This window comes from Jaculus jaculus, chromosome 1, assembly GCF_020740685.1.
Source record: "Jaculus jaculus isolate mJacJac1 chromosome 1, mJacJac1.mat.Y.cur, whole genome shotgun sequence".
Lineage (NCBI taxonomy): Eukaryota > Metazoa > Chordata > Mammalia > Rodentia > Dipodidae > Jaculus > Jaculus jaculus.
Genome location: NC_059102.1, coordinates 171,661,901 through 171,715,177, shown reverse-complemented (window position 1 = coordinate 171,715,177; position 53,277 = coordinate 171,661,901). Strand labels below are relative to the sequence as shown.

The following is a 53,277-nucleotide window of genomic DNA, read 5'->3' as shown; positions in this document are numbered from 1 at the left end:
TTCCTCGTTCCTCATCCTCCGGCCCCCGCACCCTCCTCCCCGCCACGCACCCTCTCCCCTCCCCAGCCATCTGTTCCTCTCGGCAGCGCCGCGACAAACACGGCTCTAACTCGCTTCCGCCCCTGCCCAGCCCCCTCCTCAAACTCTCCCATCCTGGGAGTGGGAGAGGGATGGCCAGCCTCCCGGAGGAGGCCCGCAAGGCGGCGTCCATCTCGCCCAGGCCCCTAGCCTCAGTTGCACAAGGTTGGGTGTCCAGACCCCCTTCCTCCCCGGGCAGGGTCGGTAGAGCTGACGGGGGCGCGGGGGAAGGCTTGAAAGCTGGGGATCCCAGAAGGCGTGGGAAGACTCCCGAGCAGGGGCAGAGCAAGCCCAGACGAGGGAATCGCCGGCCGCGGGCCGGGATGGGTGGACCGGAGCGCAGAGGCGAGGGGTTCCCCGCCCGGGCTCGCCAACTCGGGCGCGCCACCCGCAGACCCGCAGCGCCGCCTGCTGGGCGCGCCGAGTACCGCGCCCGCACGCCGGCTCCACGCTACCAACCAAGCCGGGCCTGGCGCGGTGCCAGGTCCTTTGAAGCCTGGCGGTCAGCCTCCTCCAGACGGTCCGTAAAGTAAGGGGCTGGTACCAAGAGCTCAAGGAGAACCTGGCAGAGCCTCTGGGATTTGGCCAACCCCGCTTACAACGGCCATCTGCTGTGTGACTTTCCCAAGTCTCCAGACCTCTCTGCAGTTCTCTCATTTAAAAATGGGCTGGTGGGGAAAGGAAGATGGCAGTTAAAGACGCTTGCTTGCAGAGAGCGTGACTGCCTGGGTTCAATTCCCGAGCCAGACACAAAAAGTGGTGCAAATATCTGGTGTTCGTTTGCAATGGCTGGAGGCTCTGGGCATACATACACAGAGAGAAGAGAAGAGAGAAAGAGGAGGGAGGGAAGGAAGAGAGGGAGGGAAGGGAGGGAGGGAGGGAGGGAGGGAGGGAGGAAGGAAGGAAGGAAGGAAGGAAGGAAGGAAGGAAGGAAGGAAGGAAGGAAGGAAGGAAGGAAGGAAGGAAGGAACGGACGGACGGACGAACGAACGAACCTGGGGAGATGGCTCAGAGGTTAATGGCGTTTGCATGTAAAGCCTGATAGCCACATTCAGTCCCCAGTACCTACGTAAAGCCGGATGCACAAAGTGGTGCATGCATCCCTGAAGATCTACTGCAGTTGCTAGAGATCCTGGCTCACCCCTTACACTCTACCTCTCAAACAAGTAAAAATAGTTAAAAATAATAATGTGGCAGCGCATGCCTTTAAGCCCATCACTTGGGAGGCAGAGGTAGGGGAATTACTGTGAGTTCAAGGCCACCCTAGGACTACAAAGTGAGTTCCAAGTCAGCCTGGCCTAGAGTGAGACACTGCCTCAAAAAAAAAAAAAAAAAAAAAAAAGGAGAGGAAAGAGTGAAGGAAGAAGAAAAATAAGAAAAAGAAAAGAAAATGGGCAAGTCAGTCTGCTCATGACCTCCTGAAAAGAATTCAAGACAAAGAGAAGCAGCATGGCTTATCTGGAATGCTGCCTGCCTGCCTGTCTTCCTCTCTCCCCTCCCTTCCTCCCTTGCAAGCATTCAGCAGCAGTCCTCTGCTGAGTAGGGAGCAGGAAAGAGGACAGAGAAGGCCAAGGTCACTCCAAAGACAGGGGTGTCACGGTACATTCCTGTAATCCCAGCGCTCAGAGTCTGAGGCAGAAGGACTGCATATATAATGAGTACCGGCTACTGTGAAATCTTGTCTCAAAAGGAGCTAGGCTGTCTACAGGTAGCCAACTGTTCTGTGATTGGACCTGAGGCCTGCTCAGTAACAAAGAACTGTCTGGTATTGGAAATAAAGTCAGAATCCTTTGGTCAGGAAACTCACAGACTTCAGAGAGAAGCCTCCACTGCTATCTAGAGAAGAACTGGCTTGCACAGCAAAAAAATCTCGCAAATAACTTTGCATACCCTCTTTAACCCAAACTGCTCTCACTCTTAGAGAATCTGATTTATTTTACAGATGGCAGAGAAAACGAAGGAGACCTAAGATCCACTGATGATACAAAAAGTCAGCCACCAACTGCCCACCATGAGACAAGCCACTTCAACCATGTCTTCCAGTGACCAGGGGAACTTGCAGAGGAAGCAGTGGCATGGATACTGCTCTTACAGCTAACCTGACAACCAACTCCAAGGCAATGATGACAGAAACAGTGACCAATCAAAACCCATCCAAGCTGAAATCCAGAGGCTACAGAGAACTCAACACTAAATCAGCCTGCCAACAGGTCTGCCATGGCTCAGGGTACATGCTGAAGAGAAAACGAAGACTGTAAGAGCCAGAGTGGGTGGGAATACTCTGAGGCACAGACCCCCTGCTACTCTACAGAGACTGAGGCCTTCATGACCCCATGACGAATGCCATAGCCCTACTAAGGAAGGTCCCCAGGGTAACAGAAGCCAGGGCAAGGGGATAAAAGGATATAACCTGTTATGTATAATAAAAAATGAAGACAAAAACTAAAGGATAAAGAGTATATAACTTCTAGTTTAACAGAGCCACTAAGCTAGCGCACAAGTAACATTCTTAAAGTTTTATTCCTGTACCTTCAGTAATATATGAATTGTAGTTCACATTAGGTTTATGAACTAGAATGGATGTAGGCAGTTTAGAAAGAAAACCTTTATGTGTGTAGATCTTTCAACTAGTTACAAAAAAGGGGGGGCTGGAATGATGGCTTAGCTCTTAAGGTGCTTGCCTACAAAACCTAAGAATGTATATTTGAATGTCCAGGTCCCAGTAGCCAGATGCATACTGATGCAAGCATGCATTAGTTTGACACCACCCTGAGACTACATAGTAAATACCAGGTCAGCCTGAGCTAGAGTGAGACCCTACCTCAAAAAACAATAAATAAATAAAATTTTTAAAAATTAAAAATCTGCCAGGCATGGTGGTGCACGCCTTTAATCTCAGCACTCAGGAGGAAGTGGTAGGAGGATCACCATGAGTTCGAGGCCACCCTGAATACCAGTGAATACCACATCAGCCTGGGCCAAAGTGAGACCCTACCTTGAAAAATGAAAATAAAATAAAATAAAATAAAATAAAATTCTGGGGCTGGACATTCAGCCAGCCGTTCATGATAACAGACCTTCCAGCCTAGAGCCATGGCTCAGTTCGTCTGTAACCTTGTGCAGAGGGCCCCAGAGCTGGTGAACACTGCTGTGACTTCCTTGAAGCCTCAATTCATTTTGGCACTATGTCAATGTTGAACTGGTTCCTCTAAGCCCTGCTGAAATCCCTGCAGCTATTCAGAGCTTGAAAAACATGATCCAGACTGCTAAAACTGGTGCCTTCAAACATCTTACGGTTAAAGAAGCAATGCTGAATGGTTCGGTGGCCACTGAACTGTGAGGTGGTTTTATATTGACGAGATCATAGGCAAGCATGGCATCATCGGCTATAATGTTTGAAGACCAATGTTTAACATCTGATTATATTTGATTTGTTATTTGAACGTTCTTGGTCCATGTGTGACCAGACTATCTGAATAAAATGCTGGTGAGATGGTTTAGCAGTTAAGGCACTTGCCTGCAGAGCCTAAGGACCTGTGTTCGACTCTTTAAGTAAGCCGATGGACAAGGTGATGCAAGCATGCAAGGTCACACAAGCACACAAGGCGGCACATGCGTCTGGCGTTTGATTACAGTGGTTGGAGGCCCTAATTCGCCAATTCTGTCTCTCTCTCCCCCTCTCTCTGTCTTTCACTCTTGCTGTCTCATCAAAAAAAAAAATTTAAAAATTAAAATTCTGGGCCTAGAGAGATGGTTCAAAGGTTAAGGTGCTTGCCTGCAGAGCCTAACAACATGAGTTTGATTCCCCAGTACCCACATGGAGCCAGAAGCACAAAGTGGCACATGTGTCTGGAGTCCATTTGAAATGGCTAGAGGGCCTGGTGTGCCCATTCTCTCTGTCTCTTTTCTATCTCTCCCTGCTTGCAAACAAATAAATTTAATTTGAAAATAAAAAAGAATCTGGGCTGGAGAGACTGCTGAGCAGTTAAGTGCACTTCCTACGCAAGCACAAGGGCCTGAGGCGCCCAAAACCACTAGAGCCCATCCCGGGACCCACAAGCCCGGGACCAATAGGAGACTCCAGCTAAGTGATGGGGTGGGGCAACGAGGAGCAGCTCCCCAGCCACCACAGGCGAGCGCACAGGGCGCCACACAGACACGCACTCACCAGCCTGGGAGTGGTATGTATTTATAGCCCAAGCACTGTGGCGGCAGAGGCAAATCCCTGGGGCTTACTGGCCTAAGTCTAGCTTAATTATGTGAGTTCTAGGCCAGTGGGAAACCTTGTCTCAAAAAAGGAGAGAAAAGCCACTGAGGAATAATACTCAAGCTTGCCCTCTGAACTCCACATAAACGTACTTACACGTGCACGTGCACCCCATAGGTCAACCTGGGCTAGACCCTGACTCAAAAAACTTTTGAGAAACAGGAAAAAATATAAATATATTAATATAAAACTAAAAGTTTGCATAAAGTTATAAGATAAAACAGGAGACTACAACTAGGTGTTATTTCAACAGGTCCAAGACATGGTTTGGTGGGCTCAGCATTCTATTTTTTGAGGGGGGAGGTTTCGAGGTAGGGTCTCACTCTGGTCCAGGCTGACCTGGAAAATTAACTATGTAGTCTCAGGGTGACCTCGAACTTTCAGCGATCCTCCTACCTCTGCCTCCCAAGTGCTGGGATTAAAGGCGTGCACCACCATGCCCGGCTGGGCTCAGCATTCTTAATTAGTTTATATATATTAAATATTTATTTATTTAATGATGCATCATTTTTTAAATTTTTTTGGTTCATTTTTTATTTATTTATTTGAGAGCAACAGACATAGAGAGAAAGACAGATACAGAGAAAGAGAGAGAGAGAATGGGCGCGCCAGGGCTTCCAGCCACTGCAAACGAACTCCAGACGTGTGTGCCCCCTTGTGCATCTGGCTAACGTGGGACCTGGGGAATCGAGCCTCCAACCAGGATCCTTAGGCTTCACAGGTAAACGCTTAACCGCTAAGCCATCTCTCCAGCCCTGATGCATCATTTAAGAGAGAAAGAGCACATCAGGGCTTCCTACAACTAACAAACTCCAGATGCATGTGGCATTTTGTGCATCTGGCATTATGTGTGGGTACTGGGGCATCGAACATGGGCTGAGAGGCATTGCAAGCAAGCACCTTAATTGCTGACCTATCTTTCCAGCTCCCCCCACACACCACCTTTTTGTTTGTTTGTTTGTGTGTTTAGAGATACGGTTTCACTCTATGGACCAGGCTAGTCTGAAACTTGCTGTGTAGCATGGGTTGTGGTAAAACTCACACAGGTGTAAACAATCTGCCTGGTTTTTAGCGTTCTTTCTTACCAATTCTGCCCCCATCACTTGTGGGGAGAACGGGCAGCTTCCTGATGTACCCACCCCTGGAACGCTGAGGGCAGGGTCGGTACTCCCTGATGGCGCCCAGGGCAAGACAGGACAGTTGAGAGGAGGGAGGGGCTCAGCCAGAAGAAACTGGGACTCCAAGTAGACTACTTAATGCCCAGCTGAGTCTAGGTGAGGAAGGGGGACAGGAGAGGGTGACAAGACTCTCCCCACTCCCCCCAGACACAGATACACACCAGCCAGACTTACTTCCCTTTTTATTTCTCTAACACCTGCAAGAAGCACCACCATGGAGGGAACCTGCCCTCCAGGCCCCCAAGTCCCTTCTAGATCGCAGCCACCTCCTCAGTGCCCCTCCGCGAGTGGAGGAATCCCCCCCCTCCATGTACACACACACACACACACACACACACACACACTCATGTGCATTTAGCAGCTAGAACCACCCGACGGTCTGTTCTTTGATCCCATAAGCCCTCGGAAGGCAGCTCCACAGAGGAAGGAAGGGCAGTCCCACAGGCTGGTCCTCCAGTGCAGGAAGAAGGCCCAATGTTTCCAGACTAAATGTTGCCTGCAGTCAGTGAAAAGGTTGCTCAGGGGGATATATTTAAGGGAATTTTCCCCCTTAAGTCCCTACAAAACTGGAACTTCTCTTGGTATTTATAAATCCACAGCCCCGGCTCTGTGCATGGTTGCAGGTAAGACCCAGCCAGGGCAGTCCCTGTGCTTATTCGGGCCTTGGTTGCCTGTCCTCCAGCTCCTTTGGCCTGGGGAGTCTATGCAGCCACCTTGGAGTCATTGAGCGCCTTCTGTGAGACTGGAAAGTGGGTGGCGTACTCTCTCTGAAGATGGGTTCGGTAGTAGAAGAGGTAGGCAGGCAGCAGGAATCCCAGAAATGAAAGAACCAGGAGGCCCAGATTTGGCTTCAGGACAAGGAAAAAGAAACAAAGTCAAATTGGTATTGTCTGGCCCACCTCCTCCTGAGGGACCTACCTGAGACCCCACTCAGAGATGAAGGCAGCCATTTGTGCTCTGGGTCCTTGGCCAGAATGGGAAATACAGTTAGCCCCTGGTGGGTGAAATCACTACTCCCCCTGCATCTTCCTGAGGTTCAGGCCGCTGGCAAAGGGGCTGAGATGACAGCGCTGGGTTCTAGGAAGTGCTGTGCGCACCTCTGTGGATCAGCTGCCTGTGGGATAGGGCCTGAAGGGATGCCACGCACTGACTAGTGGGAGCCAATCCAGGGTGGTGAGAAGAAGCACATGACCAAAAGAGTTGGAACAGACCTATGGCCTGGATGACAGGTGGCTGGCAAGGTCAAGCACAGCAGCACTGATGGGGCCCCTCAGGTCTCAGCCACTCCTTGACTGCCATGTGATGCTAGACAGAATATCAACTCTATGTACCTCCCTCTCAAGTCTGCTGTGGCAAAGACTAAGTGAAAAAAAGATCCACAGCATTCCCGGAGTGAATGCTCAGGAAGTGGAAGAGATGAATCCATCATATTCTTATGGGAGGTGGGTCCATGGTGTGGGCACCAAGTTCGGTGTCAGGAAGGTGGGGAGGAGGTGCCTTGTTAACAGCAGAGCTACCTCATGCAGGACTGGGCACCCTGCTACTGAATGCCCCAAGCTAGAAGCAGAGGAAGCCCCTTTCTGGAGTTCCAGAGAGAGGGTACCTGCATATGGCAATGTGAATGAGACCAGGGGTCTGCGAACACAATCCCAGGGTCCAGACCACTGCAGGACTCACCTGGGAGCTTATTAAAAGCAGACCCCTCGGGGGGCTAGGGACAAGGCACAATTAAGTGCTTGCTTCGCAAACATGGGACCTCAGTTCAATCTCCAGAACCCACCTTTTTAAAATGCTGAGTGTGGTTGGTACATGCCTGTAATCCCAAACCTGGGGAGGCACAGAGGAGTGCTAGGGCTGAGTGGCCAGCCAGTCTAGCCCAGGGCAGAGAGAAACCCTGTCCCAGGGAGGAACACAAAAGTTGCACAGTGCCTGAAGAATGACATCAAGGTTATTCTGCTCACCACATGCACACACGTGCATGTATACCTGCACACACACACACACACACACACACACACACACACACACACACACACACCTCTAGTGCTGGGGTATGTGAGGCTGATTCAAGACAGGGAGCCTTGTGTTAAGATTCTCTAAAAGGTCTAATAGGCAGCCAGTTTGGTGAACCCGAGTTAGGACCACGAGGCACCTTCTGGCTGAGAGGCAATAACTGAGGGATTCCAGCACATACCAATCCCCATCTCCGCCTCTTCCCAGTACCCCACCCATGAAAGCAGCTCTCACCCAGAAGGGATCTCCTTGCAGGGGGCCCACCATGATCATGAAAAGCAGTTGCTGGAGCAGAGCAAACACAGCACTGATGAGAGACTGCAGACCTGTCAGTGTCCCAAAGTGGTTGGATGGGAACCTGTGCAGAGGGGCAGCCAAGAATCAGAGGGAGAGCTGCTCGGGCCCAGCACCTGCCCACTCCCTCCCCAGACATCACTGTGTCAGCCAGACAGAGCCGCACTCAGAATCCAACCTCTGCATCTACTCTGGTCCCTATCCTTCAGGGCGTATGCCACTAGGGAGCCAATGAGCTGGGTTCTGACATCGACTGTGAGATAACAGCAAGTCGTTCAACTTCTTTTGAGCCCCACTTCCTCTGCCAATAACAGGGATAGCATAATCCCCATGGAGTTAAGTATTTTGGTTAATTATTTTTTTCATAAACGTTTACTGAAATTACTACCTGCTAGGCACTGTTCTAGGTTCTGGAAGTAAAGCAATGAACCAAACTGATACCCTGCAGAGGTGGCATAAGCAAGACAAATGCATAGTGTGTTAGACTGTGTTAAGACAGCAAAGGAGAAATGTTAAGCAGAGAAGGGGTAGCCAGGGGGATGTAAGAGTAGATGAGTTAGCCAGAGGGAACATCACCAAGAGGACAGCTTAGAAAAGGGCCTGGAGAAGGTGACATGTTGAACTGTGAGATATCTGGAGGAAGAACGTTCTAGAAATACTCATATGCACAAGGGCCTTGATTAGGCACCATGTTTTGGGTTTCTTTTTGGGGTGTGTGTGTGTGTAGATGTGCACACATTGTGTGCACTCATGCAGAAGCCAAAGGAAGTCATCAGGTATCCACTATCATTCTCCCACCTTATTTCACTGAGACAGTCTCTCACTGAACCTGGAGCTCCCCACTGTTCGGTTAGACTGCTGAGCAGGACGCCACAGAGATCCTCCTGTCTCCACCACTCTCAGCACGGAGGGTACAGCTCTGCCCTGCCATGCTCAGTCAAGCCCAGCTTTTTCTGTGGGTGCTGGGGATTGAACTAATTCGTGCTTACATAGCTGAGCCATCTTCCCAGCTCTGCTGCTTAGGCTTTCTGGGGCACAAGGTGGCACTGTGGCTGAAACAGAGTGAGGGAGGAGGGGAGGAAAAGGAAGAGTGCAGTAAAGCACCTAGGTCCATACCAAGATGGCCTTTGTCTTTTGAGTGACACTGAGCCAGCCAGGTAAAAGTAAGCTGAGTGGGAAGGAGCAGACTTGCCATGATCCAAGCTAGAGGTGGTGACAGCTAAGAGCAGGAATAGGCAGTGGAGGCGGGGAAGTTGGGTGCAGGGTACGTGGAAGGTGGAGCCAGCAATGCTCTGAGCTCTGAGTGTCAGAGTGAGAAGAGAATTAAGGATGACCATGGTCTTGGATAGGACAATGACAGAAGCAGAGAAGCCCCTGTGCAGGAAGGGGTGGCCAGTCCTCAAAGGGAAGGAGTGTGGAACAGTTTCACCCACTACAAGGAGTCCTTCCACAGGACTTCAGAGTAGAAACAAGGGAAGGCGGGGGGCGGGTGTTCATCAGGAAGGAAGGAATTAAAATCATAATCATAAGGGAGACTGTAGCTAGTAAATCCCTACAGGGGAGATGTGGGACGGGAGATCCCAACAAAGTCCTTCTGCCAAAGGTCATCAAACCAGACTGCTTCACTTCCCCCAGAGGAGACATGCTGACTTTGAGGTATCCTATAAGCAACAAGTTCCTGGTCACAAGAGGGACTCTGAGGGGAGAGGAGACATCTGGCTTCTGAGATCTCACCACCTCTGATAAGTCAGCATGAAGGGAGATGGAGTGGAGAAAGTCTGGGTCCTTTCAGCCCTGGCTGGGAGTCCCTGGTTCTAGGGGCAAAGCTCCAGAGGTAGCTGAGCCTGCGTGACTCACACTGCAGCATAGAGGCCTCCACAGGCGGAGTGGAAGAAGCCACGCACCATGGTATGCAGCACAAAGGTCACCAACTGAAACCCAAGAGAGAGGAGGGTCAGAGAAGGTGGTGAGGCAAGGACAAAAGGAATTTGGGCCTTGCTGAGGCATCTACTCAGTCCCACCCCCACCTGACCCCTGTGAAACCCAAACAACTGGGCAGGACTCCTAGAGAACCCAGGAAATAGCCCTTGAGCAGTGAATAAGAGCCAAGCTTCCCAAAGGTGAAAGCTGGTGACAGGTCCTGGAGTTGGGGGCCGGGGGTGGATACCTGGACGTGTAAGTTGCTGATAAGGCAGGTGATGCCAAAACCTACGAGCAGAATATTGGTCAAGGTGAAGGCATTGATGGCATTGGTGAGCTTTTGGATTTTGCGGTAACGTGGTCTGGTGGACTTGGTAGAAGCCCCATCCCTAAGAAAAAGAGGCAGTCATTAGCCACAGCCTCCTCCTTCCTGGCATCTTCCCAGTTCCAAGCCTGGCCCCAACCCCTGCAGAAGCACCTTCACAGTTGAGCAAACAAACAATGGCCAAAACAATCTCTCCAAGTGTTTCTCAAAATATAGCTCCCCCAAACTGGAGAGATGGCTTAGTGGTTAAGGCACTTACCTGCAAAACCTAATGACACAGGTTCAATTCCCTAGTACCCAGGTTATCCAGATGCACAAAGTGGCACATGCATCTGGACTTTGTAGGGGCTAGAGCCCTGGTGTGCCCATTATCTCAAATAAATAAATATACATATACACACACACACATGTACACACACACACATGTATACACACACACATAATATGGCTCCCCCAACCAACCATGGTGGGTGGCTCCTTAAAATGTAGACCTGCAGACCCATCCCCAGACTTCAGAATCTCTAGGATGGCCCAGGAATTGGCAACACAAATGTTCCAAGCATATCTCATATATACTGAAGTTGGAGGATGGATGATAAGGATGAGAATGAAGGTGAGGAAGGGAAGCCCCACACCAACACTCCCACCAGCTTGGACAGGGCAAAAGCCAGGCTGGAGAGATGGCTTAATGGTTACAGAGGCTTGCAATGCCTGCTGGCTGCGGTTAAATTCCCAAGTACCCACGTGTGGCACATACATCTGGACTTCATTTGCAGTGGCAAGAGGCCCTGGTGCACCCATACACTCTCTCTCTCTCTAATAAATAAATACAACGTTTTTTAAAAAAGCAGATGCCACCCTGGGCACAGTTTGGCATAAATGCCCAACAAGTTTCTCTTTCTGACACAATCAAGAACTCTGAGTCCAGCCCAGGAGAGAGGTCAGTAGGATAGGGTGAGGGCAGGATGCCCACTTGGTCTGGACAGATGAGTTTTTCTAATAGACCTTGGCCACCAAGAGCAAAGGGGAAAGGGGGAAGGCTGGGGCACCATGAGCAGCAGGAAGCCAATGGACTGATCCTTCAGCCCTTTTCTTCTGCTCCTTCTCTCTCATCCTATGAGGACAAATTAGGAGTATTTGGATTCACAGAAGAGCAAAAGAAGTCATAAGACCTAGGTTAAAGATCCAACAGTGGAGGCCAAGCATGGTGGCGCATGCCTTTAATCCCAGCACTCAGGAGGCAGAGGTAGGAGGATTGCTGAGAGTTCTAGGATACCCTGAAACGACATAATAAATTCCAGGTCAGCCTGGGCTACAGTGAAACCCTACCTAAGAAAACCAAAAAAAGAAATAGATCCAACAGTGGCCACCAGCCAGCAAGATGCCTGCAAAGATTCCTAACCCCTGGTGGTCATTACCGGTCACTTCTCTCCCACTGTACCAGACCTACTCTGTGTGATCATCAGACTATGACAGAAGCAATGGCATGTTGCTCCTAAGATTATCTTCTAAAAGACACCACAGCTTAGGCCTTGACCTCACTCCTTGGTGAGAACTCTTGAGAGACCCTAGCTAATGAAGTCCTTCATTCCCAGCTTTCCGCAGCTGTATGGGATAGTCAGGGTTTGGTGTTTGGAGATAGAGGGCTGCATCACAGTAACAGATACCTGACATACCAATCCTCCCCTTTCCTCAGCCTTAAAGGTATTTTTTTTAATTTTTTTTAATTTTAGTACATTTTGAGTTTCTTTTCTTGAAACAGGGTCTCACTTGGCAGCCCAAGTTGACCTAGTACTTATATGTAGCCCAGGCTGGCCTCAAACTCATGGTAATCTGCCTCAGCCTTTCAAGTGCTGGGATTACAGAGACAAGCAAGAGTACCTGACCAAGGGGGCTTTGGAGTGCACCGGCTACGACACAGGTTCTGAGCCTGCGGTGTGATCTCGGTCAAGTTAGTTGATGGTGCAACCAGGTCTCAGCTTCTTCATGTGCCTTTGCAGACAATCATGAACCCACCTCAGAGAACAGTTGTGGAACTCAACTAGACAATTCAAGGTGCCTGGTGCACAGCCAGCCCTCAATGCTAGCAAAACTTAGTCAGCAAGCCGTGCCTCGTCCAGCCTCAATGTCCTCATGTGTAGAATGCAGAGGTGCCCTCGCTCTCCCAGAGCTCTGAGGAGAACGAAATGAGATGCAGTGTGCACGGGGAAGGAAAGCACTAGCAGTCCGGTCATGTGCTGGCACCATCCCTTTGCAGGTCACCTGGCATCTCCAGGGGCAGTGCCCTCATCCAGAGCACCCTCAGTGGGGACATCCACGCAGTCCTTGATCCGCCAGTCCATGATGTAGCCGATGAGGGGACACGTGAGAAGACACAGCAGCTGCATAGCCCCAAAGATGGAGGTGTAGAACCCAACTGGGCAAGAAGGGAAGTGGGGTCAGGATGCCAACAGCTCAGTGGGAACTGACACCCACTGCCAGCAGAGCACACAGGGACAACGAGATAACCCCTCCCTCAGAATCCCCAGCTGTGACAGTGACACCAGCCCAAGGAAGGGCCCTTGGCAGGGCGGCTACAGGCCAGGGCCCACACTTCATCTCCCTACCTGTCTCTGTCACCTTTTGTTTCTGTTCACTCGTCTCTGCGGGGGGAGGACAGACACAGTGAGGGGAGCCCGGCCAGGGGACAACCAGGCACACCTCCACCCAGCTCTCGGCAGGGTCTCACCGTGTTTCTGGCCACCCGTCACGAGGAACTCCAGCATCTTGTTCATGATGGCCATGTAGAAGATGACCCGCAGTTGTGTCATGCCCATGGTGACGAGGCTCCACAGGAAAATGGGGGAGCAGAGGCTCTTGCGGAAGGGGACAGACTCTGGGGAGACAGCAGGGGTGCCCAAGCCCCACTTTCCACTTCCCTGATGATCACAGCTCATGAGGAGCAGGCGGGGACTCTAATGCCAACTATGTGACTTTGGAGAGGAACTGTTTTTGCAGAGACAACACAACTCTTGTGCAGCTCCGGAACTGGCTTTCTAAAGCATGTCCAGGTGGCCTCCAGATGTGATGCTGTGTCCTTTCTGCGTGTGGGGCTGGTAATAGCTCTGAAGCAGATGCTATGAGCTACACACTTGACGTGAATTACCTCATTGGACGACATTTTACATCAGCCTTTCCTAAACTGGCTGGCCAGTGAGCTCCAGGGATCCCCGTCTCCACCTCCCCCGTGGTCAGATTGCAGGCGCACACCACCACGCCTGGTATTTACGTGGATACTGGGGATCAAACTCAGGTCCTCAGGACTGCAAGGCAAACACTCTGCCAGCCGAGCTATGTCCCCCGCTCTACAACACCCCCCCCTTTTTTCTTTTATGAGGCAGGGTCTAGTTGTGTCATCCCAGGATTGTTCTGGACTCAAGGCAAAAGCTATCCCCCTGCTCAGGCTCTCAATCAGCCAAGACTACGCGTGTGCATCACTGCTCCCAGCTTCTTAACCACATTTTACAGGTGAGGGAATAGCAACTCAGACAAATAAATGACTTGCCTGACCTCACAGGGCTGGAAGCAGCAAGTAGGCCTGGCTCAGGCTCTTGCCCTTAACCACCCTCCTGGAGGCATGCTTTGACACCGGGCCCACTTGCACTGGCTAAGAGCTTCCCTGTCATAGAGCATCCTGTCCGCACAATAAACCTCTCTGTTGGGTGGGTCATTTAAGAGATGAGAAAAGCAAGAGCGAGGACAAATGATTTACCCAAGTCATGCAGTGTGGAGCAGGATTCAATCCCTCATGGCATTACTCAAAAAACAAAAAAAAAAAAAAAAAAAAAACACCCCTATCCGCCATCCCCTCACCCTGAAGCTGGCAGTCCAGAAACCTGAGGCACCTGGGTTAGTTCACCAACAGGTAGGTGCAGCTCCTCCTATGGCCAGCAGGGGGCACAAGCCAGCCAGGCATTGGAGGGACCCAGCTGCAGGCTGGCCCCCTTGGCTTTGGTTGCCAGATTGCAGGGAGCCCAAGGAAACCAGCATCTTCACAGGCCAAGGGATCCTGTCTCATGCTGGAAGCTCCTCTCACCTCATCCCGAGTTCAGCAAGCTACTCATAAATCTAAAGGTACCCTCTGAGCTGGGTGTAGTGGCACATGCCTTTAATCCCAGCACTTGGGAGGCAGAGGTAGGAGGATCACCATGATTTTGAGACCACCCTGAGACTAACATACTGAATTCCAGGCCAGTGTGGGCTAGAGTGTGACCCTATCTTGAAAAACCAAAAGTAAATAAATAATTAAAATAAAGGTGAGCCTGGCGTGGTGGCACATGCCTTTAATCCCAGCACTCAGGAGGCAGAGGTAGGAGGATCACCGTGAGTTCTAGGCCACCCTGAGACTACAGAGTTAATTCCAGATCAGCCTGGACCAGAGTGAGACCCTACCTCGAAAAACCAAAAAATAAAATAAAATAAATAAAGGTACTCTGAGCTTTGACTTCCCTGCCCATAAATAGGGAGTGTGCCTTATCTGCACATGGGGTGTTTTGAGGACCAAGAATATACCTTCCCTGTCCTACAAAGCTAGAAACCTAGCCAGACACTCACTCTCAGGAAGCTTTTCTGAGCTGCCACAAATATCCTGGGATGAGATGAAGGTGTCAGCCCCCTCCTCCAGGCTGGGAGCCTTCTGGCTCAGCCGCTGGCCCACGATGGTCACATGGGTAAAGAAGCGGTCTCCCGTGACCTTGTGGTCCAAGGCTAGCCCAATGAGCTTGATCTTCTTCCTGCCAAGAGCCAAAGAAGAGCATGTGGAAACCAGCCCTGCAATGCCTGCCCTCAACCTGTAAGCAGCTATGCCAGCCTGTGTGGGGGTGCCAAGCACCCCTTTACCCAGCACTGACCTAATGTTGACATGCCACACTTATGTCTGTTGCTCAGAGTCTGGTCTAGGGACCAGATGACACCAGTGTTCTGTAAACAAAGGGAAGATGAGTCCTTTTTGGATGGACTGTTCCCATGGAAGCGGTGGCATCAAGACTCTGGACTCCAGACCTTAAATTAGCTTCATTTCAATACTATGATATTAGAAATGCACTCTATTCTATGCTCCTTTTCTATTAATGGGGGTGCTAACAGCATCTACATCATTTCATGATTTAAAGACATTAAGGAGAGTAAGTACTATACCTAGCACAGAGTAGGCACTCAACAAATGTCAGTGGTGACTATCACCCTACGTGCTTGGTGGCACCATATCACCCCTGCTGCTGTTGAACTGAAATGAGGGAAAGTTGGCATTTGGGTTGCCCCCACCCACAAAAGCAGTATGCTTAACTTCATGGATACCTCCCCTTTGGGTCTACATGGCATGTAATACTATTTCTGGGGGTCCTCTTACTCTGACCTCCTCCTCCAATACCAGAAAGGATATTGACAGTAATAGCCAAGCACATTCCAACCTCCTGTTTGTACCAACTTCGCTATTCTTAGAAACACCTGCAAGCAAATGGATCGGGTCTATGGTATAGGTGGGAAAGCAGAGCTGAGAGAGTGGAGGCCATGTGTGAAACTGACCCCAAACCCAGGTCTTACTCCAAAGAGGATTCTGTCCCTATCACATCACCATAGCCCTGGCATCTCCCCACTGCAGTAGGAGGGAAGTTCACTTCCCATCTCAGTCTTTCCCCTTCCCCAGTCTCTCACGTGTAATCAACTTCCTCTGGGGCTGGAAAGGCTTCTGCAGGCCAGTTGAGGGCACAGTTTAGAAAAATAAGGCAGGCCAGGCCAGACCAGGTGAACATGATGACCACGAAGGACACTCCAGCATCATAGATTAGCTGTGGAGGGAGGGCAAGCATGGAGGACGCCTTGTCCAGTCCCCACAGAAGTAGCACGCAGGCCCAGGAGGCCTTCAAGATGGCTTATGCCCAAAGCCATAAATTCAGGCAGACCCAGAAAGCCTGCCAGTGCTCTCCCTCCTTCAGTCAAACCCCATTAAAGACTTGTGGAGCCCTTCTACAGTGCTGACGGTGCCAGCTACTCACTCAACATGTCAAGGAACTCTCAACTATTATTGTTAGAAGAAGGCATGTCCATTTTTGTCTATGAGTCAAAAACACGTTTATTTTCACATGAAAATGTCATCTCATATTATGTCCAAAGGGACAATAATGCTCTGGGCTTCACAGGCCCATCTGTGTTTAGCCTGCTCCCTGCTGGCATGTTCCCTAAAGGAGAGGCAAATCCAACCTGAGAAGCCTTATCTCACCTTTCCCAGATACACTCACATGCAGTGGAGGTCCCAACCCCAGGACAAATAGACTCCAAACTGACTTGACAGCCTTGCAAACAATGTCAACTCCTCTGGCAAGAGAAGCCCTATGTGGAGGTCATGGGTCTCTGGGAGGCAGACACCCTCCTACATAGAGCTCTTGCCAGTGCCTAGGGGAAACCTGTGCTCCCCCTGAGTCTTGTGGCTTGTTCCTGCCTGCAAAGGATGACACACCCTTTAAATATGTGCGAGTATCTGCTCCTCAAGCTGACCCACACCCACTCCACCTTTGGGGAAGATGGGCAAACGAAGCTATGAAACTGACAAAGTAACTGTTCGAGGACAAAAGCTGGGTGCAGCCACAAGTGCTCTGACATCAAGAAGAAGCAGAGGCCTCCAGCTTGCCCCAAACTAACACTTGGGCCTCTGCGTTCAGGTCCACCCTCCTGGTTGAGCCAGAATTCATTCTTACTTTGTGAAGTGGTCCAAGTCATCCTGCCTCTCTAACAGGGAGATAGGCTCCAAAAGGTTGTGTGAAGCCACAGCAAAGGACCTTGGGTGCATGTAAAAAGGATTCTGTATGTAAAGCAAAACCACTAAAGGTTTTTCCATGAGCCTGTGAACAGCGCTCTATGATAATTCCAGAAGTCACATGAGGGTAGATTAGAGAGAGAGGAAAGACCAGAGAAAGATCAACTGAGAAAGCTAGATTTGGCCCCAGAGACAGGAAGAAGGCCCTTTGGGGGACGTTGGTGAAGGAAGAAAATGAAGTCAGACCTATGGGTGAGCAGTAGGGGTCAGGGCTCTTCCCATGATGCTTTAGTGCTTTCTCCCTCAAGAATGGGGACTGGCCAGGCGTGGTGGCACACGCCTTTAATCCCAGCACTTGGGAGGTAGAGGTAGGAGGATCACCTTGAGTTTGAGGCCACCCTGAGACTACATAGTGAATTCCAGGTAGGCCTGGGCTGTAGTGAAAAACCAAAAAATAAAAATAAAAAAGAATGGGGACTGACCTCTGATAGACAGGAACTAAATCACTAGACATTAGACATAAGGCCATTGCTCACCCCATCCCACCCAGTTCTTGTGCCAAAGCAAAAAGAAAGCCCAGGAAACCTCCCTAGACCCTCTAGAAGCCCGGTACCTTGATTCCTGGGAAAGTGATGGCAGAAGAGGCGTAGGAGCCGATCATGAGGGCCATGAAAGTGGAGCGCAAGTTCCCAAACATGTTGGGCAGCTAAGGGAGGAGAGGAGCACACGTGAGCAGCTGCTCTTCTAAGACTGCCTAGGGCTCCCTTTTCCCAGCACCCCTGAAAATGCTTGGAGGCTCCAGCCAGGCATGTCTCCAAAGGAAGCTCTAGGAACACTGACTCCAGGAAACCAACAGAAAAGGTCCAAAGTAAAACCAAAACCGACAACTATATATTGACCCCCAACCTCCCTGCCCCCCCACAACAAACACAATGCACTAGAACACATTAAACTTTTTTGTGTCTTTTTGTTTTCGTTTTTGGTTTGTTGTTGTTGTTGTTTTTCAAGTTAGGGTCTCACTCTAGCCCAGGCTGATCTGGAATTCATTATGCAGTCTCAGAGTAGACTTGAACTCATGGTGATCCTCCTAGTCTATCTCCAGAAGTGCTGGGATTAAAAGCGTGAGCCTCCATGCCCAGCTACATTGTTTTTAAAACAGGAATTCTGGGGCAGAAGAGATGTCTGATCAGCTAAGGTGCTTACATGCAATACCTAACAACCCAGGGTTCAGTTCCCCAGTACCCACTAAAGCCAGATGCAAAAAGTGGCACATGTATCTGGAGTTCATTGGCAGCAGCTGGAGGCCCTGGTGCACCCATTCTCTCTTCCTCTCCTCGCCCTCAACTTGCAAATAAATGAATAATTAAACAGGAATTCCAACTTTGTTGCATCCTACAGTTGAAAAATTTGTTATTTGGAGCTCCTTTCTCCCGTGACATCTCTAGGGAATAGGAACATGGTTCAGCAGTAAAAGCCACTTGCTTGTGAAGCCTACCAGTCTGCATTCAATCCTCCAGTACCCATGTGAAGCCAGATGCACAAAGTGGCACATGCATCTGAAGTTCATTTGCAGCAGTAAAAGGCCCTCTTTCTCCCTCCCTCTTCTCCCCTCCCCCCAATTGCAGACCAATAAAATTTTTTTTAAAAAAAATTGGCAATCTGGGCGTGGTGGCGCACACCTTTAATACCAGCACTCAGGAGGCAGAGATAGGACTCGGGAGGCAGAGGTAGGAGGATCACCATGAGTTCAAGGCCACCCTGAGACTCCATAGTGAATTCCAGGTCAGCCTGGGCTAGAGTGAGTGAGACCCTACCTCGAAAAACAAAACAAAAAAAAAAAGCACAAATTGGGCTAGACAGGTTGCTTAGCAGTTAAGGCGCTTGCCTGCAAAGCCTAGGGACTCATGTTTGACTCTCTAGGTCCCAAGTAAGCCAGACTCACAAAGGTGAGGCAAGCACAAGGTCACACATGCTCACTAGGTGGTACACACATCTGGAGTTCTATTGCGATGGCTGGAGACCCTGACATGCCAATTCATTTTCTTTCTCTCTCTCTCACATGTGCATAAATATAAAGGCCAGTCTGTTGGGCTTGTCTCAAAAAAAAAAAAAAAATTGGCATAAGCATCTGCTGTTCATTTGCACTGGAAAGAGACCTTGGCACCCCCAGACATACACATTTAAATAAATAAATAAATAATATGAAAATCAATTTTGAGAGAAAAAAAGAAGAAACCCTGGTATAATCCAACTTGTTTACAAAAGGAGAAAACTGAAGCTGAGAAAGCTGAAAAAGTACTCAAGTTCAGTGTAGTAAAGAAGTCCTCTTCACACAGTTCAAGCCCTGTGCCCACAGATGACCCTGGGACAAAAAGATGGCCCTCAGCCCTCTCAGTGACCCCAAACACTGCAGTTCACACTTTCTTCTGGGCCAGGGTAAATCACAGGACGGACCAGGGAGGCAAGGAAGGAAAGGAGAGGATCAGAGTAGGCCAGGTCACTAGGAAGGTGTTCATGCAAAGCAGGCCCAGAACGCCAATGCCAATCCCTGACGAATTAACTGTGCAGCCTACTCACTGGCCCTCGGGAGAAGGGAAAGTAAAGTCCTTGGCACTCTTTGCCTACATCCCCCCTAAGGCCACACAATCCTCCTGGGTCAGCAGATGCGGCTGGATAGGACCTCAGATGCCATACAGCCTAAACACTAAACCACAGAGGGAGAAACTGAGGCTCAAATAAAGAACCTCCGATAGCTCGCATAAAGAAAAATGTTTAAACAGAGAAGAGAACGGGGCCTCTTGCCCTCCGCCCTCCCCCCTCCCCCACCCAGTGGACCCATAACGGGAAGCCAAGTTGGCACCCATGATGACAGAAACTTCATGGCATCCTCTCTCTGCCAGACACATTGCCAAGAACACCAGGGAAGGGTGTCGGGGCTAAGATCCCTGACTCTGAAGGATCCTAGGGTGCTGTCTCTGCCCGGCACTGTGCTAATGTAGGGCTGACCCGGGCAGGCCTGGCTAGCAGGCGACCTCACCAGCGGCCCGGGCCAGGGGGCGGAGCCAGCAAGCGGCGGGGCGGGGCAGGCGCCAGGCTCTACCACTGGCTGGAGATTAAAGGGATAACGATGCAGAGGAACCGCCCACGGACTGCTGGCCCCATCCCCTCTAGGCTGGCCAGGGCAGGGTCCAGGTCAAGCCTACAGCTCCCCTCTCCCTTCCCTGCCCCAGGAGAGAAGAGATTTAGGGACCTGAGCCAATTTGCACAACAGGAAGGAGCTGTGGAGAGGGGTGGATAGTAAGGGATCAGCTTCCTTTTAAGAGTTGTGAAATGTCCCCAGCTGGAGTTAAAGGCGGCTGCTGGGGTGAAGAGAAATTCAGCCAAAACCACCCAGTTTGACCGCATCAGAGATAAACAAACAACCCGAAATGGCCCAGATAGGAACCTTTCCTCCCCTCCCCCACCCTGCTAAGATTTTTTTTTTTAATCCCTTATAGTCACATACGTAAAAAATATACAGATTAAACACAGATTCACACACATACATGGAATAAGATGAGCCAAGTGAAAAAAAAATCTTGAAAATGCAACATGGCAAATGTTGGCAGTTTCACATGGTTCAGTTTCACAAATACATTTACCAACTTCGGTCCTTTCACACACACTGTCCTACAACAGTGCGGCAGAAGTCCCGCACCTGCCCCTCACTATCACATTACCCAGTGAAATTTTTTTCCCAGCGCTTATGACTGACGACATGATTTATTAGTTTACTTGCTTATTGGGTTCTCTGTCCGCCCCTCCAATCCCCAAATGGAAGCTTCTGGAAAGTGAGAACACTGCCCTGTTTATGCTGTAACGTTAAGAGCAGAACACTGCTCACCACTCAACACAAGCACGCACGCACGCATGCACACGCGCGCACACACACAGACCTGGTCTCAACCCTGAGCACTTCCATCTGGGTCCTCAGCGCCCACCTGCAGTCTCTCAAACGCGCTTGATCTGCACCCACGGACCCCTCCCAGCACCCTCACTCACTTCTAACCCCACCCCTCCCCCAGGTGCCACGCTGCAGGGCCAGGCCTGCCATACTCACAGTGAGAGAGGTAAACGTTAGGCAGATGCCAGCAAACCCATTCAGGGACAGCGCCAGAAATATCAGTGGAGACAGGACTGGGAAGGGAAAGGGGCAGATGAGGACATTTGTAGCACTCTGGAAAGCCATGGGCAAGAGCTGGGGTAAAGACCACCTTCACCCCATCCAGTCCCAGGAAGACACAGAGAGCAAAAAGCTCACCTTCAGTATTCCGAGAAGACAAGGCCATGAGGGTGCAGGAGGCAGCGAAGCAGGCGCTGTGGGGACAGGGCGAACAGGGAAGGGCTGACTTGTGAGTCTCCTCTCCCTCCTTCCCCTTCCATATCCCACAGCCCAGCCACCTCACCTGCCCACCAGCCTCAGGGGCCGGGGGCCAAAGCGGTCCATGAGGATCCCGAGGGGCAGGGTGGTGGCGCTCAGCAGGAAGGAGCCAATGGTGAAGCCCAGGTTGAGCATCTCATCCTGCTGGGCGCAGCTGGGCCACTGGTGGGGCTTATCCCCGGTGGTGTTAGTTGTGTTCTCAGCTGAGGAGGAGAAGCGAAGGCTCAGCGCGTGGCAGCAGAAACTCGGGGGAAGCCCAGGAGTCCCGCCTTCCCATGCCAGGCTTCTGACTTGAACCAGCTATGTACCTCTGGACATAGCATGGAATCCTGTTTGCTAAATCTAAGGTAGAGAGGAGGTTCATAAATGGCAACAGTTAGCATCTGATTTGAGAGCATCACATACGCACTCACCCAAGACTTCTGCTAGTTCAAATGAGATATTAATGGCATCAGAGTATTTGTCAAGTTGTGGGAGTCGCTGGGGAGCACCCCCACCACCAATCAAGACACAAAGTCAGCAAGGAGTTCTGAAGTGCGTGGAGCAAACTGCATGTGATAAACTCACTGTGACAGCACACGCCTTTAATCCCAGTGCTCAGGAGGCAGAGATAGGAGGATTGCTGTGAGTTCAAGTCCAGCCAGAGACTACAGAATGAGTTCCAAGTCAATCTGGGCTACAGTGAGACCCTACCTCGGGGGGGGGGGGGACATGTGATAGCCGGAGTAAGTGGTTCAATGTCTGTAATCCCCAACACTGGAGAGGCAGGGACACGAGGATCTCTGGGTATCACTGACTAGTCCAGCCTAACTGATGAGTTCTAGGCCAACGAGAGGCTCTGTATCAAAAAGGGCAATGCAATTTCTGAAGGAGGACACTGCAAATACACACACATACATACACATTTTTAAAATGATAAAATAAGTGATGATAATAATACAGTGACAGTGAGTGTAAAGAGAACAGGGATGAGATAGTGTCTGAATGCTGGGGAGGAGGGTGGTAGTGACCCTGACTTCACCTCTGGTAGCCAAAGGGCAGAAAAACTGGATCTGTGTGTTAACATAAAGAAGGACAAATGGGGCTGGAGAAATGGCTCAGCGGTTAAGCGCTTGCCTGTGAAGCCTAAAGACCCTAGTTCAAGGCTCAATTCCCCAGGACCCACGTTAGCCAGATGCACAAGGGGGCGCACACGTCTGGAGTTCGTTCACAGTGGCTGGAGGCCCTGGCATGCCCATTTTCTCCCTCTCTATCTATCTGCCTCTTTCTCTCTCTGTCGCTCTCAAGTAAAAAAATTTTTAAAGAGACGGACAAACGGACATTAGGTCAAGAGAGCTGGTCACCCAGGAAAGGAACCGCCGTGGGCAAAGAGGAGTTCCCCACTGGAACCAGCTGCCAGGAAAGGTAAGGAAATGGCTGAGAGGTGCCTGGAGGAAGCAGTGAGGGATTATACCATACAGCTTTAAGGGTTCATACTAATCCTCTAATTCAGCCATCTTTATGATGACCATTTGTTTCCCCACCAGGTTTGTCTGCCCAGGTTTATTCATTCTGTGCCCACTTACTGGACACTTAAGGCTAACATTGTGTGGACAGTGAGTAAAGCAGGAGAAATGGCAAGACAGGCTGGGGTACAGCTCACTTGGTAAAGTCCTTGCCTAGTATTCACAAAGTGCTGGCTTTGATCCCCACTGCCACATAACCCCGACACTGTGGTGCATACCCATAATCTCAGCATTCAGAAGGGGAGGGCAGAAGGATCAGGAGTTCAAGGTCATCCTCAAACACATAGGGAGTTCAAGGCCAATTCAGGCTACATGAGACCCTGTCTAAAAGCAACAAGAAAAATGGGCAGATAAGCCAGTCAAGAGACTGCCGACAGGTGGCCACCACTGCCCCTGCCAGCCACGTTCCGTCGGGTGCGCCGTAGTGGCCGCACAATGCTGTAACTGTACTGAGTGCCACGTTCAATGATCCAGATCTTTATTTTATTGCAGCTTTGGAAACTCAGCTCAGCATAGTGCTCTGTGCCTGTAGTCCCAGCTACTTGGGAGGCAACACAGCACGAGTTGAAAGAAGGGAGGAAGGGAAGAAGAAAAGAGAAAGGGAGAAGAGAGAAGCAGGAGAAGGGAGAAGGAGGAAGGAGAGGGCAAAGAGGAAGGAGAGGGAAAAGAAGGAGAAGGAAAGGTCAAAAGATCTGGCCATACTGCCACTGAGTGGAAGTTTCCTCTTTCCCCTGGGCTGGCCTTCTCAACGTTGCACACTTCTCCCTCCCTGTTAGCTCCCATACCTCTGCTGTCTGTGCCCTGTTTGACCCAATTCTTACTGTCTGCTTGCTCTTAACTGGCATCGGAATGTGTAGCCCTTGAATTAGACACTGTCTGTGTCCCTAAGTCTTTCACAACGAATTGACAATTTCCTTCCCAAACAATACCATTAGCTTGCAGTTAACATGCAACTTCTGTCATTTTTTGAATGACAGGGCTTCCTATCACTGCAAATGAACTCCTGCCACTATAAACAAACTTTAGACACATGGGCCACTTTGTGCATCTGACTTTACATGGGTACTGAGGAACTGAACCTAGGCAGTTAGGCTTTGCAAGCAAGAGCTTTAACCACTGAGCAATCTCTCCAGCCCTTGTGCCAGGTTTCCCCAAACAATCTCACTTAATCCTTACAACCCATAGAGTTAACAGAATGGTCCCCATTACAGATGAGGCTCCCAGAGATGAAGGTACTGAGCCACCAAGCATCTTCCAAGTGTGCTCAAATTCAAACACAAGAGAATCTCTAAAGCCAGCATTTCCCACCACCACAAGACCATGCCATCCCACATGGGCCAGCTTGGAAAGTTTACCAGGTGCTTGCTAGTGCTGGAGAGTACATGTGCCCTTCTGCTGGTGCAGGCAGCCCCAGGACGGTAATGACTCAAGGTCAACTAGGGCATCAGTTCCTCGGCTTTATCAATCAACTGCTTGTGAGTTCAGTATTACTGAATGGTTGGTCAGAGGGCTTGTATCCATGGTAATTCCAGAAGCACGAGTCTGTGCCACCCACCCTCCTTAATCTAATAGAAAAGCAAGGCATGGGAACTGGGAGAATGTGAGAGATGGAGCTGCACTGAAAAATTAGGGAAAATAGGGTTTCCCAATCTGTGGTATGCACTATATAGGAACTCAAAGAGGGTTTTGGTTTTTGTTTTTGTTTTTGTTTTTCAAGGTAGGGTCTTGCTGTAGTCCAGGCTGACCTGGAATTTACTATGTAGTCTCAGAGTGACCTCAAACTCACAGCAATCCTCCTACCTCTGCCTCCATAGTGCTGGGATTAATGGCATGCACCACCATACTGGGCTTCAAAGAGGATTTTATTTTACTTTATTTTTTCGGTTTTCCTAGGTAGGGTCTCACTCTAGCTCAAGTTGACCTGGAATTCACTATGTAGTCTCAGGATGGCCTCGAACTCTCAGCGATCCTCCTACCTCTGCCTCCCGAGTGCTGGGATTAAAGGTGTGTGTCACCATGCCTGGCTTCAAAGAGGGTTTTAAGTGCTCGGAATGGGTTTTTTTCTTTCTTTTTGCATGTGTGTGCACACACACATATGTGTGATGTATGTATGAGTATGTGCCCATGTGCACTTCCCTGTTGTAGCCAGAGTGGAACTTGGAGTGTCTCGCTCCATTGCTCGTCTGACTATTTTCCTTTGTTTGATTTGTCAAAGTAGGGTCTCACTGTAGTTCAGGCAAACCTGGAGTTCACTCTGTACTTCCAGGCTAGCCTCAAATTTACAGTGATCCTCCTACCTCTGCCTCCCAAGTGATAGAACTAAAGGTGTGTGCCACTATGCCTGGCTTTCTGCCTATTCTTATTTGACCCCATGTCTCTTACTGATCCCAGAGCTTGCTGTTTTTTCTTCACAATCTCCAGTGATTCCTGGGTCTCGGTTCCTCTATGGGCCTGGAGTTACAGGTGTGCATGACAGTGCCAAGCTGTTTAACATGGATCCAGAGATTCCAACTTGGGTAGTCTCACATCACATCCCCTCAGGCACTCATGTCTGAGCAGAAAGCACACTTAACACTGAACCATCTCTCCAGCACAGAGAATGACTTCATGGTCATTAGTTATTGTATGTTAGAAACATACATAAATATATATATATCTACTAGGAACATATATGAACACGTATGTGTGTAACATCAAATCCAAGACTGCATTACAGTTTAAATAATAGTACCTGGGGGGATAGAGAGATGACTTAGTGGTTAAGGTACTTGCCTGCAAAGCCCAAGGACCCAAGTTTGATTCCCTAGTACCCATATAAAGCCAGCTGCACAAGGTGGCACATGTGTCTGGAGTTTGTTTGCAGTGGCTAGAGGCCCTGGCATACCATTCTATCTGACCCCCATCTCTCTCTCAAATAAATAAATAAACATAAAATATTTTTTGAACATAAAAATAGCACCGAGGATACACAGAAATGGTCAGGTCACAAAGGTGGCCTGCAGGTGACTGCATCTGAGGAATGTTGGGAAATGTGATGATGGCTAAGCATGTGCTCCTGCTCACATCCTGGCTCCTATTCTCTGAGGTACTTTATCCCACCTAAGAAACAGAGTCCCAACCACCTGAGAGACTGTCTCTGAGAAGCAGCCAAGTGCCATGCACACAGGCAAACACAAAATTATTCTATTTCCTCCATCTCCCTTGTCAGTGTTTGCTTCTGGACCCTAGGATGCTTCACGTTCCTGAAGGTGACATGATCATACCCACTAAAACATATTAGGACTAAACTCTAGCAGGAAGTCTTGTCAGCTAGACGCCCCAGGGCAGCCCTGAGCCACTGGGACATGGAAACATCCACACCCCCATGAGGCTCATCAGGAAAGTTCTGAGTTAAAACTGAAGTCCAATTTCTCTCTGCTTCTCTCCACACACCTATAGGCGTTGGGGATGGAACTCAGCCTCACACACGCTAGGAAAATGCTCTACCACTGAGTTACATCCCTAGCCCAGCCCTCACGCTGCACCTTATTGGCTGGCCGTCCTTGGGCACGCTACTTTGCATCTCTGAACCACAAGCTTCTTCCATATAAAATACAATTATAATAATCTTATCACAGATTTGCAGTAAGAACTAAAGATCTCGCTACTAAATGTTCAATGAATATTAGCAATTGTTTTATCTTAACATTTATATTGCCTATATATAGAAGTGGGTAATGAACGGAGCCACTTCTGCCCAAATTCTGAGTACCCCCATTAGCTGTGATGTGCTATAGGTGGTGGCACATGCCTTTAATCCCAGCACTCGGGAGGCACAGGTAGGAGGATCACCAAGAGTTCAAGGCCACCCTGAGACTACATAGCGAATTCCAGGTTAGCCTGGGCTAGAGTGAGACCCTACCTCGAAAAACAAAAAACAAAAAAGAAAGCTTTTACTAATGATAACCTATTCAATAACCACTTTATTGAACTCTTTAAATATTTGTTAAATTACATCACTTGATTCTCATATCATGGCTCTGTAACAGAATAGTAACAACTGTCCACTCTTTTTTACAGACTTGGAAAGAAATGGAGATCCAGAGAGGGTAACTAACTTGCTAAAGCCACCCAGCAAAGAGCCCAACCCCTTATCTGTAGTCTACAGTTTGGTGTGTTTGCTTTCACTTTCACAAAAGCCCCATGAGGTAGAGATTATGGGTCCCATGTTACATGTGGAGTTACTGGCTCTAATCAGACAGCCAGCACACAGCAGAGCTGGGAGGCAAGCTAGCTACCTCGTTCCACACACTGCAGGGGCAGATTCCTGATTATGGCTGGATTCTTGGGATACTGGAGAACCAAATCAGGAGACCCACAATGAGGGAGGCAACAAGAAGCAAAATAGCCCGAGTGAGGCAGAACACGGAATTGCATCGCCTAACAGCCTGCCGAGTTCCTTGAACAGGAGCTGGGGGAGAGGCACGTTGTACCCTGCTCTCTCAAAATATACAAACACCTTCTGGGGAAAAGGACAACCATGTGCTTAGTCACCCCTGGTGATCCCCACCAGCCAGACTCACACCCACATCCACTTTTAGACAACTCAAAATATTGGACAGATACCTCATGCCATATACAAATATTAACTGAAAATGGATCACAGATCTAAATATAAGAGCTAAAATCATAAAACTAAGAAAACTATGACAGAGTAGCAGAAAAAACTAGTAAATGAGGCCGGGCGTGGTGGCGCACGCCTTTAATCCCAGCACTCGGGAGGCAGAGGTAGGAGCATTGCCCTGAGTTTGAGGCCACCCTGAGACTCCAGAGTGAATTCCAGGTCAGCCTGGGCTAGAGTGAGACCCTACCTTGAAACCCCCACCCCCAAAAAAGAAAAAAAAATAGTGAATGAAGTTCATTAACATTCAAAACATTACACACCAAAAGATACCATAAAGATAATGAAGAGAAAACTCATGGTGGAAAATAACATTTTTTTTTATTTTTTGGAAATCATGCTTGATAAAGGATTTGTATCTAGAATATAAAGAACTCTTACAATTCAATAATAAAAAGACAGAGCTGGGGTATAGCTCAGTGACAAAAAGGATGCATGCTTAGCATGAACTTAATCTCTAAATACATAACTGAGTAGATACTGCTCCACAGGCTGTGCCAGTGGCCAATATGTATGTAAAAATTCATTCAAGCCGCTAGACATTAAAGAGATGCAAGTTAAAAACAAAAGAGATACTGCTCTATGGCCACTGAATGGAATAACCAAAAAGACAAGCAGTAACAGATGCTGAGGATGTGGAGAAACTGGAACCTCATCACTGCTAGTGGAAATGTAAAATGGGGGAGCCATGTTGAACAACTGTATGGCAGCACCTTAAAATACTACCATCATGATCCAGCAATTCTTCTCCCATATAACTAAAAAAGAAAAAAGAAAAAGAGAAAACACATGTCCACTCAAAAAACTCGTGGTTGTTCACAGGAGCATCATGTATAATATCCCCTAAAGTGGAAATAACTCAGATGTTCATCAGCTAATGAATGAAAAAAAATGTAGTTTCTCGGAACAATGCAGAGATATTCTGCTGTAAAAAGAACTCCCATAAATGCTGCTACAAGGATGGACCTTGAAATCATTCCATTTATAGGAAATGTTCTAAACAGGGTGGGCTAAATTTGGTCATAAGCAAACCTATGACAGAAAGCAGGTAAGTGACATATGCATCTTGAGTTCGTTCTTAATGACAAGAGGCCCTGGGGTACCCATACGTTCTCTTCCTCTTTCTCTCTTCATCACTCTCTCTCTCCCCCTCTTCCTCTCCCCCCCACCTCTCTTAAATAAAAATAAATAAATGAAAGAAAGTAGACAGGCTGGAGAGATGGCTTGGCACGTAAGGCACTTGCCTACAAAGCCTAAGGACCCAGGTTTGACCCCCCAGAACCCATGTAAGTCAGATGCACATGGTGGTGCATGAGTTTGTTTGCAGTGGCTGGAGGCCCTGGCACACCCATTCTCTCCCCACCCTTCTGTCTGTCATAAATAAATAAATAAATAAATAAATAAATAAATAAATAAATAAATAAATTTTTTTAAAAAGAAAGTAAACAAGTTGCTTAGTAACCTAGTTCATGGGTGTGGAGGAAGAATAATGGGGATAGAGGTGCTCTGGGGAGAGGGGTTATGTTGCAAGGAGGTTTGTATAACCTGAATATACTGAAACATTAAATTATACGCTTTAAATGTGTGTGAATTACACATTAAGGTTGCTTAATACATATGCGTATATAACTTAAATATAATTTAAAAGCACAAGGAGGACTGGGAAGATGGCTTAGTGGTTAAAAGCAATTGCTCAGGGCTGGAAGGATGGCTTAGCAGCTAAGGTGTTTGCCTACAAAGCCAAAGGACCCTGGTTCAATTCCCCAGGACCCATGTAAGCCAGGTGCACAAGGGGGCGCATGCATCTGTAGTTTGTTTGCAGTGGCTGGAGGCCCTGGCACACCCATTCTCTCTTTCTCTCTCTCTCAAATAAACAAACTTGCAAAGCCTGCCAGTCTGGGTTAGATTTCCCAGTACCCACATAAAGCCAAATGTACATATGATGCATGTGTCTAGACCTCATTTGCAGCAGTAAAAGGCCCTGATGAACCTATTCTTATTCTCTCTCTGTTCACAAATAACTTAAATTTTTTTGTTGTTTTTGTTTTTGTTTTTCAAGGTAGGGTTTCACTCTAGCTCAGACTGATCTGGAATTTATTCTGTAGTCTCAGGGTGGTCTCGAACTCATGGCAATCCTCCTACCTCTGCCTCCCAAGTGCTGGGATTAAAGGCGTGCACCACCATGCCCGGCTTAAAAATTTTTTTTCCCTTTGGTTTTTCAAGGTAGAGTCTGGCTCTAGCTCATGCTGACCTGGAATTCACTATGTAGTCTCAAGATGGCCTCAAACTTACAAGTGATCCTCCTACCTCTCTCTGCCTCTTGAGCACTGGGATCAAAGACGTACACCACCATGCTGACCTTAAATTTAAAAAAATTAAAAAAAACAAACAAACATAGGGCTTGAGAGATGGCTTAGCGGCTAAGCGCTTGCCTGTGAAGCCTAAGGATCCCGGTTCGAGGATCTATTCCCCAGGACCCACGTTAGCCAGATGCACAAGTGGGTGCATGCATCTGGAGTTCATTTGCAGTGGCTGGAGGCCCTGACATGCCCATTTTCTCTCTCTGTCATTCTCTATGTCTCTTTCTCTCTCTGCCTGTTGCTCTCAAATAAATAAAAATAAACTAAAAAAAATTTAAAAAACATAAATAGGGGCTGGAGAGATTGTTTAGTGGTTAAGGTGCTTGCTGCAAAGCTTAAGGGCCTAGATTCAATTCCCCAGTACTCATGTAAGCCAGATGCAAATGAAATTTGTTTGCAGTGGCTGGAGGCCCTGGCATGCACCCATTCTCTCTATCTGCCTCTTCATCTCTCTTTCTCCCTCTCTCTCAAATAAATAAATTAAATAAAACATACATCATTTTAAAAATCAGCAGTAGAGTGATAGGACCTTAAAAAGAAAGTAGTTTTAGGTGTAATAAATAGAAATGTAAATATTGACTGGTTTGACAGTTACTGTTGTGTAGAAATTTGTCAAACTCATGAAAATGTATGTTGAAAAATAGTCTTTGGTGAAGATAATTTAGTAAAATTCCACACCTCTAGGTATACAGGACAGGAAGTAGTCACTGGATAGACCATGACAGGCATCAGTGCAAACAGATAACAATGGGCAGGTCTTCTCCAGTCCATAGGAGAACTTGGGTGTCGATATGAGCTCCCCCCTACCCCCTTGCTTGGTCCTCTCAGCCACCCTGGGATGCCTATTATTTCATCTCAGTCCTCATCCCCAATGGATCCACCCTGTGTTCCTAGATCTGCCACTAATCTCATCTCATCCAGCCCCAGCCCTCTGTAACTGGGGCCAGACACATGGGCAAGGTGCCATCTTTGGGTGCAACCTATTGCTTCATCAGAGATAACCCTGGTAAGGGTGAGGCAGCCCCAAGGTGAACCTACTGCTGCTCAGATAATAGATCAAGGCTTCCTGCTGTCGCCCCACAGCTACAGTGCATGCCCTGAAGCAAGGGGTTGAGTTGAGGATCCAGGAGAAGCCAGAAAGATGCTCACATTTATCATCAAATGTGCCTGAGTCTCCTAACACTCCCATGGGACAAATATTACTATTGTTCTCATTCTGCAAACCAGATGTAAGGAACTCACCCCAGCTGGGATTCAAATCCAAGCCAGCCTTCTTCTCATGCCACAACATGCTCCATAACACGGAGGTGGGCGGGGGCAGGAGGGAGAAGAAACACGCCGCACATCCATTAGCACAGCCCTCTCCTTCCCAGAAATGAAAGATACCTACGAAGTCCCAGCCACCACAGGAAACTCGCTTCCCCTGGACAGCAGCAGACAACCTGTGGCTGCAGTGGGCGTTCAGATGTCCCACTCCTGGTATCGGGCCATTCATACAAGACTGAAGTGATTAAAGAGAAGAAGACCTCCACCACGCAAGAGGAAATGGGCTGTTAGCGGTATGCAAATGAGTGGTTTGAAAACCTGTGGGGACTCCAAGGCAAAAGCACAGGCCCTTCAAATTCATTCTCCCATGTGTGGAGCAATGTAATCTTATTTAGCCTTACAATAGTCCTTTTAATAACTCCCCTGGGGAAGGGTGATATAGCCAGTTTGCTTGCCAACTGTGCAGAAAGAGCCTCTGGTTCTTTTCTATGGGAGAGCGCGGGGAGATCCCCAATCCAGCTAGGTGCAGTACCTCTGCTAGGACTCTGCTATCCTTCTCTGAGCAGGAAGCTATCAGAGCCTTAAGACTCTGGCTATCAGCCGCAGGATCCAGATGCCCGGCAGAAAACCTGGCATTCGGTGACCACTAAATTAGACACTCTTCATGGAGTGGGCCCATGAAGTTTGACAGGGCCAAGAAGTGAGGCCGTCCAACATCCTGCCAGCAACTGCTCCCTCCTTGAGTAGCCTTGCTTTCTCTCCACCTGACTACCTATGCTTCCAGCCCCTCCTGCTGCTACCTCCTTCCCAAACCCCCGCCCCCACCTGCACCCCTCCAGTATACCTGGGCACAAGCTGGAATAGAAGCCTTCCTTCTTGAGCATGATCAGCAGGGAGCCCCAGCCCAGGAGGACGGCGGAGAAGAACAGGTTCTCCAGCACAGCAGTGCAGGCCATCCACCAGCGCCTGCGGTACGCCTGCTTTAGCGAGGGGGCCATGCTGGCCGAAACCCTGCAGAGAAACAGAGCGCTGAGCGAAGGAGCCCCTACCGGCCCCTGGGAAGGGCACTCCATCAGTGTTTCCTGAGACACCCCCGCCCCCGGGCCAAACAGAGCTGGAGCCTTCCAGGAGCTCCCCAAGAGGCCTGGATTTCCCAGCCGGTGTGGACAAGCTGGCTGTGGTACAGCCAAGGAGCGCATACGGCGCCCTCCCGCCAGGTTGCTATCAAAAACAAGAAAGGTCCTGTGGGCGCGCAGAAGCGTCCTGGCGCGCTGCCGGGCTTTCCTGCCCAAGCCAGGGCGCACGGTACCGGCTCCTGGGGTCCAAATCCCAAGTTCCCCTAAAAGTCCCCAAGGGGCAGCCGGTTCTCTGAGGCCATCGTTGGACCATGGCCAGCCTTGAGCCAGATGACACCCTCAGAAACGAGCAAAAGAAGTCAAGAGCAGTCTCGGGCTAGCCTAAGACCACCGTCCCTTTCTCATTGCCCTCTGTAGTCTCCTCCTTTCCGGGCCCGCCGGTGACCCGTGTCCCCTACAGTCTCGGGAGCCAATCCAACAGCTGCCACGTGGAGGGAGACCCTGGGCCAGCCCCGTGGCGTCCCCGCGCGCCCCTCGCTCCCTCCGCAGGCGCTGGGCACGACGCCGCGCGCCTGGGATGCGGCCAGCCGCTCGGTCCCGGGGAGGGGGCTCGGCCCGGGCAGGAAGTCCGGCGGTTGCTGACTTTATAAGGACAGCGGCGGCGGGTTGGGTTGGCTGGAGGGCGGGCGGGTGTGTGTTTACCAGAGGGAGCCGGAGCTCGGATCCTGGTGGCGCAAGGACCCGGAGGAGCTCGGGGGGAGTGAGAGGACAGAGGCGGGAAGAGCAAATGGAGGGAGGCACGAGCCACTTATGGGGGGGGGAGGGGTTGTCGCGGCCCCTTTATCCCTGATGTGGGGCTTTCGATGCCGGGCCTCCCCGGGGTCCCTTCCAACCCCGGATAAGTGTGGCTCTAGCCGAGAGGAAGGGAAGCGTCACCCGAGGGGCTGGAGCACAGGGTAGGGAAGGGCGCGCTAGGAGAGAGGGGGCGCTGTGCCTGCCGCGTGCGACCCACGGGCGACACGGAGCCCGCGAGGGTGGCTTTCCGCCGAGGACCCCCCAACCCCGCCCGCGGCTCACCTCGGGTCGGTCCGGGGCGCAAACGTGCTGCCTACAAGCGCGGATGCCCGGGGGAGCGCCGAGCCGGCGCCGCGCGTCCTCACTGCGGGCGTCCGGGCTCCGGGGCTCCCGGCTCCGAGCCGCACCCACGCGGGGTCTGGTCTGCGCGCGGGGGCCGACGAGCCTCGGACCTTCAGCTCGACGGGCCCCGTGGACTCGCCTCCTCTACACTCCTCGGAAGAAGTGGTGGAGATGGGAACCGGCCCGGCGCCCCAGATCGGTGAAGCGGGGCAAGGACGAAGCGATCTGGCGAGTTGATAGTTGTATTTACCGACGTCCGGAGCAGCGCCCCAAGGTGGGGGCGGGGGTTCCCTTCCCTTCCCCTCCCCCTAGGTCGAGTTTCACGCGCACGTGACTCGCCCGCTGGTCCCCAGATACTCTTACCCAGCACACGCCCCAAGCGAGAATATCCACTCGACCCTCATCTCCGTTGACACCACCCTCCCACCCCACGCCCCAGACTAACGTCAGGCTGCGCCCTCTGAATCCTTGGTCAAAACAACCTAGGACTGGGCCAGAGCCCACTTACTGCGATGCTGGCTAGGCTTGGGTGGAGTTTTGAACTGCTCTGTTGAAAAGAAGTGTTTTCTGAGACAGATCTTTGGGGTGCATTCGAATCTGGATGTTAAAACTGAATAGCTCGGGCTACCTTAAGCAACTTACTTAAACTTTCCATATTTCAGTTTCCTTTTCCGTAAGTTTGGGTAGCAAAAGATTTTACCTATCTACCAAGAAAGAATTAGAGGTTATGGTGCAGTTATAGTGGTGGGTACAGCACTTGGCATGATAAGCACAGTAAGTGTTGATTGTGGAGCTGGGAAGATGGCTCAGTGGTTAAAGATTCTTGATTTCAGTGTTTGTGGCCTCTGGTCCAATTCCCCAGCCACCTACATAAAGCTAATGGGCATTCGTTTGCAGCACAAATGACCCTGGTATGCCTAGACACACACACTCTCTCTCTCTATCTCGTGCAAATAAAATAAATACAAACAAAAACAAATGTCAATTGTAGCTACTGTCATTACTATTGCTATTTCACATGATGTGATAATTGAATGGGCCTGCGTGGTAAATAGTTGATCTCTGGTAAATCCCTCAGCCTCTCTGATTCTCAGTTTCCTTATGTGGAATGAGGCGGAGGCAGGAGGATTAGAAGTTCAAGATTATCCTCAACTACGTAGGCTGGAGGCCAGCCCGTCAGAGAGAGAGACAGAGACAGAGACAGAAAGGTGGTACCCACAACCCTCTTAGCTTAAACAGCTGCAAAAGTTCCAAGGTCTTGGTATCTTCCAGTTCCAGGAGAGAATCTGAGTGGTTGAGCCACCACACCAAAAAGGGAACTAACATAGCCAAGTGACTTCAATGTGCTGGGCACTTAAACAAACAAACCCTAAATTCTCAGAACAGCGCTGTATCCTTCAAACCTCACAAGTTTTCCCACAGGGAGTAAACAAGAGTTTGCTACTAGACCACAATGGTTGGAGGCAGGACACAAAGTCAAGTCTGGCTTGTAAGTACTGCTGTTTTCATTCCTCCAGGCTAAGAAAGAACCATGAAGCAAAAGCTAGCAGTAGAAAAGGCACAGGAAGTTCTTTGGCAAAACCATGTGCCGGGCTTTGATGATTTCACTTCTTAAATGCAAAAGTGGCTGGCTGAGTATAGAACCCCATTATGCATGAGACCTTGGCTTCCAACACAGGAACACACACACACAACTAATACAGGTTTCTGTAAGCCCTTTCACTTCGAGATCGAACTCCTTAGTTCAGTATAAGACGTCCTTCAGTAAACATTCTGACCCAAGAGCCCTGGGTCCTCTTATGAATACAGTAAAATATTGTTAACCCACTGTCTGAAAATGCCACATGTTTGAATGTAAGCGTACACATCCACACTGAAATTGTGGTGGGTTTGTCAGTTCCCTCCATGACAGACCTTAGTGGTCCATAAATCCCCATGACTGGAAGGTTTGCCCTTCCTCATCCTAACTCTTGTTCCCATCTTTCTTTTGTGAACTCAGCTCCATGAGGCCTATGTTGTGTTCACTGCTTGCATATCTCCCATTCTGAAGGGCACTCAGTGAGCAGATGTGTGAAGAACCCAGCCAGCTGGTTCCACACCTTCCTGCCTTTGCACCTGCTGCTTCTCCTTGTGGGAGTGACAGATTCCCTTCTTCATGTCTACTGCACTCCTTCACAACACACCTCGGGTTCCACCTCTGTCTGAAAGCTGGCCTCTCACACTGTGTTAAGGACCTTGTCCTCACACTTGCCCAAACACTGTGCTGACCTCCAGTGAAGGCCTCATGCTGGTCTAGAGTGACCAGTTTACGGCCTCTCCTTCCTCAAGCCATGAGATATAGTCTGCTGGGCCCAAGAGCAACTGTGTTGTAGGTCATTGGCATTCCTGCTGTCTATCACAGGCCTGGCATGTAACAAGCTGGAGCCAAACACTTGTTGAATAAATGAAAAGAGAGCTGCAGGAAATGACATTGCAGAGGTAGACTACGATCACCTTAAAGTGACCTCTATCAGGCCAAGGACTTCCAGTGGTGTGAGGTAAGCTATAAGGAACTCTTGGAGGCTGGAAGGACAGCACAGTGTAAAGGAACTCAGATCTTATGCTTTATTGTTTTCCTTTGGTTTTGTTGTTTATTAATGAAGGGAGTAGACATGACCATATGATTAACGCATATATCGGAAAGAAGAATTTAAAGTGATTAGGAGGCCATTATAATAGTTTAGATTCTTAAAAGGGGGAGGGGCTGGAGAGATGGCTTAGCGATTAAGGCATTTGCCTGCAAAGCTAAAGGACCCAGGTTCAATTTCCTAGGACCCATGTAAGCCAGATGCACAAGGTGGCACATGCATCTGGAATTTGTTTTCAGCAGCTAGAGGCGCTGGTGGGTCCATTCTCTCTCTCTCCATATATATATGCATATACATATATACATATACATACATATATATATACATATATACACATACATACATATATATATCTGCATCTTTCTATCTCTCAAGTAAATAAAAAAGAAAATATTAAAAACAGGGAGGAGTAGGCATGTCATGCCAGCACTCAGGAGGTGGAGACAGGAGGATCACCATAAGTTCAAAGACAACATGACCTAAGTGTGAGCTCCAGACCAACCAGGGTTACATAGCAAGGCCCTGTGGCAAAGAGGAGGAGGAGAGGGAGAATAAAGAAGGAAGAAGATGAAGGAGATGATAACAAGAAAGATAAAGTGGGTGCTGGGCGTGGTGGCACATGCCTTTGATCCCAGCACTCAGGAAGCAGATGTAGAATGATCACTGTGAGTTGGAGGCCACCCTGAGATTACATAGTAAATTCCAGGTCATTCTGAGCTAGAATGAGACCCTACCTTGGGAAAAAAAGATAAAGGAAGAGAGCTATGATACACTGTTGTATCTGAATCAGGATATATCAACCTCTTTTTTCTTCTCCTGTCTCCAAAAGTAAGTTTCCTTTCTGTATTTTGTTACCTTGAAAGTGCCCAAAATGTAAGTACAACAGTTATCACATTGGCTGTCATGTGTGCTCCTGGATAGAGAGTCTATCCCACAGCTCTGTCTCAGGAGCCAGTTCCTGGCTAGAGAGTCTATCCCACAGCTCTGTCTCAGGAGCCAGGCTGGGTCCAAATCCTGCCTCTGCAGCTGATGAGCTATGCAATTTTGCCCAAGTTATTGAATCTCCTGAGTCTCACTTGTCTTGACTGAGTACCTAATAGTACCTGATTCAATTTATTATGCAAGAAATTATTCATCCTAACAAATATGTATTTTGAACTTTGCATGAAGAATGTAAATAAAATGGTACAGCCAGTCTGGAAAACCACTTGGCAGTTTTTCAACTACTAAAACACAGACTTACCATTATGATCCAGCAGTTGTGTGCCTAGATCCTTTCCCAAGAGAATTGAGAACATATGTCAACACAAAAGCTTGTAGACAAGGGTTAGAGCCATATTATCCATGAAAAGTGCAAATAATCCAATTATCTATCAGCTGATGATGGAAAAACAAAATGTGGGGTACTCATACAAAGTAATGTTACTTGGCTAGAAGAAGGAACAAAGTACTGACATGTGCTTGAAAATATTATGTTAAGTGAATGAAGCCAGACACCAAAGGCCACATATGATTCCATTTATACAAAATGCCCCAAATAGGCAAATCCATAGAGATGGAAAGTAGATTAGTGGTTGTCAGAAAATGGAGGGGGATAGGAAATAACTGCTAATGGACATGAGGCTTCTTTTGGGAGTGGTTAGTTGAAGTAGGTGAACAGCTCTTTGAAAACACTGCAATGTGCTGACTTACACACTTTTTTGTAATTTTCTATGAGAGGGAAAGAATTGGCATACCAGGTCCTCCAGCCATTGTAATTGAACTCCAGACATGAGTGCCACCTTGTGTGCATGTGCAACCTTGCACACTTGTGTCACCTTGTGCATCTGGCTTACATGGAATCTGCAGAGTCAACCATGGGTCCTTAGCCTTCATGGGCAAGTGCCTTAACTGCAAAGCCATCTCTCCAGCCCATGACTTGTACACTTTTAAAAAGTGGGATTGGGGCTGGAGAGATGACTCAGTGATTAAAGATCCTTGCTTATAGCCCGGTGTGGAGGTGCACGCCTTTAACCCCAGCACTTGGGAGGCAGAGGTAGAAGGATTGCCATTCGAGGCCACTCTGAGACTGCATAGTGAATTCCAGGTCAACCTGAGCTAGAGTGAGACCCTACCTTGGAAAACAAAACAAACAACAACAACAAAAAAAGATTCTTGCTTATAAAATCTGGCTCCCCAGTACCCACATAAAGCCAGACACACATCTGGAGTTTGTTTGCTGTGGCAGAAAGCCATACTTTCTCTCTTCTTCCTCTTCCTCTTTCTTCTCTCTCTCTCTCTCTCTCTCTCTCTCTCTCTCTCTCTCTCTCTCTCTCAGATTCTATGGGTGAATTATATCTCAATTACAAAACATTCTTTTATACAGTCAGGCAATAGGGATTGGATGGTGAATAAGACACAGGCAGGCTGGAAAGATGGCTTAGCAGTTAAGGCACTTGCCTGCAAAGTCAAAGGATCCAGGTTCCATTCACCAGTACCCATGTAAGTCAGATACACAAGGTAGCGCATGTATCTAGAGTTTATTTTCTGTGGCTGGAGGCCCTGGCATGCTCTTGCTTACTCAAATAAATAAGATATTAGAAGATTTTTAAAAAGACATAGGGGCTGGAGAGATGGAAGCGTACAGTGTTGCACATTTACACACACACACAAGGGGACACGTGTCTGGATTTCGTTCACAGCAGCTGAAAAGGCCCTGGCATGCCCATTCTCTCTCTCTCTCTCTCTCTCTCTCTCTCTCTCTCTCTCTCTCAGATTCTATGGGTGAATTATATCTCAATTACAAAACATTCTTTTATACAGTCAGGCAATAGGGATTGGATGGTGAATAAGACACAGGCAGGCTGGAAAGATGGCTTAGCAGTTAAGACACTTGCCTGCAAAGTCAAAGGATCCAGGTTCCATTCACCAGTACCCATGTAAGTCAGATACACAAGGTAGCACATGTATCTAGAGTTTATTTTCTGTGGCTGGAGGCCCTGGCATGCTCTTGCTTACTCAAATAAATAAGATATTAGAAGATTTTTAAAAAGACATAGGGGCTGGAGAGATGGAAGCGTACAGTGTTGCACATTTACACACACACACAAGGGGACACGTGTCTGGATTTCGTTCACAGCAGCTGAAAAGGCCCTGGCATGCCCATTCTCTCTCTCTCTCTCTCTCTCTCTCTCTCTCTCTCTCTCTCTCTCTCTCTCTCAAAAATAAAATAATAAAAAGAAATTCATAAAAAGACAAAGCATTCTTCAGATCAGAGAGAGAGAGAGAGACAATGGATAAAGCAGTCACAAGTTAAGTGCAATGTCTTTTATTTATTTAAATGTTTTGTGGATTTTTCAAGGCAGGGTCTCTCACTCTAGCCCAGACAGACCTAAGAAACTCAATCTATAGTCCCAGGTTGTCCTTAGACTCATGGCCATTCTTCTATCTCAGCCTCTTGAGTGTTGGAATTAAAGGTGTGCACCACCACACATGGATTTCTTAAACTTTTGAATTGACAGGTTTCATGCATGTACATAATATATTTTGATCATAATCCCCTCCCACTTATATTGTCTCCCTCATCTTCATCTCCCTTCCATGAACCCCTTCTTCTCTCCAACTAGTTCCTCATCTATTTGAGGGGATTTTTTTTCAAGGTAGGGTCTCACTCTATCCCCCGCTGACCTGGAATTAGTCTCAGGCTAGCCTCAAACTCACAGCAGCCCTCCTATCTCAACCTCCCAAGTGCTGGGATTAAAGATGTGGGCCACCATGCCCCACTCTATTTTTATGACTTTCTTTTTCCACCCTCTCCCATCTTCCGTGATAATGTGTTGATGAGCCCAGCATTGTGCAGGTGTTAAGGCATTGGTGGTATAGTGGTTAGCACAGCTGCCTTCCAACACTGCAGCTGCTGTGAGGTCATGAATGCAATGCCACTTGCTTCCAGAAGATAGCACTCCAAAGCACTCCCCCATCCTCTGGCTCTTGCATTCCTCCTGCCACCTCTTAGGCAAGGTTTCTGAGCCCCAGAAGGATTGATACAGATGTCTCTTTTAATGCTAAACAACCCAGTGACACTTATTAGTACTTTGAATGTTGAATCTCCCAAGTAGCCACTGCCATCTACAAAAGGAAGCTTTTTAAAGAAACTATTTATTTTTATTTGAGACAGATAGAAAGGGGGAGTGCGTGCATACATGCACCATCATATACATGTACACCTACACACGGCCACACACACCAGAGATGGTCTCACCATCTGTTTCTGGTGGACAAACAAGAGCACTGGTGATGGCCTATAACTCCTGGGGGTTTCATAGGCCTCCTTGACCAACAACTCATTGGGAGGTATCCTAGCCCTGGGGCTGGGATTTTCCTGTAACAATTTAAAGCTTTTGAACACATCATTCTCCAACCCTGAAGGGTATTGCTGCCCAAACTCTCTCTTTTAAAAAAACTTATATATTTTTAATATTTTTATTATTTATTTGAGAGAGAGAAAGAGGCAGACAGACAGAGTGAGTATGGGCATTCCAGGGCCTGCTGCCAGTGCAAATAAACTCCAAATGCATGCACCTCCCCATGCATCTGGCTGCACATGAGTACTTGGGAATTGAACTCTGGCTTTCTGGCTTTGCAAGCAAGTGAATTTAACTACTGAGCCATCTCTCCAGCTCATAAATTATATATATACATTTGTTAGTTTGGGTTTTCTTTTTTCTTTTGAGGTAGGGTCTCAGTCTAGCCCAGGCTGAACTGGAACTCACTCTGTAGTCCCAGACTGGCCTTGAACTCACAGTGGTCCTCTTCTGCCTCCAGAGTGCTGGGATTAAAGGTATGTGCCACCATGCCCAGCTATTAAATATTTATATATATATATATATGTGTGTGTGTGTGTGTGTGTGTATATATATATATGTGTGTGTGTGTGTGTATATATATGTGTGTGTGTATATGTGTGTGTGTGTGTGTGTGTGTGTGTGTGTGTGTGTGTGTGTGTGTGTTTTGGTTTTTTGAGGTATGGTCTCACTCTAGTCCAGGCTGACCTGGAACTCACTATGTAGTCTCAGAGTGGCCTTGAACTCACAGTGATTCACCTACCTCTGCCTCCCAAGTGTTGGAATTAAAGGCATGCACCACCACGCCCAGCTTAAATTATATTTTTTAATCAGCTAACAAGTAGATTTCCATATTACTTATTCATAATGGCTTCAGTTTTGGCTAACTCTCCCTGCAAATGCTCCTCTCCTCCACCCCCTTCCCACCTCCAGTTCTCCCTCTACTTACATATCCACTGTTCCCTCCCCTAAGTTCCTTCTCTTCCCCATTATGACCTCTTTCTAGCTTCCTGACTCTATTTCTCACTCTTACTCCAACTTACATACAAATCTAAAATTTCAAAGCTATGATCCTTATATGAGAGAGAACATGCAGTTTGTTATTTGAGCCTGAGTTATCTCACTTAGCATAATATTTTCCAGATCTGTTCATAGCCGGGAAGGGTGGTGCTCACCTTTAATCCTAGCCCCAGGAAGATTGAGGTAGGAGGATCTCTGTGAGTTCAAGGCCACCCTGAGACTACATAGTAAATTCCAGGTCAGCATGAGCTAGAGCAAGACCTTACCTCAAAAAAAAAAAAAAAAAAAAAACAACCCTAAAACTAAAAATTCAAAGCTACCATGCTTATGTGAGAGAGAATCTACAACATTTAGGTTAGCCTGCGTTATCTCATATTTTCATTCTTCTTTACAGCTAAATAAAAACTCCATTGTGTGTGTGTGTGTATAATAGCTTCATTATCTATTCATCAGTTAATGGGCATCTAGGCTCATCCCATTTCCTAGTTATTATGAATAGAGCACGGTAAACATGGATGAGTACATACTATAGTAAAGTGTAGAGCCCTTAGGGTATATGCTCAGGAGTGCCATAGCTGGGTCATGTGGTAGATCTATCTTTAGCTTTCTGAGAAACATCTGCACTGATTTCTTTAGTGACTGCACCAATTTACACCCCCACCAGTAGTGAATGTGTTCTTTTTTCCCCACACCCTCACTAGCATTTGTTGTCTTTGGATTTTTTTTAACTTTTTGTTGACAACCTGTGTACATATAGACAATATATCATGATCATAATCTTCTCCCACCACCCTCCTTTTTCCTTTCCCAAACAGCCCCTCCACTGAATCCTTCTTTCCAACTAGTCTCTGCTCTATTTTGATGTCATCATGTTTACCCTACTATTTTGCAGCTCTTGTGTAGGTCACATCAGCCACTGTGAGGTCATGAATACCATGGCCACTTTGTGTCTGGAAGACAGGATTATAAGCACTCCCCTACACCTTTTTTTTTTTTTTTTTGCTTATACCTTTTTCCACCACCTCGTCTGCAATAGTCTTTTGATTTTTTTTTAATTTAATTTATTAGTTTTCATTTCAGTGAATACAGGCAGTTTGGTACCATTATTTAGGCTCATCTGTGATCTACCCCCTCCCATTATACCCTCCTTGTTAATGAAAATCGGTCGTGCATTGTGGAGTTAGCCCCCAGTTATTAGTATGATAAATGTCTCTGAAAATCATGACCCAACATGTAACTCTGACATTCTTTCCGCCCCCTCTTCCGCAAGATTTCCCTGAGCCATGTTGGGTTCATTTTTGGTCTGCTTCAGTGCTGAGGTGTTGGGGGCTTGTTTTGTTTTTTGAGATAGGCTTTCACTCTAGTCCAGGCTGACCTGGAACTCACTATGTTGTCTCAGGCTGGCCTCAGATTCACAGAAATCCTCCTATTTCTGCCTCACAAGTGCTGGGAATAAAGGTGAGTGTCACCACGCCCAGTGTCTTTTGAGTTTTTGATGATCGCTATTCTGACTGGAGTGAGATGGAATCTCAAGTGGAATTTCATCTACAGGAAATGCAGGGAGGAGAAAAATATGCTTTATAAGAACCTATAACTGGGGATGGGGTTTGATGTAGACAAGAGCTCATGGGACCATCTTTTGTCTTGGTGTGCGCGGCTGTTTGTGCAGGTGTACATGTATATAATGGTGCACGTGTACATGCATGCATGTGGAGGCCAGAAAACAACCTTGGGTGTCATGTCAGATATACATCTTCTTGTTATTTTAATTTATTTTATTTATTTCAGAGAGAGAAAGAGGCAGATAGAGAAAAAGGGAGAATGGGCACGCCAAGGCTTCCAGTCATTGTAAACAAACTCCAGATACATATGGCACTTTGTGCATCTGGCTTACATGGGTCCTGGGCAATCAAACCTGAGCCTAGCACCTTAACTGCTAAGCCATCTCTCCAGCCTTTTTTTATATTTTTTAAAGATTTATCTTTATTTATTGATTGATTAGAGACAGAGAGAGAGAATGGGTGTGCCAGGGCCTCTAGCCACTGCAAACAAACTCCAGATGCATTTGCCACCATGGGCATTTGTCTTATGACGAACCTGGGTCCTTAATTTTCGGAGGCATGTGCCTTAACCATTAAGCCATCTCTCCAGCCCCTTTTTTTTTTTGGTATTTTTAAGACAGTCGCATGTACCCTAAGCAGGCCTCACTGTGTAGCTGATGATCACCTTGGACTTTTGGTCCTTCTGTTTTCACCTGAGTGCTGAGATTTCAGGTAAGCATCACCATACCTGGATAATCATCTTTTCTTTCTTTTCTTTTCTTTTTCTCCTTTTCTTTTGAGACAGGGTCTTTCCTTGACCTGGAGCTCACCATCTAGACTGGCCAGCCAGCAAGGCCCAGGAATACTCCTGTCTGCACCTCCCAGCAATGGGATAACAAGTGAACACCAGCACACCTGACATTTTTACATATTCTGAGGATCCAATTCAGGTCCTCACGCATGCGTGCAAGGCAAGAACATTATTGACTGACCTATCTTCCCAGCTCCTCAGGGAGCAGGCTTTGATTGTGATGCATGCTAAGATTTATAGAGAGCTTGCCTAGACAGAATCAGTAGGGTTTGTCAGTCCCCAAGGGAGAACCCAGCCCATGAGTACTCCTATACGAGGAGGACACCACGGTCTCAGGGAGCTGAAGAAGGGCCATGGTGGATGAAGCACTCGGGAAGGGGGACTGGAGCCCAGGAGGCAGCGTAAAGAATAGAAACAGGCCTGTCCTATTGGGTCTCCGAAGACCATGAGGGTTGTTCAGTCATCTCCAGTGACTTCTTGGATCCTTGCCTGCTCCTTCATCCAGTTGCCAGGCAGAGGGTCTGGAGGGTGAGAGGACAGTGGGAAGAAGGTGGTTCAGGTGCCCATGATTCACATAGTCCATCAGAGAAAACAGCTACGCCTCTATAAGCCTTTTCATGTGTAAGTGTGTCTGTGTGGGTGTGTGTCTGTGTACCTTCTAAAGACCTCTCTCACCTCTGTATACTGCCTGCCCCAGGCCTACCACCAAGTCCCAATCACCACCAGCTCTGACATGGACCCTTCCAACCTGACCTTCCTAATTCCACCCACGCACATGACACAAATCAGCAGGATGATCCCTGGAAAGAAAGTTTTAATCAGGTCACTGCCCTTGAAATGCCTACCTCCCATGACCTTAAGAAATGTACAAACACCAGCCATGGCCCCTGACACCTGACATCTGCACCCCCTACTGCCTTCACCATGGTAACTTCCTTCACACCAATTAAAACCCGGTGCCTTCTCCTACCTCAGGTTCTTTCTGGGTCTGAAACGTTCTTCTAATCTGGCCTAGAAAGCTAATCCTTTGGATCTGCACTTGATGGTTACTTCCTTTAAGTGTCTGATTCTATGCAATAACTTGCCCAACTCTGACCTACATAACATTTGACTTTCCCTTTGACAAAACTTATCAAGGTGTGAGGACTAGGGAAATGGCTGATTAGGTGAGAGTGCTTGCTGCACAACATGAGCCAGGCATGGCTACGCATGCCTGTGACCCAGCACTGACGGGCAGACAGGAGAATCGCTGGGGCTTGCTGGTCAGCCAGTCTGAAGGAAAAATGGCAGCTCCAGGTTCGGTGAGAGACACCATGTCAAGGAAATAAAGCAAAAGAGCAGTAGAGGAGGACACCCCATGTTCTCCACACGTGTGCACTCAGGGCATTGCATCTATACACCCATGTGCGTACACCACATACATATAATACACATAAGAAAAAAAGTGTGCGTATTTTCTCGGGTGGTCTGTGTAATTCACAGGGCAGGTACCTGCACCCACCTTCTCACTGTCCTCCCACCCGCCAGACCCTCTGCCTAACACATTCTTTGAATCTCACTCCCTTATGACCTTCTCAGAGGGCCCCTTCCCTGATCACCCAGCCTAGGGGCACATCCCTTTGTGCAGCCCCGCAGATTCCTGAACATCTTTTGTAAATCTTATCGCAACCATAAAAGCACTTGTTTTTCTTAAATATTTTATTTATTTGCAAGGAGGGGGGAGAGAGAATGAGCTCTGCAGGGTCTCTTGCCTCTACAAACAAACTCCAGATCATGCACCATTTGGTGTATCTGGCTTTACTTGGGTACTGGGGAATTGAACCTGGGTCCTCAGGCTTTTCATGTGTAAATGTGTCTGCTAAACCAGCTCTCCTGCCTCAGTGCCTGGTGGTAATACTTCCCTCCCACAAGATTTTTAATGTCATCCCACTTATTTCTAGTCCCTAAAACATTTGTCACAAGATTCCTCTCAGGTCAGCCCACAAGAACTCTTATGAAAAATCTATGAAATAGCATGAAAAATTATATGGTACTGAGAATATAGTATGTAGTTTTTGTCAGGTTTTTAAAGAGGATTAATATTCTGAAAGAGGCTAACTTAGAACCTTTCCTTAGATATGGAAGGGCCTGTCTTTCCTGCAGGACATAATCCCTCCTCTAAAATAAGCCCTAGGGGGCTGGAGAGATGGCTTAGCGGTTAAGCGCTTGCCTGTGAAGCCTAAGGACCCCGGTTCGAGGCTCGGTTCCCCAGGTCCCATGTTAGCCAGATGCACAAGGGGGCGCACGCGTCTGGAGTTCGTTTGCAGTGGCTGGTAGCCCTGGCGTGCCCATTGTCTGTCTGTCTCTCTCTCTCTCTCTCTCTCTCTCTCTCTCTCTCTCTCTCTTTCTCTCTCTCTCTGCCTCCTTCTCTGTCTGTTGCTCTCAAATAAATAAATAAAAAAATAAACCAAAAAAATAAAATAAAATAAAATAAGCCCTAGGGCTGGAGTGATGGCTCAGTGGTTAAAGACACTTACTTGCAAAGCCTGATGGCCTGGATTCAATTCCCCAGTACCCATGTAAAGCCAGATGTGAAGTGGTCTAACGTAGCTGGATGCTCACCTTCTGAATGTCTTACGGCTGCCAAGTGATGCCAGGGGTGTTATCTGAAAGCTCAGCAGGGGGAGGGTCTGCTTCCAGGCTCTCACGGTGGGACTGCAGTTCCTTGCCATATGGACCTCTTCATAGTTCAGCTCACAACGTGGGAGCTGGCTTCATCATAGTAAGGGAGGGAAGAAGGAGAGAGACAGAGAGAGACAGAACCAGAGAGAGGAGAATAAATCTTTTATAAGAGCACCCATCATTCTGCTGTTTTGCTTGTTAGAAGCAAGTCTCTTGATCTGGTACACCAAGAAGGAATTATGGAAGAGCATGGATACCAGGAGATACCACTGGAGGCACCGAGGATGTTACAGGCTGCCTATCACAGAATACACGAGAGCAGAAGCCACAGACCAGAGCCTATACGGTGAGGCAGATGATGGCCAAGAGGGAAGGCATTAGCAGTGGAATAGCTGATGGACAGCTGAGCCACTGTCCATCCTCCAGCAGACTGCTATTGGTCGGGAATGCAGGTTGTTTTCAGATCTGCTAATTTTCTGAAAGTAGGCAAAGCCCGAGTTTTCTTTCTTATGAGACATTTTCTAATTTTTTTTTGAGGTAGGGTCTCACTCTAGCTCAGGCTGACCTGGAATTCACTATGTAGTCTCAGGGTGGCCTTGAACTCACTGTGATCCTCCTACCCCTGCCTTCTCAATGCTGGGATCAAAGGCGTGCACCACCACGCCTGGCATTTTCTAATTTTTAAAACCGGGATAATCAAGCAAAACAATAACTGGGGATTAACAATTTATGGCTCCTCTTTATGACAGGAAGGGCTTAATTTATTTTTGTTTTTCACACCCTTTGCATATGTGTGCCATTTCTCTACCTTGTTAACTGGAAGCAAGAATCAAGAATCAAGGTCAGCAATAAATGTTGTCAAGTCAAGTGTGAAGCTGCCACAATACTACTTCCTTGGGGACCATTCCCCGTAACCCAGGAGTGCTGGCTGGAAGGGGCCTCTGACCTCCAATGCTGAACCCAAACTCTGCCACTTTGTGTGTGTGTGTGTGTGTGTGTGTGTGTGTGTGTGTGTGTGTGCATGTGCGTGCATGTCTGTGTGATTTCTACCTTAATTTTGAGACAGGGTCTTTTACTGAACCAGGAGGTCACCAATTCAACTAGACTAGCAGGTCAGCAAACCCCAGGGTTCCTCCTGTCTCCATCTCTCCAGTGCTGGGATTACAAGTGTGCACCATTACTCCTGGATTCCCACCCCTCACCCTCCCCATGGGTGCTAAGTAGGGATCTGTGGTGGTTTGACTCAGGTAAACTTGGGTGTTCGGAATGCTAGGTTCCCAGCTGATGGAGATTTGGGAATTAATGCCTCCTGGAGGGAGTGTATTGTTGGGGAGGGTTTATGAGTGTTATAGCCAGTTTCCCCATGCCAGTCTTTGGCACACTCTTCTGTTCCTGTTGTCCACCTTATGTTGGCCAGGGGGTGATGTCCACCCTCTGCTCATGCCATCGTTTCCCCCTGCCATTGTGGAGCTTCCCCTCAAGCCTATAAGCCAAAATAAACCTCTTTTTTCCACAAGCTGCTCTTGGTTGGATGATTTCTACCAGCAATGTGAACCGGACTGCAACAGTAAAGTGGTACCAGGAGTGGGGTTGCTGCTAGACACCTGACTGTGTGGCTTTGGTCTTTTGGAGCTGATTTTCAAGAGGAATGTGGAAGGATTTGAAACCTTTGGCCTAAGAGACACGTTGCAGTGCTATAAGTACAGCTTGATGGATTATTCTGGTCAGAGTTGAAAGGCCTGAATGCAGTAAGAACTAGGAACTGTGAGGTTTGGCTTATGAGGGTGAGAAAGAGCTTTGGCTGGACTGGGCTAGCAGTTTGTGTGGGAAGCTTGCTCTTATGCCCATGTCCTGAAAAGTTCTGCAGGGTTGCTTTGCGTAGCAATGAACCGGTGTGAGCAGAGGGATATGGCACAGAGGGAAAAATCTTTCGGTGAACCGCTGCCTGCTCAACTGCAATTGACAGAGTATAACCTTTGAGATTGGGCCAGCTGACCTGCACTGGGGCAACAGGAAGAATGTTGACTGCTTAAGGAGTGTCCTGTTCTTCAAAGTATGCTTTATTCTCCCCTGGATTAACAAATTGGCACCCTACCTGGTATTGTAGAGTACAAGAACTTCAGGAAAGAGAGGGTCATTGTGTTTGTAACAGTCTTGTGTTTTGGAAATAGCCATGGGCAGTGTGAAACAGGTTTGCTGAATGCTTGCATGGAGACCCCATGGGGCCATGAGGATGAACCGAGGATTGCAGTGGAGATGTCAGGACCATGAGATGGCTCCTAAGGAGAGCTGCCATCCCTGGATGAAGTTTTCCAGGACTGTGAGTAGCCTAGTTGGAGGGGCAGAAATGGAACTCCAGAGAATTATTGGACTTGGAGGTTTGTCACTGACTAGAATTGTTGGACTTGGAACTACAGAGTTTGATGTTTGCCCTGGTTGTTTTAAATCTTCTATTGGTTGAATATTTCTTTGCTATGCCCAATGCCATCTTTTGCAGTGTGATTATTTATTCTGTGACATTATGGGTTTTGGGGGGATTTTGGGGTATAATGTCTCAGTTAAAAGATCTTGGTCCATAGGGATGTTTGAACTATAAAAATGATTTTAAAAACTGTGGGGATTTTTAAAGTTGGACTGAATGCATTGTATTTTTTAAAAATTTTATTTATTTGAGAGTGACGGACATAGAGAGAAAGATGGGGAAAGAGAGAGAGAGGGGGAGAGAATGGGCACGCCAGACCCTCCAGCCACTGCAAACAAATTCCAGATGCATGCATCACCTTGTGCATCTGGCTTAAGTGGGTCCTGGGGAATTGAGCCTCAAACCAGAATCCTTAGGCTTCACAGGCAAGCACTTAACTGCTAAGCCATCTCTCCAGCCCCGAATGCATTCTATTTTACATCATGTATGGTTATCAGTTTATGGGAGCCAGGCGTGAAATGTGGTGGTTTGACTTAGGTGTACCCCATAAACTTAGGTGTTCTGAATGCTAGGTTCCCAGCTGATGGAGATTTGGGAATTAACACCTCCTGGAGGGAGTGTATTGTTGGGGGCGGGTTTATGAGTGTTATAGATAGTTTACCCTTGCCTGTGTTTGACCAACTATCCTGTTCCTGTTGTCCACCTTATATTGGCCAGGGAGTGCTGTCCACCCTCTGCTTATGACATCATTTTCCCTGCTATCATGGAGCTTCCCCTTGAGCCTGTAAGCCAAAATAAACCTCTTTTTCCCACAAGTTGCTCTTGGTTAGGTGATTTCTACTAGTAATGTGAACCTGACAACAGGACCCAAACTCAGGTCCTCATGCTTGTGTGGGAAGCACTTTACAGATTAAGCCATCTTCCCAGCAGAACTTCTCACCTTTGAGAGCCTCAGCAAGGTTTTTCTTTCTTTTTATTGTCGTTCTTTTTTGTTTTGTTTTTCAAGATAGTGTCTCACTCTAGCCCAGGCTGACCTGGAATTCACTATGTAGTCTCAGAGTGGCCTTGAACTCCTGGCAGTCCTCCTACCTCTGCCTCCCAAGAGCTGGGATTAAAGGCATGTGCCACCATGCCTGGGATGGAGTTTTAAATTTTTTTTAAAATATTTTTCTAGCCTGGCATGGTAGTGCATGCCTTTAATCCCAGCACTCAGGAGGCAGAGATAAGAGGGATCATCGTGAGTTCAAGGCTACCCTGAGACCATATAATGAATTCCAGGTCAGGCTGGGCTAGAGTGAGACCCTACCTTGAAAAACATACTATATATATATATACATACACATACACACACACACACACACACACACACATATATCTATCTATCTATCTATCTATATATATATATATATATATATATATACACACACATACATATATATATACTTTTTTTTTTCTCTGCCTCTAAGCCAGGCCTGGTGGTGCATGCTTTTAATCCCAGCACTTGGGAGGCAGAGGTAGAATTGCCATAAGTTTGAGGCCAGTTTGAGGCTACACAGTGAATTCCAGGCCAATTTGGGCTAGAGTGAGACCCTATCTTGAAAGACTAAACGAAAATTTATTTATGTGCAAGCAGAGAAAGAAAGAGGAGAGAATGGATGCACCAGAGCCGTTTGCCACTGCAAAAAAATACTCCAGTTGCACATGACACTTTGTGTATCTGGCTTTTACATGGGTATTGAACCAGGCCATCAGGCTTTGCAAGCAAGAGCCATCTCTCTAGACCCCTTTCTTTAAAAATTATTTGTCTTTGTGTGTGTATGTGGAGTATGATGTGTGTGCAGACATGTGCTTGCCATGGTGCCCATGAGGGTCAAAACAACCTCAGCCACTTTGCAATTGGCTTTACATGGGTGCTAAGGAATATAGAACTTGGATCAGCAAGCTTGCAAGCAAGTTCTTCTAAATGCTGAACTGTCTTCCCAGCCCCACCATAGAGCTGTTATAGCATTAAGCCAAGTTGAATACTTGAGGCATTCCCATAAAGCTTGCCATACTCCAGTAATCCCATAAATATGAGCATGTACCATTGCCTAGCTGGCTGGGAAAGTGAGCCTCTAAAAAGCAGACCTGTCATTGTCACTGAAGGGTTTGAATCCCACAACAGTTTGCTGGTGTCCTTAGCAGGAGGAAATTCAAATGGCTTAGCACGGCCCACACACGAGGCTCTTTTGGAGCTATGCCTGCCCAGCCTTCAAGGCTCATCTCTCAGCTCCACCTCTCCTCACACTTGGCAGTCCAGCCGCACTGTGGCTGTTTCTTGAGTGTTCTGTGCTCTTCTGCCACATCAAAGCCTTTCCAAGTGCTGTTCCCTCAGCTGGAACTTCTTCTCCCTCCTTCGACCACACCTTCCTTCTATGTATTCCAGCTATGCACTACCAAGAGAATTTTTTTTCTTCCAATTTTTCATTTATTTGCAAGGAGACAGAGAAAATGGGAATTGGTGTGACGGTGCCTGGTGCTGCTGCAAACAAACTCCACACACATGCACCACTTTGTACATCTGGCTTTATGTGGGTACTGGGGAATTGAACCCAGGCAGTCAGGCTTTGCAAGAAAGTGCCTGCAACCATTGAACCATCTCTCCAGCCCCAAGAATTCTTGATGATCCTTGCTAAACCTGCGGACAGGCACAATATCCGTGTGCCTCCTCACTCCCTTTTCTTCCAAAGTCTGTGTGGCATGAAAAAGCCACTGACAAAACATTTCTGGGGATGACCACAGCAGACACACGAGCAGACAGCGCCATCTGTCGCCCCAAATTTGTACTTCAGCGCCTAGAAAGGAGCCTTAATACCAATACTTGATGTATGCCACTTTCCTAAGTGCGTTACTAATTTTCACAAGCACCAAAGGAGTTAGGTGGTATCTTTAGTGCAATTTTACGAATAGTGTGAGACACAGAGCAGTTAAATGTTTCACCTGGGATCACAGAGCTAGAAAATCTAAGACTCAAACCCAGTATGGACTTATTTTTATACTATAAAGTAATTCCCTGTATAGTCCTTTATCTTTGTACGCATGTGCACTCATGAGTGTGAGTGCAGGTATGCCTGTGCACAGGACACTTGTCGGTCCTCGCTTTCACCTTATTTTTAGAGAGTTTTTAAAAATATAATTTATTTGCAAGGAGAATGAGTCAAGTTCTCCAGCCACTGCAAACTCCAAATATATGTGCCATCTTGTGCACCAGGCTTTACGTGGGTACTGGGGAATTGAACCTGAGCACTTAGGATTTGCAGGCAAGTGCCTTAGCCATTTCCTCAACCTTTTGAGCATTTTTGTTCATCACAGCACAGGTCATAGGCCAGGCTTGCCAGACCACAAACCTCAGGGAATTCTTGTTTCTGCCTTCAGGCACTGGAATTAGATGCTTGCTACCATGTCCAGCTGTATATGGGTTCTAAATTCAGGTCCTCATGCTTAAGTGACAAGCCCTGTACCTACTGAGCCATCTCCAATGAACTAGTCATGTCCCAGACAGCTCCATCATAAGGTCTACTTTGAGGAAATGGCTACTAGTAACTTCAGTATCAAAATGCCATCTAGAGTGACCAACGTATTCTGAAAGCTGCAGTTTTCCATGGGTGTGCCTCAGGCTTGCCCCTGCTCAGAGAGCAAACAAGAGCAGCTGGCCACGGTCTCCAGCAAGCACCCCATCTCTGACCTTTAGCCTAGGCAGGCAGACTTGCTGGACATTGTACGGTGACTGAGCAGCAGTCTGGCGTGGGTGAACATGATGGCAGTAGTCATCACTCAGGCCTCTCTCTGGATCACTTCACACATCTTGATACTGCCATCTTGAACGGAGGTTGGCTACTTGCTTCTTAAATCCTACCTCTTTTCACCTCCTCCTCTCAATCATTCCTTTTTAGCATGTGTGGAAATGCCTGCTTGCCTCCATTTAACATCAAGTTGTTTTTTAAACATTTACTTAGTGCACGATATTATACTCAATAAAACCCTTTAATATGCTTTACTCCTGTTACCTCATGTAATCTTCACGATAGCTCTGACACTATTTTACAGATGAGCTAGAGCACAGAAGTGCCATATTCAGGGTCACACAGCAACCAACAGACACTAGGTACAACCTAGCTGTCTTAATAGTCTGTAGTGTTAAAACACTATTGGGACTAGATATGGTGGCACACTCCAGGAATCCCAGTACTTGGGAAGCTGAGGCAGGAGGACCCTGAGTTTGAGGCCCCACTGGACTGCAGTGAGACAACTAGCCCACCAAACAAAAAGCCCCACGGCACTAGGCTTCCACTACCTTCCACTACTAGAAGCTGTATCTGATCTCTTTACTCCCAAATGGTAAGCACACACAGTATATGTCAACAAACTTGTTTTAATAGATATATACATATGCACACATACGGTCACAGACCAGCGTGACAAATACCTCTTCTTTAGCCAAGAGAGCTCTGCCCTACTCAGGACTCTGACAACTGCTCCAGAGAGCAGCAAAGTACAGCCGTCTTCATATGACACCCAGCAGGGAGCACTTTACTAGACAAGTGC

At 47.9% G+C, this 53,277-nt stretch overlaps 2 protein-coding genes and 1 pseudogene across 5 annotated transcripts in view; 1 reads left to right on the top strand and 2 right to left on the bottom strand.

Moving 5' to 3' along the window:
* The first annotated feature begins 3,068 nt into the window (after positions 1-3,068).
* Positions 3,069-3,588, top strand: LOC101600682 (annotated as a pseudogene).
* Positions 3,589-5,844: 2,256 nt separating this feature from the next.
* Positions 5,845-33,327, bottom strand: Slc43a1 (solute carrier family 43 member 1). Of its 3 annotated transcripts, none has more exons than XM_045133887.1 (15): positions 33,230-33,327; positions 31,921-32,087; positions 21,311-21,488; positions 21,166-21,221; positions 20,965-21,041; positions 17,479-17,571; positions 15,767-15,900; positions 14,669-14,847; positions 12,804-12,950; positions 12,682-12,717; positions 12,338-12,491; positions 9,998-10,139; positions 9,688-9,761; positions 7,771-7,894; positions 5,845-6,371 (listed from the first exon to the last, which is right to left on the bottom strand). In XM_045133887.1, exons 2-15 carry the CDS (start codon positions 32,072-32,074, stop codon positions 6,225-6,227), a joined length of 1,695 nt encoding a protein of 564 aa, XP_044989822.1. In that variant the 5' UTR covers positions 32,075-32,087; positions 33,230-33,327; the 3' UTR covers positions 5,845-6,224. The 3 variants fall into 3 exon arrangements, with proteins under 3 accessions (XP_044989822.1, XP_044989814.1, XP_004667661.3); XM_045133879.1 differs by lacking the exon at positions 33,230-33,327 and adding an exon at positions 32,386-32,593; XM_004667604.3 differs by lacking the exon at positions 33,230-33,327 and having other exon boundaries at positions 31,921-32,285.
* Positions 33,328-53,086: 19,759 nt separating this feature from the next.
* The window catches only part of Timm10 (translocase of inner mitochondrial membrane 10), a 4,629-nt gene continuing 4,438 nt past the window's right edge, over positions 53,087-53,277 (bottom strand). For both annotated transcript variants that reach the window (XM_045138751.1, XM_045138754.1), the window contains exon 3: positions 53,087-53,277. This exon is cut by the window's right edge and continues 225 nt beyond it. The gene's annotated coding sequence lies outside the window, so the exon portion shown is untranslated.

What these genes read in the sequence shown, in the direction of transcription:
- Slc43a1 (XM_004667604.3), bottom strand. Translation starts at nt 32,275, where the DNA reads ATGCGCTCCTTGGCTGTACCACAGCCAGCTTGTCCACACCGGCTGGGA. An exon ending in CCCCTGAGGCTGGTGGGCAG is followed by an intron (nt 21,222 to 21,310) that starts GTGAGGTGGCTG and finishes CTGTCCCCACAG; the next exon opens with CGCCTGCTTCGCTGCCTCCT. An exon ending in CCAGAGGAAGTTGATTACAC is followed by an intron (nt 14,848 to 15,766) that starts GTGAGAGACTGG and finishes GGCTCTTGGCAG; the next exon opens with GAAGAAGATCAAGCTCATTG.